Here is a 72089-nt window from a genome sequence, read left to right as displayed (position 1 = left end):
GTCTAATCAATACTAAATCAATACTAAAGGATAAACCAGAGTGTGGTTCATATAAAAACAGACAACAACCAGGCCAAATGCAGGAACTTCATTTAGTGATCAAGGATATCTGGATTTTCATGCCCTCTAGCTACATGCTTGTGCTTCTTCAGGTCTTTTCTATGGGCACAGAAAGGATGTTCAGATCAAACATTTCATACCAAGACTGCTTCTTGCCAGGACATAGATTTTGAGGCTTCTATGTGAAATATGACCATCCCAGAGTAACCAAACATCAGTTTTGAAAGTAACTTCACACGTCTTACCTGATTATCAGACTCGAAGCATAAACAGCAGTTCAGCAAAGTTTTTCTTTAGGTTAGACATAAATATAATTATTTCTCATTTCATTTTTTTATTCTCTAGCTTCTAAAATGTATTTTCAGCTTTCCATTTACCTTTCCAGACTGGCAGAATGTGAAAAAATGTAATATGTTAATACCGGCTTTGCAATGGTGATTCTTTAAATTACATTTTTACAAATAAAACTTTATGTTTCAGACTGAAAGAAACTTCAATACTTTGTTTCTCATGACACAGTTTTTGCATTTCACATTTCTTGCAAGCTTTGAACTCAGAAGGGTCCAACTGCTCCAGCACTGCTTTTTCTACACATTTTGGGGATCTCTTTCATTTTTGCACCTTTCTGAAAAGAGTTCATTTAGTGACCTGCATGGAGTCCTTGAATAAAACAAGCAGCCATCTTGCTAAATTACGTAGTAGAAACCAGATCGAAGGCTATTGGACAAGGACCAGTATGTAGAGAACACTGGACAAAATATGCTAGTTCTTTCATTAGCTGATTCTATCTACAGATGCTCATAGCTCTAGATTTAAGAGGCAGGTGGCCATAAAGGCAAGTTTATCCATTGCATGTCTGTTTCAGCAGACTGGGATACTCAGTGCTGCATTCTGAGTTTGCCTGCATGGAAATCCTTTTCCTAAAGGTTCACTGTTAAGCCAGTGGAAAGGCAGCTGCATGTACATGGAGGGGGGAGGAGAAGGAGAAGGTTGTTTATGCAGGGTAACTTTTGTGTGAATCAAAACAGTGTCATCAAGGAAGGGAATAGGTGAGAACAGACTGGGAGCACCTGCAGGGCTTGTTTACTGGGACAGCAAAGCCCGGCGGTAGCATGGAAGTAACTCCCTGAAGCCACAGTGATGGGCAAGGCCAGGGATGAGTGGCAGGAAATGACCAGACTGGGCATGGCTGCTGAAGAGATGCAGGCAAGACTGCCTCATTCCCTGAAGAGGGAATGGTCAAGGGCTCAGCAGCAGCTGATTCAGAGGCTCCTGTCACTCAGTACAGGTGCAGAGCTTTGAAGCACCTCTTATATGAAGCCAAAACCACTGTCCTGCCTCTATTTCACCAAGGAAGTCCTTGCAGCCTGGGACTCCTCATTTCCACCTCCTTGAAAAAGATTTTGCAAATCACACCATTCCTGTTCTGCAGGGGTACATGTGTATACTGCTTTGCTGGCTCTGGGTCAGCTTTGACAGTGCTCTGCAAGGATAGGGATTGTAAAAGCTGCCATAAAACTCCCCTTGTCCAGGAAACTTTTCAGGCATTGACAAAGAATCCTGTGATTCAGTATTATGTCAGAACTGTTAAGAAACCAATTGAGTTGATGTTATGTATCATGGAGCATAGAATACAATGTTGGAAGGGATATCAAGAATCATCTGGTCCAAACTTTCTTGGCAAAACCACAGCAAAAAGGTGGCCCAACATCCTGGCTTGCTGAGTCTTAAAGGTGTTCCGTGTTATGGAATCCACGAGTTCCCTGGGGATATTATTCAAATGTCTGGCTGATTCCAATGTCAGAGTTAAAAATTTTCTTCTGATGTCTAATGGGGATGACCCCAGGAGCGACTTCCATCTATTACTCTTTGTCTTTTTGTCTTTTCCATGTGACTGCATGTAAAAAAAGGAGTGTCTATTTTCCTTTCAGGTTCCCTTCAAGTACTGGAACATGGTGATGAGGTCTCCCCTAAAACTTCTTTTTCCAGGCTGATTAAAGCCAGTTGTCTCAGCCTTTTTTGTGCTGCAGGCTGCCAGTCCTTTCATCATTTCTATGGCCCTTCTCTGGACTGTCTCCAGCCTGTTTGTATCTATTTTTTTTTTTTTTCCCTAATAGCAGGGACCATAACTGAACACAGTATTCCAGCTGTGGCTTGACAAAAGCTGTGCGGGATAATAACTTCTTTGTCTTTGCTGGTAATGCCCCTGTTGATGCAACCCAGCATTCTGCTGGCTTTCTTTGTTGCTGAAGCACCCTGTTCACTCAAAGTGAGCTGGTTGTCTGTGAGTATCCCCAGGTCCCCTTCCTCAGAGCAGCTTCCCAGCTGGATACATCCCAGCCTGTGCTGTACCTGGGTTATTTTCTTCCAGGTGACAGACATTGCACTTGAACTTCATAAGGTTCTTGTTACGCCTTTCTTCCAGCCTGCCCAGGCCTTCCTGGAGGAAGTCTGTCACTTCTGAAATGCCTAATTTCTCATTCAATTTGGTATCATCTGCAAATTGCATCAGGGTACACTTGATCCCAAGATCCAGAACACTTATGTGGATATCAAAGAGCTTTGGTACAATGTTGATCCTTGGGGAACCTCATCTATGATCAGGTGCCAGTGTGGCCTGTCAGCCCATGCTTCAGCCACAGCACAGACCACTTCTTTAGACCAGAGAGAACTTGTTGGTGTTTTGTGGTTTTGTTTGGTTGGTTTTGGGGGTTTCTTTTTGTTTGTTTAGTTGGTTGGTTGGTTTGGGGTTTTTGTTCATTGTTTTTTTTTATCAAGTGAAGGTGGTAACTCCTCATAGCTTCTGCTCTGAAAGTCCTGGAGGTAAAATTTCCCTTTTACTGTCTGTTTCGTTTTTGTGATTGTTTTTTTTTTTTCCTTGTAGATAGATTTGTCTTGTTCTGGTTTTATTTGTGTTCCATCAGTGGTACATCCTAGATGAAACTTCGTGGTAGAACAGAAATAGCTCAAGCTGCACAGAGAAGAGAGAATTAGACTTGCTAGCAGATGCAATGTTTTTGTGTGTGTGAATATACGTGCTAGGTTTTGCTAAGTGCCTATGTTTGGTGCAGAGACGCTGCTGAGAATAAAACAGTTGTAAAGATTTTGTTTCTGGCCGTGGTGTATCTACAGTCACTCATTTTTTGACTGTAGAAGTTCCACAGCTTCTTTTGAAAACTCACCTCTACTCATAGCCAACCTACTGAACTTCAGGCTTGAGAAAACATGACAAATCACTGATGAAAAGTATGATAACATTTCTCCAAGTAGAACTTGATTGTAAGCAAGAAACTGAGGTTTACAAGAATCTGATTTGACTAACAGTCCATCCCGAAGCACGTTTTTCTCTGTCTGGCATAGTACCCTCCCACTGATACAACTGTGGCTGCCAAGACCACAGTAGCACCACTGTATTGCTATGCTGCACATGTCTTTAAGTATATTAAGAAAATAAATGAAAGTGAATTAATTATTTCTAAAGAGTTTCTACCTTTTCTTATAGGTAAGTAATTTCACCAGTTACAGTGTATTACAGTGGTTTAAACATCTCTTTGCTGCTGTGTAGAGTATCAGGATGGTATTTCATCAGAATTCAACTGCATGGGAAAGAGTCCTATTGACTGTTGAAGACTTGACTGTGATCCCTTTAAACTTAGCTCTGAGGAGCTGCTGTGTTTCAGTGGTGGTTTAACCCATGGCCAGTCCCAGTGTTCTCATGCAGTACCACTGATTCCTGACAAAAGGCACTCCTTCAAGAAGACATGCCTTCTTGGGAAATATACTGGGGGAAAGGAACAGTTTGCAGCCTCCCACCCAGCCACTCAGGAAGTAACTGAGGCAGCCATAACATCTTCCTAAAATACGTGATCTGGTTTTTCATTTTGTTTTTGTTTTGGTTGTTTGTTTGTTTTAGTTAAATCAATCAATCAATCAATCATTTCTTTGCTTTAATACTATTTAAAAAATCCATCTAACTTTGGTCCTATCATAATGTTTTGAATGTAATCTGAGTATCTTGGAACCCAAAAGACCACACAGGGATTAGTATTTAATGCTACTCCATAGCAGCAAAGATAGATGACTTAATATTGTGATTTGAGCCTGGCCAGTGACAAAGGCCCAGGTGGCCACTCGCTCACCCTCCCCTATTATGGGTCACCAAAGCTGCTGTTGTATGATGTTGCTCCGGTCTCTGCTCACTTTTCTTTAAAACATAAGGGAGATTCCAGACTGTCTGACAGGCTGATGTCACGTGGGCTTCCTGGATAACCTCATCATTCATGTCAATCACAAACAAAGAGGACAACTGTAATTTTCTCTGTTCTCCAGAACAGAGAAGTTCTGGAATCTGTCACCATCATGAGTTTAGGAAATCTGCTAGCACAGTAGAGATTTGCACACCTACCAGCATTGGGGATTTTTGATTCAGCTGTTCTTTCTGTGCCAAAGCGAGTAATTTCTGTTACATAGGGGAATGGAGCTCAATCAATCATAAATCCTAGACAAATAAAACTGTTGGAACAGCAAGCTACATATGACTAATGCCAGGATGCTGCAGTGCAGTTAGACTTACATGGACAAAGTGCCTACGTCCTCTTTTCTATCAGGAGATATCCAGCCAGCAAATATGGAGGAGAATTCTTCTCCTACATTAGATGCTTCCACTTGGTCAGACAAATCTCATCCCAAGCTCTGTGACTATTTGGAGTAGATCTCCATGGACTAGGAAAGCAACCTGCTCAGCTGACTTGTGATATCAGGGCTAACAGAGACTAGTTATAGATGCATAATATCTGGGTTACAGGCATCAGGAGGACAAGACAAGCATTAGCCAGGAATTACTGATCAGAGCAGGAACAGAAGTCACTGCATGTGTGGTATTTAGGAAGTAGTCTCTGTTTTTTAATTGTAGGTTTCATGGAGTGTCCTCCTGAGAATGGGTCTGCACACATACTTGGTATTTACAGCAAGCTGGTTCAAAAAAGCCTCTGGAAGGTTTACAATATAGAGATGAAAAAAAGTTGAAGGTGAAAAAAATTCCTGAAAAGGAGAAATGAGAGTACTGCCAAGGTGCTTTCCAAAGGTGCAAGCAGCAGCTCTGAAGCAGAAACAGCAACAGAACTATTATCTAAATCTCTGTAATTTCTGTTAATCTTAACCTGTCTCTTAATCCCTTGCCCAGCAGTAAAAGGGAAACTCTTTTCTCTAAGGGGAAAGAGTTGTATAATGAAATTGTTCAAAAGGACAGTTCACACAGTGAATGGTTTGTCATTTTAGTGTGATGCAGCTGCAATCATATTGATGCCATGTATCCGAAGGCAATATTTTTCAACTAGGATTTCATGCACTTTGCAGCATAAGTAAATTCTGTTACCTAGAATGTATCATGGAGTAATAAATATCTCTTCAAAAGAGCTGGCAGGTTTGCGCTGTTTGGCTGGTAGCTCAGTCTGGTACACTAGGATCTGGTGATCCATCATGTCTGCATAATCTTAATTTCTGTTCCTGTGCAAGTTGCCTGTACCTACCAGGGGCACAGTGGTTGAATATCCTCTTGGTGCTGGGTGCTGAAATCTGATGATTATTTTTCTTTCCAACTACTTGCCTTTTTCTCCTGGTGCCCTGAATTAGCTGGCAGCAGTTAGGTAAAACAAGGGTCAGAAATCTGCCTGCTCTATGAGCTGGTCTCAGGAACAGAGATGCCTCTTACTGGCACATCCTTGCACAGCTGGAGGACCTTGAAAAGGCTCATGACGTGGTGCCCTTTAGCAGTGGACATAGACATCAGTGTGGCTGAGTGAGGAAGGGAGAATTCATCTTCAAAATATCTGTTTGTGAAAATGTTTGTGTGAAGTGTGTGGGGGTGGAAGCCTTTTATTTTTAGAAGATCCTGTGCTAGTAGGGTGATGAACAAAGTTAATCTGATGGTGTGTCCCCAACCCAAGGCATCTTTTTGGGCAAGGCTGACCAGGACACACGGCCTTGCTCACACTGAGGTTTGCATCAAATGTCCCATGTAAGACAAATGATGTGCTCAGAAGAAAAGAAAACTAATCTGCAGAATATGAGATGTGTGAATGTGTGGAACAAAATTTCAAAACCAAAATGCAGCAGACTGCATCATGACACCTTTAGTAGCCTTAGGTTTCTTTCTGCTGCAAAACCTTTCCTCCATCTTAGAGGCAGATGGTAAACTTTCCACAGGTTCTATCATGCCACATTTGTGTTGTACATACTTCTTAATCACCTTATCATGTAGCGTTATCTTGTGGTTTCTGACATGAAATGATATCATTTTACGATATTAATAGCTATTTGGCATACAATACACCTATGTAGCAGAAAATAATTGTCCATGCTGCCATGTAGACTTCATAAGAGAGCATAAAGGAAGGTCCATAAGGAAAGACAAATAATTTCAACTACGAATTGCGCTTATTTTTGTGCAGCAGAGAAGGTTTTCAAGCTAATGAATCAACTGAAGTGAGCATTTCACTGCTCAGAGATATTAAGTATAGTAAAATGAATGTGCAAGGCACAAAAAGAGATGAGAAGAACACTTACTCTGATGCATACAAATGAGATACCACTGACAAGTTGATACCAATGACATCAACTGTGTTTGACATCTTTGAAAAATTGATTATAAAATGCAGTAGCTGCTTTAACCTGGAAAAAATCCTATCAGGTCATTCTGAATAGCAGATATGTAGTAGGTGAGCAACTGTTTCTAGTTTGGCATGAAATGGAAATTGTGAAAACAATATTAGAAAAACAACAAATAAAACCAATAGCAAACTACAAGTATTGTGTTTAGCACTTGGGTCACAACAACTCCATGCAACTACAGGCTTGGGAAGAGTGGATGGAAAGCTGTCCAGAAGAAAAGGACCTGGGGGTGATGTTCGACAGCTGGCTGTGTATGATCTAGCAGTGTGCCTAGTTGGCCAATAAGAAATAATAAGAAATAATTTGGCCATTATTTGCGAAGTGATTGTCCTCCTGTACTTGGCACTGGTGAGGCTGCCCCCTGAATACTCTGTTCAGTTTTGCGCCCCTTACTACAAGAAAGTCATTGAGGTGCTGGAGTGAGTCTAGAGAAGGGCAATGAAGTGGGTGAAGGGTCTGGAGAAAAAGTCTAATAAGGAACACCTGAGGGAACTGGGGTTGTTTAGTCTGGAGAAAAGGAGACTAAGGGGTGATGTTATATCTCTCTACAACTGCCTGAAAGGCAGCAAGATGGGGGGTAGCAAGACTGTAGCAAGGTGGGGGTCTGTCTCTTCTCCCATGTAACAGGTATGTAGGACAAAAGGAATTGGTCTCATGCTGCACTAAGGGAGGTTTAGACTGAATATTAAGAAAAATATCTTCACAGAAAGGGTTGTCAGGCACTGGAGCAAGCTGCCCAGGGAACTGATTGAATCACCATCCCTGGAGATATTTAAAAGACCAGTTGACATGATGCTTAGGAACATTGTTTAATGGTGTAGATGGTGGACTTGGCAGTGATAGGTTAATAATTAGACTTGATGATCTTAAATATCTTTTCCAACATAAATGATTCTATTATTCTATTGAACATAGTAAAGAGAGCCCCAAATCTGTGGGTTTGAGATCAGATTAGGTGAACACTGCCTGAAAATTATTTGTCCACATATGTTTCACAGGCAACTTTAATGTTCTAGTTAAAGCAGCCTAAAAAGGATTAAGCATCATTTCAAAATAATAAATCATATGTGAACTGAAGAATTCACTTAAACACATAAACCAATTGTTGTAAGATAAAAAAAGAAATGGGACTAAAAGCACAAGTATTGTTGAAATTAAATTTCGGGTTGCGTGCAAATACTGTACTGCCCTACTGAGCTAGAGAGAAACTGTCACTGTGCAAAGGTGGAGACTCCACAGAGGAAAAAAAAACCCTTTTCATTTTGAAAATGGGTATGAAAAGCCTGAAATCAAAGCCATGCTAACAGAATATAATGATTTTCCTACTTTACAAGCTGCTGGATAGTTTCCTTTACCACGCAAAAGAAAATACTGTATTTGGAGCAAGATCCTGCCAGGCCCATCAGCATAATTTTTTTGGCTAAAATCTCATTTACTTGGAAGATAATCGAACCACTCTGTGTGTGTGTAAAAGTAACAAAATAAAGAAAAATCCGTATTTTCAAGTGAAACTTTTTTTCAATAGTGTTCATTTATAAACAAACCAAAATGAAACTTTGAGTTCTTTTTCTTCCTTATATCCTTCTTTCTTTCCTTATGCTCATTTGTAGTCTGCCACTACATAACATACACAGTAACAATGATTGACCTCTTCATACATTAAGAACGAAAAATTGTTTTTCTGTGATCTCAGTAAAACTTAACGTGGAAATGGATATGCATCTCACTGACCTGGTGTTATGGTTAAACCCCAGTCAGCAGCCATGACCAATACAGCCACTTGCTTGTTCCCCATTGGTGGGATGCGGGAATTGGAAGAGTCTAAGTGGGAAAACTCATGGGTCAAGACAAAGACATTTTAAAAGGTAAAGTAAAAGTCATGAACAGAAGCAAATCAAAACAAGGGCTTCATTCACTATCTTCCATTGGTAGGCCACCTCCAGGACTGAAGATAGGAGGTGCAGCAGGGTATGTCTGAGAAGCTCACAATATACAGACTGCAAGTCTTGAATGAGAACCCAGAAGGGTGTGTAGGAGATATTATTGGGCAGAGACTCTGAATAGCTCAGTTCACTGATTTTTTCCCATTCCTATTTCCAAAGAAAAGTGGGACAAGAATCTATGGTGAAAGTACAAGTCATTAAAACTATATTGTAACGCCAAGAACTCTCAGAGTAAAAGACAAAGATGAAGTTGTGTAGCCAGTCCATCACTACTGCTCCTTAGTCCTTCATGCTTGACCCATATGGTTGCTGAAAGTCCCAAGGCCATTCTTTTGTTTTCACTCATATCTAAGAGGGGAAATTTACATTCCTGCTGGGCTTATACCAAGTTGCAGGAGCTATTTTTGTATAAGATAATGTGCTATGAATAGTAAAATTGGGGCTGCTTCAGTTCTGGGACTCAGAAAAAATGGATGGATGATCCAGTTGGTTTTGCAAGGTGTTGTGGAAAGGAAGCGTGTTGCAGTAGTGCTGAAAAATTATGATCAGCTTCTAGAGATCAGTGGATTAGGTCTGTCTGTAGAACACATAGTGCTTACTTTCTGTTTTATTTGAAACTGAGCTAACTTCTGCATAAAATGCTGCTCAGTGGTCATTCCTCTGTCATTTTGCCTTTGCTGCAGGGGAGGTTGGTGATGTCTGGGGACAGCTCCTTCTTCTTTAAGGGTGAAAGGAGGGTGAAAGGAGCATTAAAATCAGATTGCTGTCCAATCGTAACAGGTTTCTGAGCTTGCTGTTTCTTGTCTATGTTTTATGCTAGGGAGAAATTACACTCATCCCTCACCCCACAATTCTCCTCCTGTACACTGCAGTTTGGAGGTTTTACTCTGTTTCTTACTAACATGTGTATATAAATCTGGATCTCAGTATGCTGCTTAGATGACTCCTTACTAGATCAGAATAGGTGGAGATGCTTTCTGTTATTTAAGACAGAGAGGCCCAGATATTGAGATATTGACCTAACAAATAGGTATCTAAACTCACAAAGGTGGGAGTGTGCTTTACTTGAAGCCTGATGCATCTTTGGATGCCATTTGCTGGGCTATGATTCAGGCTCTGTAGGAAACCTCATTTTAAAGTGTTAGAGAGAGGCAACAGAAGATCACAGTGGGCTACCATTTACTGTAATGGGGAGCCAGATAACCAGCACACATGAACATGCCTTAGAAGAGAAACCTGAATCTAACAATCCCTATTGGGAACTGGATTTTACTATGGTGGTGAGAACTGCTGTCTAAGCCAGTCTAGTTCATTCAGGTGCAATCAGCAGATAGAATGACTTTGCTGAAAGAACAGAAATGGTCTGGAAATATAGTGGCATATTTTGAGGAAATGGGGAACAGAGGTTTGGTTTGTTTTTTGTGTAGAAGATTCTCATCTACTGCTGTGCATTTTGGCTGTAACAGAAATTTTTGTCACAGCAACCGGGAGAATAATTTGAAAGCATGTATGTAACATCTGAGGTGTTTGAGCACACACACACACAAAATAGGACAAGACTTAATTGCAATAGAAATTATTCATATTGGGGAAAAATAAATATGAAATTCTGTTGTTTAGTGAAGTCTTAAAAGAAACGCCAGCCTAATCCTTCCTGACAAATAGCATTTAAGTATCTTGATTTCTGGGCAGAGTAAGATGTCCCATATTGATTCCTATAAGACTTTCTTCTTAATGGAAAATCTTCCTTTTTCATGAGCCTAAAAATGAAGAAAGGACTTTTTGTATACCAGGCAGAAGCTTTGTATTATGGCCTTAATGAAAAGGTGTCTCTCCAGTGACATCAATAAATCATTCTTAGTTCTGGTTCTGAAGTGATGATAAAAAATGAGTGACCTATTTGCCCAACAGTACAATAGTCTGTGATTATCTCCGTATGTTTGCATGTTGTGAAGTAGAAATCATTCTGGGATTTAAAAACTCTAAGACATCAAAGACATCTCTAAGAAACCATTTGATCTAAATATGGTTCAACCACACATATTGCTGCCAAAAACACCTGCAGAATTTCCTCAGGGTGTGCCTATTTCAGATAAGCATCTCACTGCTTCCTCTGGCACCTTATTGAGGGGTGGAACTTCTACAGCATCCTCTGAGATCTAAGAACACACATACGCAGCCCTCTTGAAAGACAGGTGTGCTGTGCTATTAGTCTGCAATATGAAATGAGAACTGTGTGAAAATAATCCTGATTTCATTTAATTACATCACCTGAAGCAATGATGTGTGCAAGTTTTCATCATCCTTTGCTTAATTAAAAACATGCCATGTGTTCCTATGAGTCATTTTCTCAGTAATTCATCCTTAAGAATCCCAATCTGATTCCATATAGCTTTTACAGCAAGGAGCTTTGCATGTGAATATTCAGGATATTTATTTTTTAATAAGTAATAAATTGACCACTGCTCCTGAAAGTTGATTCCATGAGTTTATGATTTCTGTGTGAAAGATGGATTGATGTCAGTGAGCTATTGAAGGGTTAGGTTATGGGACATGATGCTCTTGTGACAGATGTAAAGCAGTGTAAGAGTTTACTTTCAGTTCAGAGCAAGACCTGTTTGAGTATGTGCTCTTCCCCTTTTCCTTGCAAAATTCAGATCAGTCACTTTTAGTTGCTATTTAAATACCTTGTGAGGTTTCACAGAGTCACAGAGGTTGGCAGGAATCCACCTGGGCTGTTTAGCCCAATTCCATTCTCAAACAAAATAACCTAAACCAGGTTGATCAGGTTTATGGCCTATGAGTTGTTGAGTATCTCTATTAATACTCATCCTCTTTCTGTAACACCTATTTCTTTTCCTTATGTTTAAATGGGACTCCCTGTATTTCAGTTTGTACTTATTATCTCTTTACCTGTCACTGGGCACCAGAGAGAGTAGTGTTGCTCACTCTTCTTTATTTCCTTTTATGAGTATTTGTGCACCTACTGAGGCTCCCCTGAACTTTGTTATCTCCTCTTTGTGTGATAAATCTTTGAGTCTTCTAATTTTCTTTATGGCCCTTTTCTGGCTCACTCCAGTAGCTCCATATCTCTCTCGTATCTGGGAGCCCAGCACTGGGCACACTACTCCAAATTTGGGCTTACCAGATCTGAGCAGAAGGGAAAGATCCTCTCCCTCAGCCTGCTGGCAATACTTCTCCTAATGCAGTTCAAGAGGCTGTTGACCTTCTTTGTTGCAAGGATACATTTCTGTCTCATGGTCAGCTCGTTGTTCACCAGGACCCCAAGGCACCTACTACAAAACTACTTTCCAGAGAGCTGACCTGAGGAATGTCCCACCAATTGAATTATTATTTTTTTTTTCAGATGGCTGATAGCAACTTAAACCAGTGGGATCTCTCACATGAGAGAGTATCTGACTGAGTTCATGTTTCACTTAATACTTGGTTGCCTAATTCTTTAGCCCGTATGGAGCAAGAGAATAACCACTAGTATGGAATGTCTGCAACATTACCCATCTTCTAAACAGATCACTTCTGAGATGGTTAACCTCGTGGAACTTTTTAATCCTTCATAGGCGAAGCTGTTGAATGTAGCCAGAAAAGTGACAGTTTGCACACTCCTGGAGCTTTAGCCATTTCTGTGTTCTTTCTGTGTCCTTGTCAAAAGATGTTGGAAATAAAGTTGATTGAACCTCATTACTGATTAGCAATTACTTCAGCATTATCTCTTCTCTTCTGTGAGGACAGATGTTTTAGTTGGGATTTGAAAGAAAAAAAAACAACCCATGTTTAGCATATGAACAGGTTCAATAAGTGTACCCTTTCCCTCTGTTTCTTTTGAGGCTTCAGAAACAGGCTTGAGGATAGAAATTTTACTCTTTCCTTCTGCTTTTGCCTAGTACTGCAGCATTTCAGTTGCATGCAAATGAATTGTCTGAAGTCTACACTGCTGACCTGCTAAAACCAGAAGATGTTATCCAGAGAATCTTAACAGCAATGACTCAAGTTTATGGTGGAGAATAAATGAGATAAGAAAAAACGTTTTCTGTATCAAAAGTGACACAAGAGATTTGAGTGTATATATATTTTTTTTCTCATTATACATTTCCTTCCAATTAGTCAACAGTGATGGCACAGTGATGTGCATTCTGCACATTTAGGAGGCAACTTTGAAATCAGAGGTGAATTACAAGAGTCTGTCAGAATACTGAAACTACATTCTTCTTCTTGTCAGTGTCCTGTGTGCTGAAGAGCTGCAAAATCAAAAGGCTAAATTATTAAAAATCTGAAAGATGAAAGAAAAAAGAAATCTAAGCAATTTCATTCATTACATGAGGGTCTGAGACTAGATTATAACTTAATGATAGCCTAGAAATAGCGCTTAGAGGGGAAAAAAAACCTTTCTGCTTCTGATTTCTGATTCATAAGTAACTAGCATATTACACTGTCTGGGTAGCTCTAAGAGAGAAGTTAAAAGAGATAAATTTGATAGGTTATTGAATCCAAATCAGTTTGGTCATCAGTGGAAATATTTGCTGAGGGGAATCCAGAAAATAAAGTTGTTACTGGTTACTGCTGCAATCAATATCTCAAAATCCTTTCCTAGCCCCAGTGCAATTTGTTTCTGGATTTCATTTCTGGTGCAACAATGCACCTGCCTGTTGCATTAAAGACCCTACAAAATAAATTTTCAGTTACTTGACTGAGTTAATGGAGTTAAAAGATCATGTGAATGGCAGCTCGGTCCCTTCAGGACTGCAAACCAATTGTGTTGCCACCATGCAATTCTATGGACATAGTCCATTCCTTTTACTGCCATGCTTCTCCTACCAGTGCCAAGTAACCCACCTGGTCAGGCTAGGTGCTTTGTCCAGCTTCTGCCTCTGTGGGGATGTGCCTTCTCAGTGGAAGGTGAAACCCTTCTGGGAGCAGAGGGAATGGAAAGTCCCAGGAGAGGGAAAGGAGGAAGCTGGCATCATCATGGCTTTCCCACTTTCTTACAGGAATGACTTTCTTTTGTGCTTTCTCTAGGGGCTACCAAAGACATGGGGAAGATGCTGGGTGGGGATGAAGAGAAAGACCCAGATGCTGCCAAGAAAGAAGAGGAACGACAGGAAGCCCTCAGACAAGAAGAGGAAGAGAGGAAAGCCAAATATGCCAAGATGGAAGCTGAAAGAGAAGTTATGAGACAAGGGATTCGAGACAAGGTAGGGATCTGACTTTTGGCACACACTTGTCAGCTTATAATGCCTAGTATAGAACTACTGTTTTCAGCTGATCTGTGACCAGTTCCCTGAGCAATTGGATAGAACTGGGTAATTACTTTGCCACACTGAACCTTCTGATCTTGTGCACCATCCTTTGAGCTCTGATCCTATTTAAAAACACCTCCCACACTGAAAAACCTTGCAAACTTGGAATAGAGATGGAAGAAGAAAGAAGAAAGATACCTATTTTTCTCATCAACTGTTAATTGCTCATATTATTGTAAATGTAAGAGTTTAAGTGGATGCTTTCCAAGCATCATTTGTCGTTCATGAGAAAGGTCACAGTTTATTGTGTTTCTGAGAGATAGAGTCCAGGTATCTTCTGTATTGCTTCCAAGATTTTTGTGTGTATGTTGACACATGAAATAAAACATATCTACTCTACTTTTTATACTTAATTTTCCAGTGCTTACAGGAAATTAATCTGAAAGAAATCTGAGTTTCATTTATCTGAGAGACTTAACCATTGGGAAACACTCTCCTTACTTGTTTCTTCTAATACGTCCTGGTTTAGGCCAGGATAAAGTTAATTTTCTGTCTTGTAATTTTGCTTTCAGCTAAACCTCTTCTAACTAGCTGCACTTGCTGAAATTACCAACAAGTTTCTCAGTCAGTGTCTGTTTCTAGGAATGATAACGCTCCACATTTATAGTTACAGCTAAAGAATGTTATAGAGAACAAAGGCCACTGCTTGGTTCTGAGGAACCAGCTCTGGAAAGAGAATAAAAGAGGTCACACCTGCAACCCTCCTTTAGGGAGGAGTGGACAAGATAAATGACCAGAATTGACCCGACAGAATATTCCATCCCATACTCGTCATACTCAGTATAAAACTGAGGGATTACAAGGGTCAAACTCCTTTCTCTTTCCCTCTTCTGTCCTTTGTTTGGACCTTTGGCTTTGTCCTTCTTTACCTTCACCTGTACCTGTTTGCTTTGGCATCCTGGGAGATTTCATCCGTTCCTTTGCCTGTGATCCTGATCCATGCCAGCCCATATCTGTGTGTTCCTACCTCCAGATTCCAACTGCTGCTACTCCAGAAGTCCAGCCTGGACTTTCCCAGGGCTGCCCTGCACCTCTGTGGTGATGTGAGCTTTACGGGGAAAGGGAAGAGCAATGTGGTATCATTTTTCTGTATAATTGTATATATTTAATAGTTTTTCCTTTTTATCATTATTGTCTGAAAATAAGTGAGCAAACCAAACCTTTACTACAAAAATTAAATTAATTTAATGTAGCTGAAACCATTGTTACCATATTTTAACTTTCAGGGCTTGTTGTGTGGTGGGAGAAGGCAGTTTTGCTGCGTCATCCTCAAGACCAGGTGTCACAGTTTAACAGAGGGATGGAAACTGACTGAATAACAGATGCCCTCTCTGATAAAGAAAAGAGAGAATAAGGGAAAGGGACTTAAGGGCTGGAAACTAAACTACACATTTTTAATGAAGTAGTAATGATAAAAAAAGAAAAATTATTAGATATCTACAAATATAAGAAAAAATATACCATGTTCCTCCCTGCTTTACCCCCAGTAATGTCTACGTCACCACCAAGGCTGCAGGACAGCCCTGGGAAAGTCCAGGCTGGACTCCTGGAGTCAGCAGCAATAGGGAGCTGGAGGCAGGAACACACAGGTTCAGGGTGTCAGGGATTGGACCACAGGCAGAGGAATGGCCAGAATCCCACCAGGATGCTGAAGAAGGCAGGAAGAGGTGAAGAAGGGCCGAAAAAACCTGACCCTCACAGTATCTCAAATTAATACTGAATTTAATGTGTATGGGATGGAATACTTAATTTGGCCAATTTTGGTCAATTTTGGTCACCTGTGTTGTCCACTCCTCCCTAAAGGAGAGTTGCAGGTGTGACCTCTTTACTCCCTTTCTCTTTCTAGAGTATAAGATGTTTCTCAGGACTGAGCAGTGGCTTTGGTTCTGGATACCATTCTCTAGCAGTAACTATAAACTTGGAGCATTATCAGTCCTAGAAGCAGACACTGACTGAGAAACTTGCTGGTAATTTCAGCAAGTGCAGCTACCTAGAAGAGACTTAGCTGAAAGTAAAATTACAAGACAGAAAATGAATTATATTCTGTCCCAAACCAGGAGACCAGGTCAGAATTGTCTCTTTAGAGCATCTTAAAGGAAGAGGTCCTGGAGCTCAGGACAACTTGGAAAGATATCTGAGTAATCATTGGAGAATGGGTTTCTGATGATGAAGACCTGTGTATTGACCTACATCACATGCTAAAGAACAACAGCAAATACTTGTAGACAAAATAAACAAGTCAATATAATATAAGAAATATTCCCTGTGCAGTGCCTATTTCAGCACAGGTTACAGAGGACTAAGAACATGTCTGGGAAAAAGCTTCAAAGTCTCATCACAGAGCTGAGTGGCTGTCCATAAAACAAAACTATGTCTGCACTGGGTTGAATTTATAACCCTTCTAATCCTTATGATTCAGGAAGGATGCATGGATAGCAATGAATTGTTCTGGTGTCATACTACATCTTGTGAAGAGGTATCAAGAGTTATTCTGCAAATTAAGAAATTTGGGATTATGCTGCTAGGAAAGGAAAGTACTTACAGGAAATTGTGTATCTATGACATTGCTAAAGATATACTTGAATTTAAAACAGGGTATTTGTTACCAAACAGACAGATTCAGAATGCATACTTATTCATAATTTCTTGTTGTTATAATGTATTTAATTAATATAAGGATAGTGTAATACATTAATATAAACATATCAGTGTGCGCAGTGTATGATTAATGTATGTTTGTAGGTGACGTGACATAGGTCTCCATTAGACATGAAGGAAAAAAATGCAATGAATTTCTAGAGTGCAGGCAGGTGGGCTAATGCCCTGTTTCCATTGATCATGGTCTCTCCTACTGGAACACTGAAGTGCTCAGATAAGTAGGTGGGAGTTGCATGATCTTGCTGTTGGACAAACTGCTGTAAAGCATTTAAGAAATATGAAATGCCCTAGACTAGAACTCACACTTCCCTGAGTAAGTTGCATACACCCTGAACTTGCTGAAAAAAGCCAGAAGGGCTTTCCCTGGGATACTGCGAGCTATCTAGACATTGCTGAGTAAGGCTGTAGTGGTGAAGGGTCTCGGAAATGCATTGACTACTCATCAATATGGCAAAGGCTTATCTCCGCAGGAAGAGTAATCATTTTTTTGTCTCATTCAAATCTTTGGACTTTTCCGTGGAAGAGAGAGATTACTTTGTGCTGACAAAGAGATGGACTTGATGTTATACAAGACTCTGTCTCCATGTACCGTGAATTGGTGGCTGGAAATATGAAATAGATGCAGAAAGGATAGGAAAGAAAAGGATGGATCATTTCCTCAATTACTTGTTTATTTAGAAATTACTTTCATTTCTTCACTCAGCTCCAGTAAAAGCAGAAAAGAGTAGAAAACTGAAATAGATCCTGTCTGGTATTTAGACATAAGCAAGTTGTCAGTAAGTATGAATTAAATCCAAGAAGTTTTAAGTATTAAAGATTTCCCAATTAATATTTTCTCACTTCTCACATAAAAGAGGAGAAATGAGCACATGAGTTGAGTGAGTGAGTAGGAACAGGTTATTTATGCAGAATACAAATTTGAAAGTGTGTATTCTGGTTTGTTTACCACAGTTACAAAATTACTCCCTTAGTGCAGCTGAAGAATGTTGGGAAAAGAAGCCAAGGAACCACAGCTTCATCAGTTAGCTAATAGGGCTCTAGGTGAAGCCTACAGAAAGGACAAGCTCATCAATCTTGCTGTTCTGGACTTTTTGCCTCAACATTTCAACAAGTGTGATGAGTACACTCTCTTGTTTACGGCTTCAGGAAATGTGGGAGCTATGGCAGACCTTGGAAGGAATGATGACAGATACGTTCCAGCATGTGTTGACTTCAGATTCCAAATCCAATCTGTTAAACTAGTATCCATATGCCATCAGCCCAGCACACCAGCTGAGCAACGATAGGACTTAAGGAAAGAGTAGAATGAATTACGCAGCAATCAAGTATTTTTTTCATTAAAATACCCAGCATTTTCATTAGGAAATGAATTTTTAAGGATGACATTTGGGCATGACCTTTGAAGTAATTGGACCACCAGCTGTCTGCCCACTCCTACCCAGTATTAAAGTTCAGCAACTGATACTGAAAATGGGTTGAAAGAATGTAAAGAACATGTTTGGGATACACTTCAGCTTCCTTCTCCCATAAGATGCATGTGTGCAGCTTGCCTTCTAATCTGATTTGGGTTTGATCTCATCACTAATGCCTCACAGATTTTCTGAACCCTACCACAAGCTGTCTCTACAGAGAAGGTACACCTGACCAGAATAGGCAACACTGCCAAGAGCCTTCATCACCTCTGTGCCTGAGGGGTCAGGGTCTGTTGCCCATGCTCTGGCTGTGTGGCTTTGGATAGCCAATATCCCTGTTACTTTGCTAACATCAAGCACTATTAACTTTCCATACTAAAGCAGCCGTCTTAGTTGCAGTTCTTTTGGGTGGAATACTGCCTGCTATAGAAAGATTTTTTTGTGTTTTGTACCTGCAAATCTCAGTGACAGCTAGTTGCTTTTCTCATGAAATTTTCTATAATTAATTATTTACATAATTAATTATTTCCACCACTATGGAAGAAGCCAGTCCTAAGAGAGTTCTAGTACATGCTCTGTAATTAACACTATGTGTCTTGGCTGCTAGTGAGTCAATGCCTGTATTTTGCCTTCCTGCTAATATTATTTGTACTTTAGAGCATAGAAATTGTTGAGCCTATGCTGAAAACTAGCAAGAGCTCAAGGCTCTCCTAATGGATGAATTTCAACCAAAACCAGGTATAGGTATGGTCCTTGGTCCAAATGGCTTGACTTCAAGAAAGAATTTATCTTTGAATTTAGGCCATGTTTGAGATGGAACATGAACTCCTTTGGTAGATATTGGGTACTCTGTTATCACATTGGCCCAGCTCCTCTTTGAACAGCGTTATGTGCTATGGGGAGTAAATCAGAAATTTAGTTATACTAAGGATTATTTCACTCCAAATTGAGGATGAAATCTGCATAAGAAGTAAGGAAAGGTGGCAAATAGAAAATAAAAATGCTGGAAAAATTAAGGTTGTTTCTGCAATTTTAACTGATCCTGTTGTCTGCTGTGTAAAGATTGCAGCACAGTGCTTAATTGCATAGTCATACATTTATGCTTCTAGGAACCTTATCTCTCCCATTGAACAAGACGAGGTCAATTGTTTTTTTAATAAGCAGTATTTAATCTCTGCCATGCCTTACATTGTATGTTCTCAAGCTCATTTACTATGTAGCAACCAAATTCTGATGTCAATGGAATGAAGTTCCTCATCTGAGGGTTTAATTTGTTATTATTATGCTTTCACTAACATAGTCGATGAATTAATCCCAAGCATGGTTTCTTATGAAATTTACCCGGGAGAGAAGAGAGAGAAGGCATTTTTCTGAGTGTCTTCTGTTTGCAAAGTATAAAAGTAGAAGGGTCATTATGTTATTAAATCTTTGGTGTCAGAAGAATGTTAATTTCAACTGTGAGCCTCTATGGCACAGTAAGAAATACTTAAGACTTCCTTGTCCTTTTGCTTGCAATAGGAAAATGGTGGAGTCTGGATCTGGATGTTTATTCCTGGAGACAGCATATCACACAGGGGGAGAATGTGTAGTCCTTGTTCTGCTGAAGAATCCTTCTGTCTCTGGATGTGTGCCATTAATTCTTCCAATTTTTCTTATTTGTCAATTAAATTCTCTTGGTGTTCAGACAGTAAAATGCTCTGCAGTATTTGAAATTGTAAATGTCCCAGGAAAACAAAGAAAACTGTACAGTCTTTTATAGATATTTAAGGCATAATTTCCAGTTCTTCTATGGTTTAAGGCAGGTAGAATTGGATTTTGCTTCTAGAAAAGTGAGAATATTTGGGTTACTGGCAACAGGAGAAGTCCTGAGAGCCTTTGTTCTCAGCTGTGGAAAACACTTCTCATAGTGCATACCCTTTTCCTCTTTTATTTATTTATTTATTTATTTAAGAATTTGTTATTATTTTTTAAACATGATTGTAGAATTCACTTTTGGCACTAATTCACTACTCAGACAAAAAGATAATCACAATTTATAACTACAGTCCTAGATTCTTATGTCAGATAATAAATATGCAACATCATATAATCGTTTACTACTAATATTTCATTTGCATATTTCCATATGCAACTTGTGCATGGCTGTGAAAATCCTGTCTTAGAGCAGGAAAAATCCTAGAATGTGAATTGAATCTGTTCTCCAGCAAAATCAAACATTTGTAACCAAGCTCCAAGCTCAGAAATGCAAATTTACCTTTGGTAAACTTTGTTGCTATAAGACAACTTCACAATGTTAGCTGAACTCTTTGGTGTTAAAACATCTATGAGGTGTTTCATTCTTGACTAACTTCAGCTGCAGGCATTGGTAAGGGCTTTAAAAATTCCTATGTGAAGGAATGAAAATGTAATTTTGAAGGTGTAGTCTTCCTTGCAAGGAAGAAATATATAGTGCATTTTTCACCAGAGCCTCTGGTGACTGGAGGCTGGAAACAACTTTAAAAAGTGCAGAAGATGTGTTCTTTGCCTTGTCAAAAGGGGAAGATTCTCGAACAAAGAAAAGATTTTCTTCAGTAATCAAATCATATTCTGTGATTCAAATGATATAGTTATTTTCTTAATGAACACAAACTTTCTGTCTCATCTCTTCCCTTTCAAATAATTGATTTTAAACCAATGATGTGAATTTCTATCCAACACTTGTGATCTACTGAACCTGTGGCTGTTCAGTGTGGGGGCCTTAGAAGAGATTTACAGAGTTGTGTATGTATTGTGCAGATGGAGAGGTATCATTACTTCACTCTTTTGGTTTCACAGTGGCTTTTGATAATTCAGGATAAAAAACAAACATAGAAAAAATTTCTATGCTTAGTTTAGTTCAGTGCAGCTACTCTTTGTGCTGTAGACAAAAAAGTGTTGTCAGCTGGGTCACAGGCCATCTGGCTAGGAGAAAGCAATAGGCCTGGCTATGGTACTTCCAATGAAATGCTTTGCAAGATAGGGATTATATCATGCCTCCTGAGAAGAGGTCTCTGGGGTGGGTGGGAACAGTAATAATGCCAGTACTGATGACACCCAAGAAGAATTGTGCTCTGTGCAGCAACTAAATCACAGACTGTTCTGGGTGAAGAACTCTGCAAAGGCAGTGTCCTGGAGTGTTCTCTGTGTTCTGGACACATTTGATTAACTGGTTATTGAGGACAGTGGAAGCTGACATAAGTCCAAGAAAAGTCAGAAGAAGGAAAGGACATTAATTCAGTGATTGAAGTGCATCATTATAATATTGATATTTGGAGGTATCCAAGGGTACAAAGTGATTTTACCTGGATTAGACTGCTGCCTTCTTACCTGAACCTGTCCCCCAAGCAGTTGCATGCAGATATTGTGACTGCCTTGTGTTGCCTCTGAGCCAGATTCTTGAGTTTCAGTATCGGTTTTCTCCACAGCTTGTACTACAGATCGTTGGATTCACACTTGTTTGCAGACTATAGCCCTTTCCAATTTTCCTAAATCACCCTCATCTTTAACACTTTCACCCTTTGGAAATTCCAGACAGGCTTAACTTTCTTCTTTGGATCTTCACAAAAAAAAAAACCAACCAAAATACCTTGTCTCCAAGACAGTGACTGACTGGTGAAAAGGTGAACTGGTCTCCTGTAGTAAGCAGAACAACTAGAAAGCTAAAGCTTAAGAAAGTTATCTGGGTATTCCTAAGGACAAAAATCTTTTTTGAAAGATGAGAAAGTATTGCTTAATGAATTGGTGAACCTGCTGAGGATCAGCAAGGCCATTATTAAACATAATTATCTTCAGTATGATTTTAAGAAATGTTTTCCTACTTAAACCCTATAGTTTCATCTTTATATTCCCTTGGAAGTCCTAGGACATGCAACACGTCTCTGTGAATCCAGCACCCAACGTATGTAGAATTCTCTGTGTGACCTGAATGAAAGTTCATGTGCCAGGTCTTGTCTTTTTGCATTAAACTAACAGAATTTTCCTAATGGGAGAAGATGAATGGATTCCTTCCTGCACTTCAGCTTTAGGCCATTTTTAAAATTCAGAAAAGGGAGGCACCATTAGTGAACCATTGGAGCTCGGAAGCAAAATGACATATTTTTTTATTTGCTTCCATAATAGTTAGAGGTTCAATTACTTAGCAGAGCTCAGCAGGTTAGGTTTCCAGCTGCTAATCCCTACACTAATACCTTTTGGGACTCATTAGCTAGGTTCTTTGTGCAGCTCTGCCTTGCTTTGAGTTGGTTTCTACATTTCACGCTAATCCTAATCTACACCAGTAGATGTCACTTTGGATACTTGCTAATGAGATCCCACTGGGTGATGGTTCTGGAATTACTGAAATGTCTCTTGAAATGCAGCTGGGGGGTTTTTTGTGGGTGTTTTGGTTTTTTTGGTTTTTTTGTTTTTTTTTTTCTTTTACTGTTCTGCTCTGACTAGATTGCCTTGTAGTCATTCATCTGAAATCCTCACTTAAAGAACTTTTGTCTCATTGAACTGTCTGGCAAAACCTTTGCACATTGCTGGCATGAGTTGAGCAGATTCATCCAGTCATTACAGGGTACAAAATTAAACCATGCAGAAGAAATAAAATGATTGGTGCTGGAACTTATCTAGGAAGGACATCTGAATGGTGGACATCTCAATCCATCCTGTTTGTGACTTAATGAAACTTCAAGCATTTGTTATGAAAAGACAAGAAATATGGACTCCTTCTTTTCCATTATCATTTCCCGTACCATCGCAGCACCAATGTCTGAACAGCCAGATATAACTATGCTGCTGGAAGTGCTGTTCTGCCACATCACAGTTCAGTCTACACTTCTGGCTCTCATAACAGGGTGCCTCATTAACAAAGAACTGCTTGGTGGCTAATATCAAACTATTTCAGTTGACAATTTTTTCTATACTCATCCACTACAGATCTCCCTTGCCCCATCAGTTATTTATTTGTTATCACCTACAGGACAAGAAAGGTAGAAGAAAGTAGCTATTTATAATTTATTGTTTGATTACACAGTACAACTTCCTACCCTTTTCCTTGTGCCTTCTTTTTTTTCTGGTTAAACTGCTCTTTTGGGAGCTTTGTGTTTTTTTCAGTCAGGTTATACTGAATATGTCACTGAGCAAGAATGTGTGATTTATGAAGCACTGCTTTATATTTGCAGCATCATTACAGGGAAACAGTACACACAGCCATTGTGTATTACCAAGTTTGTGTAAATGTACACAAAGAGAAATATACCTAGAAAGACTTTGAATAGGTTTTCTTTAGTTAAAAAGGGTGGGTTTTTTTTTCCTTTGCATACAGGAGAAAACTAATACAAATTGATATCTGCATCACAGACAAATCCTTACTTTGTTCCAGTTTCACTGGCATTCTGAAGACACTCTTCATCATGTCTAGTCCATAGCTTGAGGACCTACCTTTCTTCAGGGCACTAACAATGGTTAACACCTCAATAAGGAGGCTACTGAATTACAGTTTCTTGAGTGGAAGTATTCACAGTCATCCCTACATAAATAGGTCAAACCCATGACATGAAGAAGGAAGGAAAGCTAGCTATATGCACGCTGCAACCAGAATTCTCTTTTTGTACAGGCTGCAGACTGTTCTTAGCCTACTTGCTCAGCAGAGCAGGCACAGCCCAATGTCTTCATAAATTTTGGAGGAGTCATTCGTTCTGGCTCTCCAGAACAGGGACTGCGGAAGTCTGTAGGCGTGTAACTAATAACCTCTAGGAAGAAAATGATGGCAGGTATTTTCAATGGTTTTGTACTGGAGTACCTTTGAGAAACATAAAGGCAACTGTATGCATTCACCTCTAATTTAAAAATAATATTTTGGAGGTCTCTTGGGAAAAATCCCTAGCTCTGGTCTTGAAGTTATTATTTAATTCAATTACATATTTAATATATTAATTATGTAATGTATGTAAGTCATAGTATATTATACAGTACATTCTGTGTTAATTATGTAATTTAATTAATAACTCGGTTGTTATTGTACTTTGTATTACTACTTGTGATTTACAAGTGAAAAAATTGAGTGAGTTAATCCAAATCATGTAATGTCTGAGTAAGGGAATCTATTTCCTGAGCTTGAGGCTTAGGAGCAGTCTAACCACTGTGTAAATAGGGTCTATTCTTTCCAAAAAACCCTGAGCACCTCCATGGCAGCGTGCCCATGACAGAAGTTTAGGACTTAGAAGGGAAAAACATCCCAGAGCCTGTATGATCCATATTCTCACTGCTTGTTCTATCTAGAAGTAGCTGCCATGGACACACCCTTCTGCTTCAAAGTTCTTGCCAAGTAGCCAGTAGAGCTAAGACCACATGAAATTTTTTCTTGGCTAAATCCCAACAAGTAACCCTCTGCATTGAGAGGCAGAACAGCTTATTTGCTGCTCTGCTGCTTTGCAGAATAAAATATTCTTTCCTCAATGGTAAAAAACCTTACTTAAAATGGTATAAAATTTGTCTAAGTGGATGGAGAAGCTCTGAGTTTTTTCCAACACACCCGTCCCACATACTTTGATTCACCTCATCTTCAAAAGGTAGACAATTCTGTCCTGGATCATGTTGCTTGTGTCAGCCTCAAAATGCAGGCAATGGCATGAGAGTAATTTGATCAGTAATTTTCCCTTTGGGAAGTACAGCTACACCTTTTTTTTTTTTTTTTAAACTCTCTCTAGCTGTATTTGGATGTAAGTGGGAGGGCTTGTAACGTTGTTGGTGCTTTTTCTATAGCAAGTCAATTCAAGGACTGTGAAGGTCACCAAACAAGATTTAAAGGTCTGTTCCCTTTTTGCTGCAGCCAAAGAGCTCCCATTACTGCTTAATATCAGACATTAGGCCATATTATGTCTTTTATGTCTTTTTTATTGGCAGTTTGTTTTCTGAATCTTGAAAAACTCACCAGGACTTAATGAGACCAGTGGAGCTGTACCTACTTGAGAATGCAGTCTGATACTTTCATGGCTCAGCTAAGAGATGCATCATTCTTTTCTGTTAGAAGTCATCAGAGCCAGACTCAGCCTTTGAAAGGCTGCTGCTTTCTTAGAGCAAGATGTGACTTTGTGCTGGACTCATCATGAAGCTCTGCATCTGTTCTGACATTGCTTTCTGTTTAATCAGCCCAGGATTTAAGTCTGTCAGGGAGAATTGGTCACATTGCATGTCTGAAAGAAGAAAGGCTGATATACGGGCAAATCTAAATTTATGCATGGGACAGGGTGATGAAGTTTGGGACATTGTGTAGCTGTTGGGGCAGTTGTGTAGCCTTTTCCTGATGTACGTCTCTGTTCCCCATGGATGCCTGTTGTTATGGTTAAGCTGGGGAAAAAAGGGAGGCTCAACATGGCGAATTCCTAGTGAATGTCAGTTCGTATGGCCATCCTGAGTGTCTATGACAGACCTCAGGAGTTCTCTGCCATTTCTCACGAGCCAGCTTTGAGGCAATCATGAACAGAGATGACTTAATCTTACCAAACTTCAGTCCAAGGTGCCCTGTCTGGGGCTCCAGAAGGCCTCTTGCTGATGCAAATGAAGGGCTATGGCCTTCCTTTGACCATGTCAGAGTTTGGGCAATACAGAGAGGCTGCTGCTGAGGAAGAAGAAGGGCACCTGGGGGAAACATTTGGCCTTTCACCATTTTCATTGGATATTTTCCAGGGTTCCTTTTAGCATTTCCCTTTTCCTTTTATCACAGCCTTGACTCCTCTCTCTGCTGTAGGCCTCCTCCTTTGCCAAAACAGCATATAAGCATGCATACTCCAGCTGTGAAGCACAGATGCAGGTAATTCATTATCTGCTGAGAGGGAGAGTTAATGGAAGAACTGCTTTTCCTCAGTGAGGACGAATGCAGCCTCTCATCACCAGGACACCATGTTCAAATTCCCCAGCATTTCATGGAACTGTTGGCATGGTCTTCACAAGACCATTGACATAAACTGAGTACTGTGGAGCAGGTACAGTGCTTTCATGCTCTTGGTCCTAGCCAGACCTCCAAGCAGCCCATCAGAACTTCAGGGCTGTCATAAGGCTGAGCTAACTTTTAAAACTGGCATTGGATAAGTCTCTAAGAGCTCACTAGTTATTTTACAGATGCTAGATAATTTCTATCATGCTTCGTAATAGTGATGTAAATTCTGTCTCCTTGTTAAGCAGACTCACCTTAAGTCAGAGGAAGGATTCTCAGACAGAGATCAAAACAAGAAGATAGTCCAAGCAAAGGCCTGAAGTGGGAAAGGTCTAATTGCCCCTTGAATAGAACAGTTTATCTACGGAAATGCAGATAACAGCGGGGCTTATAGGTATTTTTTATTTTGCAGGTGACTTTTATGCTTCATTTCCTTCTTAGAAGTTTAGGCCAGCTGCTGCCATGGAGTTTTGGGGGTGGAGAACTCCAGTGTACCTCTCTTGAAAATCCCTATAATGTTTTGTTACATTCTGATGTGTCTTATTAATCCCCGTTTGTTGACTAGCGAGTGGTGCTGAAAGCATTTTTCTTCTCCCTAATGAGTGGATTGTACCATTGAAGATGCTATACACAGAACCAGTTAATTTAAACTGTAAACCTGGCCAGCAAATGTTGTATTGCAGAGAAGCAGAAGGTCAGCTTCATCATGTCTGTGTGCTTGTTCCAGCTGCATGTCTGGATAGAAAATTTCTGCTTGCAGTCTTCATGTTTCCTATACTTCGACGTTGGAACCACAGATGTCCATGGACTGCAATTTGTAGCAGATATTAGGTTTGTTTAGAAGGAAAGAAGTTAGTACACTGATTTCAGTGAGATGAAGGGCAGCACCTTCATTTTCTGCAGTCAATCTCTAGTTGAATGACAAGGAAAATGCTTTTGCCCATGCCCATTTTGAGTTTTTTGAGTTCATTGCATATGATATGGAATTTTAGTTTGTAGTGGAAATGAAAAATTGCAACTTGAATTTAGCTGACTTTTTACCTGTAATTGAGGCTGGGAGTTCCTGGGATATTCTGCATCTATACCCAATTTCTACTACATAGATTTTCTCTACAGTGTTTTTTCTACTGGGCAGCTCCAAGAGGAGAGATTAATGAGAAGATGTAAAGCAGAAACAGAGAAAGATGTTTCTGAGGCATGCTCAGGTTTCCACAAAGCCTTGGACACAATGCAGAGCCTTCTGGAAAGCTGAGAGAAGGGTTCCCTGATTTCACATAGGGCCCAGTCAGTGTGATGATGTTTAACAGAAGCTGGCTTACTTTAGTTAACTCCTAAAAGTTTCACAGTGCTTGATAAGTCAGGAAGTATGACACTAATGCTTTCTATCCCTTTGCCATGTGGTCTTCCAGCCTTTGCAAATCTGTACTTTCTAATTTAGAGAGCCAGTTCTCACTCCTAACTATACTGTCTCCTTTAATAAAAGAGGCAATAACCCATATGTGCTCTTGAAACAGTCTCTCAGTCTTGATGTGTGCTTTCACTCCTTATTTGCCTTTCTCCCATGTCCTGAGAAAGAAGGCAGATTCCAGAGGAGGAGCTGAGGACAACAGATCAAGCTGAGAGCTGGAAAGGAGGCATTTTGTTGAATTCTTGCTGGGGAAGTCTGACTTGGTGAGTGAGAGGGTGTGGACTCATCTCTCTACAGGCATTTGAAAAGTAGTCACCTCTTCCCAAACCCAATGGTTTTCAGTGTAAGTCTAGGTTGAGGATATATGTTCTACTTGTTACTGCAAAGAAAAATGTGCCTTTTTAAAATTTCAATTCATGGTGAAAGAATTCTGTCCTCCTCCAACAGATTTGCCAGAGTAGGATGATCTACAAACAGAAAAAATTGGAAAAGAACTGGTTTACTTTTGGGGGAATGATCGCTCTTCTATCAGACTTGATCTGAATGATCAAGTCTTTGGCAAGTGGTTTAAGATGATTCTGTGTTGCCAACTGCTTTAGGTGTGGATTTGATGGTGAAGAGAGAGAAGTGATACTTCAGAGACAGGTAGTGGGAGAATTTCAAATGAGAAACTGCCAAGATGCACCCAGAGATAGGGATATTCCTTGCTTCTGCAGGGCACCTGACACTCTGAGGGAAGAAGCAGGAATCTAGATGTCTCAGATCTGCTCTGCAGGCTCTTTCCCTTGACAGATGTGTGCAGTCCCTTGTTTAAGCTTCCATTTTCTCATAGAGATTTAGCACTCAGATCCCTTTGACAGGCTCAGTGAATGTCAAGGAGAAAGGCCTGTCATGTACCCTAATTTTAATCCGCCTCTTACTCTGGTATGTATTCTGCCCATGTAAAAGGCACACTGCACTCTAGATGCTTCCAAGAGGCTGTAGTCAAGGTCTCTTCACCAGTATTTTTTGCAAGGATCTCTGAGTAAATTTGGTTAACAAAAGCAATCCCAGTGATGGGCCAAAAGCAGTCACAGATAATGGGAGAACTCTGCACACTAACATTTTTATTGATTTTTCTCTTTCACCTTCTGGCTGTTCACTTGTGCTGTTATTATAAAAAGGTGAATTCACATTCCCAGCCCTGCTTTTTATCCCTGCTTGCATCAGAAATTCAAAATCAGATTTTAAACCTACAAGACTGTGCTGTTCTCCCTCCACTGACTGGTTTTGAGTTTCCAAAAGACAGCTTCTCCCTGCAAAATAAAGCTACGTCTCAATTTTGGAATACTGAGAGCATTTAGAGAAGCATTAGGCAAAGGACAGAAGGCAGGGTGCTTTAGCTTAAATTCAGAACTCCCACACTGTCAGAACTGACAACTGACCTTCCTAAAAGCTTTCTGTCTCTTTGCAGTTTAATGATCCACATTCACACATGACTGTTAGAGGTGCCACATGACAGGTGACAAGAGCAATTATCTGGCAGTAGCTAAGAGCCTGAACCCATTCAAATAATTGAAATCGGCTTAATGCAATTATGAAACTATAGCCTTGAGAAAACTTCCACAGTGAAAGGTTTCAGTATCAGGAACATTATATTTTTTAAGAAGTCCCACCATTTGGATAGTATTTAGACATGATTGTTTCCAGTTGTGGGGATCTGGGCACCACTTGTGTTTTCCCTGTATTCACCATATATATTATTTAGGCAGGCAGAGACAATATTTGAAATCCTAGCAGGATATGGCACTTCAAAGCTCCTTCCTGCTTCTTTCTACAGTATATATCTTGGCAAGTGTCTTAACCACAGAGCAGTGTGAGTGTGAGCACAAGCACAACCACAGTAGCTCTATGAAAGAATGTCTCTGATTTGTCAACTGCTTTCAGTAATGATGCCCAGAACTTAAAAAACTATACTTCAAGTTAAGTGAAATTATTTGTTTGACTGACACGGGTTTTCCTCTTATGGAGGGAAGTAATTTAGAAAGAAATTTGAATTTTTGTTAAAAAACTAGATGTAAACATTCATCAAATTACCCTAAGTCTTATGTGAAATGGAGCTGCAAAACCACCTATTGCATTACTGAAGGTAGTTCAGGTGCAGAGACCACTAAAGGTGCTTTTTCTGCCCTGATAACACCAAACAGCATAAAAGTCCTTCCTGTATCCTGCTTTTATAGGTGAATATAACTCTACTTTTCAGGAAAAATTCTTGACATCTATTCACTGATGACTCAGAAACAATATGGTAAGCCCTGCACTGTTGTGCACATATAAGTTTGCACACGATTCTGACAAAGAAATCTAAAATAAAAGGTTCAAAGCTTCAGCACTAGGTAAGCATGGTTTTGAAGGAGTTTGATAAGAATCCTGCAGAATGAAACTGCAGCTCTTCCTAGTGCAGCTACCTTGCAACAGCATTGCACAATTCCTCTTTCCCTAATCTCCTCCAATCAGGGCTTCCTGATTGTGAAGTAAAACAGTTTCTTAAATGATAGTAAAAATCCCACAGTTCCTCTAATGAAACTCAGACCTGAAAGCTCTGAAGTATTGGCTAAGTGGACTAATAGTTACTAAAGCACCTGGGTCTTGCTATGAGGTGCCAGGTCTCCCTGACTCTAATGTAATCAAGGGCACACTTAATAGCTTCACAATACGAATGAAGAATCAAACTGTAAGCTGCACAATGGGGTATCTGTGGAAACAGACTAATGTGTATGTTAGTGCAGAGCTAACAAAAGGACTTATTTATCATGAGTTTGATTAAAAAAACATGACACTGTCTTCATATTTCTGATTAGATTAAGTAAACTATGCAGTTTCTAGTGAACATGCTCTTAAATGCAGCCTGCCAACCCCCCCCCCAGTTCTGCATGCAATCTAGTCCTGATCACAGTGGCTAAAACATCGATGTTTCCTGATTTACATAAGTAGAACTCAAAGGCCAGAACATTGTCTGTAGTTATGGGTAATGCTTGGGAAAAATCAGGAGCTGCAGTAGCTTTATAATCCTCAAAAAGAGGTAAATATCATTTTAGTAAGAAGCCTCATTCTCTCTAAAACAACCGTTTAGGCAGTGCTTTTTTGACAGGGTTAAAGGTGAAGCAATACACAAGAACAGGGATAAAATAACCTCCAGTGCAGCCTGGAGAAGAGGGTCTCTGTCCCAAGAAGCAGCCTGGCTTCTGTTTCCAGAAATTGTCTGAGCTAGGAGTATAAGACAGTTCACTTGGTGTACAGAGTCCCACACGGGAAGGGCAGCATACACTTGGTGTAAGAATTATTATCCCTGTTCTGTGAATACAGCTGGACAGATGTGCCAAAGTGAAAGGAAAAGCAGATGCAAAGAGGGGGTGGGCCAAGTGTATGACAGGTCAGTGCTTTCCTTTATCCTATTTGAAAAATTGGTTTATGATGTTGCAGGTCCTTCGCTGGCTCCCTTACTGTGCCAGTTGCCTTTATCTGGGAGGCAGAACATTTTAGGGAGATGATACCGTGGCTAAGAGAAAAATACCCTGTGGTAGAGAAATGTTGCTAATGATTAAGATATAGATTGCTATCCTAATGGTGACAGTAGACTCAGATTTGTCATGCTTCCCATAGCTTGGGCTATACTGTTCTTTTGAGGACCATGAAGCCCATCACAGAGCACAGTCACAACAAGTACAAGCTTCTTTTGAGTCTACGTCCTTTATTGAATTTGGATTCCACACTACACTCTGCCTCCCAATTCCAGAGAAACCAAAAAAAAAAGCAATTAATTCAAAGTCACAGCAGGATGCTGATTATAAGCTTAAGCAAGATAATAGATGCATGGATATTTTTTTCCTCTTTAAAAAGCACCAAATATATTAACTACAAATTAAAGTAACTGACAATTTTATTTGGAGCTCTTAAGCTGCAGAGAAATGCCCTATAGCATTTAACTTGTGTAAATGCAAATTTACAGACTAATACAAGAGCAGTGATACTGTTATGCTGATCACAACATTTTTCATCTTTTCCACCGAAACGTGATTTTCCTTTTCTTTTGCCTGTATAAGATGTATGCTCTTATTCTTTGTTCTGAACCAACGAAAGTATTCTTGGGGAAAATGCAGTGTTGTTTTGTCATGGATATTGCACATACTGACAAGGAGGAATGCTTTCCGTGTGGATAGTTAAACTTGCTTTGTTTGTGTATGTGCAAAAAAGATGGTTGTTTATGGTTTTTCTTACCCAATAATACGAGCCTCTCTGCTCCATGACTGTTTTCACAGTATCTGTAGGTGGTTTTTCTTCCTTGAAACAGTATCACTGAAGGCCAACTGGCAAGACAACGTCAGAACTTGATATCCTATGTAGAATCTTCTTACATGTTTAGGAACATTTACTATATATGACAGTATTTTCTCTGCCCTTGACTTTTGAAGCTGTAACTTAAATATCGCGTACCTTATGCCATTAACTTATGACAGTTAAGGGATCAAAATGCAAAAGTCAAGGCAACATTTAAAGGCAAATGCCTTTTTTCTTCCACAAAGGAGGAACTTAATTGTGTGTGTAAATTGTGTGGTGGTAGATCTCTGCTACATGTTCCCAAGGCCAGTTGTGCAGCTGATGGTCGCTCCTGGTCCTCAGCACCTTTCTGGGCAGCAGTCTCATGTCCTACATCATCTGCTGAGTCTGCCAGCTGCAGGAGGGGAATGCTATTGGCAGAGCTTAAACACAACAGGGGCTTTGGTGATACCTCTCAGCCTTACAGACCTGGGAATTAAGGGGTTGTATAGCTTCTGTGCTTCAGACCATGAAATACCAAATTGTGTTTTGGGTGATGTTAGGGTAGGAGCATAGGAGCATAGCCCTGCTTGCTAGCCATTCCATTTCATGTAGCTACCCCTAAACTATTGGTGTTGCCAGATATGAATCACCAAGTTATCTGAAATGTGAACGGATTGCAGGTTGCTTTCTTTCCCTTTTCCTGGCAGGAGTAAGTACAGAGAGAGTTCTAAAAGCTTGCAACCTCCCTGGACCAAATTCTTCCCCTCTCCCAGATAAATATACAGTGACAGGATGAAATTTAGACAAATTTATGGTAGCTACCTAAAGTATATTTCTGATCTGTTCACTGGAGCATTGTAGACATGAAGCAAAATCACCATTAAGGGATAAGAATCTGTGTTGTGAGTAGCTCAGAAAGAACCATAAACCAGTTGTCAGGGAAAAAAATGTTGCTGAAAACACTTGAAGACTGTTAAACAAAATACATTAAATTGAACGAGCTTTCATCTAAACAAAAGAATCAAATGTTTATGGCCTGATGCAACAGCGCTATCTCAGGAAATATTTTTTGTTAATATTAAATCAATCTTCAAACAAGGACTTACTGTTGAGAATGAGTTAAACGAGCAGTGTAAGTGGAATGAGTTTATTTTGGTAAAACAGAACTATTCAGTCTGTGTTTGGCACTCATTTTCAAGTAGTACAGCTTCATTTTATGATTACAAGTTAGGTACAGAGTGGGTACAGAGTAGCCCTCAAGAGAAGGATCTGGGGGGTGTTGATTGATGAGAAGCTCAACATGAGCCAGCAGTGCACTCATGCAGCTCAGGCAACCAACGGTTATCCTAGGATGCATTAAGAGGAGCATGGCCAGGAGATCAAGAGAGGTGATTCTGCCCCTCTACTCTGCACTTGTGGGACTCCACTTTGACTACTACATCCACCTCTGGTGTCCCCACCATCAGGACATAGATTTGTTGGAGTGAGTTCAGAGGAAATCCACAAAGATGATCCAGGGGGTGGAGCACCTCTGCTCCAGGAGGCTGAGGGAGCTGAGATTGTTCATCCTGAAGAAGAGAAGACTCCAGAGGGAGCTTGGAACTGCCTTCCCATACCTGAACGGAATCTACAGGAAGGCTGGAGGGGGACTTTTCATAACAGTGTCCAGCAACAGGACAAGAGGGAATGGTTTTAAACTGAAGAGATTTAGGAGGAGGATGTTCTTCAGTATCAAAATGGTGAGACTCAGCAAAAAATCAGCAAAAGTATCTTGCCCTCAGGATATGATTTCCATTTTTTTCTGGTATGTATTTCATGAAATTTCAATATTTAAAAATTATTATTATTATTATTATTATTATTATTATTCTCTAAATATTATATTCTAAATCAATGAGGAGCTGAAATGTTTCTGACCTTTTGTTTGCCAATTGTAAATTACAGGTAGTCATGACATGCACTCACTGGAAAAAGATTCAAAGCACTTTTCAGTTTTTGTAGAGACACAGAAGCCAAACAAGACACGAGGTAGTGGTGTTCAGGATCATGCATGGAAGAAGCAGGGCAGTAAGTAGTATTGAAGCCCTGGAGAGCTAATTTTGGCCTCTTCAAAGACCTACTTGGAGTAATCCCATGGGTTAGGGCTCCCATGCATAGGGGGGTCCGAGGTAGCTGGCCAGTATTCAAGCACCACTTCCTCCAAGCTCAAAACTGAAGCATACCCATGAGTAAGAGATCAAGCAAATGTGGCATGAAACCTGCATGGATGAGTAGGAAGCTGCTGGAAAAATTCAAATGGAAGAATGAAGTTTAAAGAAGGTGGAAAAAAGAACTGGCCTCTTGGAATAAATATAGAAATGCTGTCAGAATATGCAGGGATGCAATGAGGAAGGATAAGGCCCATATGGAATTAAATCTGGCAAGGAATGTCAAGGACAAAAAGAATGCTTCATCAAATGCATCAGTAGCAAAAAGAAGACTGAGAAAAATGCAGTCCTACTGCTGAATGAAGTGGGTGCGCTGGTGATGGGGGATACAGAGAAAATAGAATTACTGAATGCCTTCTTTGCTTCAGTCTTTACTCCTAAGGCCAGCCTTCAGAAATACCAGATCCTGGAGGCAGAATAGAAAGTATGGAAAAAGGAAGACTTTCCCTTGGTTGAGGATGATTGGATTAGAGATCACTTAGGCAAACTGAACACCCACAGATCCATTGGCCCTGATGGTATGCACTCAAGAGTGCTGAAGGAGCTGACAAATGTTATTGCTAAGTGATTGTCATCTTTGAAATGTCATGAAGAACAACAGAGGTGCCTGAGGACTGTACAAAAGCCAGTTTCACTTTAGTCTTCAAAAAGGGCAAGATGGAGGACCCAGAAACCTACAGGCAAGTGAGCATCACCTCCATCCCTGGAAAGGTGATGGAACATCTAATTCTTGATGACTAAGCATGTGATGGAAAAGATTATCAGAAGTAGTCAGCCTCGACTCACCAAGGGGAAATCATACTTGATCAGTCTGATAGCCTTATATGACTGGCTGGGTAGATGAGGGGAGAGCAGTGGATGTTGCCTACCTTTACTTCAGAAAAGCTTTTGGCACTGTTTCTTGTAGCATCCTCACAGGGAAGCTTAGGAAGTGTGGGTTAGGTGTGTGGACATTGAGGTGGGTTGAGAACTGGCTGAATGTCAGAGCTCAGAGGTCTGTGATCAGTTGTGCAGAATCTAGTTGGAGGCCTTTTGCCAGTGATGTTCCACAGGGGTCAGTACTGAACCCAGTTCTGATCAACATATTCATCAATGACTCGGATAAAAGAACAGACTGTACTCTCAGCAAGTTTGATGATGATATACAACTGGGAGGAGTGGCTTATATATCAGAAGGCTGTGCTGCCATTCAGCATGACCTGGACAGTCTGTACAGCTGGCTGGAGAGGAACTCAGTGAAGTTCAGCAAAAGTGATGTAGGGTTCTGCACCTAGGGAGGAAGAATCTTGTGCACCATTACAGGTTAGGGGTTGATCTGCTGCAAAACAGCTCTGCATAGAAGGACTTTTCTGGTGAACAACAAGCTCACCATGAGTAAAGAAAGCCAAAGTAGTTTTAATTTTTTTCTTTCCTGTATAAGTCCAGACTGTGACTCATCTCTGCTATATAAAAAGCAGAGAGCAAGTCTGGACTGTCTCTTTCTCCTATCCTCTGTTCTTCTCTCTTCTCCATTTGGCTCATACTAAACATAGCACTTTCTTAGTCTAGGATAAGGTCTAGCATTTTTCATCATCCTCATTGGAAGTTCTGCCCAAACTCTCTTAAGAGTTTGTTTAGGGATTTTCTATTTCAAAATTCATCCTGATTCATCCTGACCTTAAGTGATATGTCTGGGCATTGTATCATCATAATGAAAGGCTGAAAGAAAAGATTCTGATGAGGGCCTGTTGTTCACACCACAGCACAACTATTTTGATCAAAGCCTAGTAGAAGATTATGTTATGATTTTAATCTTCTGCAATGTCACAAGGACGAAGTCACTATAATGTTCTAGATACTAAGTCTCAGAAAGGTACTATGGGGATGAGATATTTATACAGCATTGTGCTCTATCCCTCTGCAGCTGACAGGCTATGGACCTCCACACATTCTGCCCAAGGATCTTTCTAGTCTTGTTACTCTACCAGCTGCATCTCCATACCTGAAGTGAGGAAACAGGCAGTGTCCAATCTCACAGATTGTGCCAACACACTGCCACTGACACAATTTTTTTCAGGCTTTCATAAAGTGATATCTGAAAAAACCTCATTCTTGTAGCAAAATTTTAATTCTCTTCAAAACCTGAAAATGTTCTCCAGAACTCTGACCTGTTGATGTGATATATGTACCATGCAGTTGTTCAAAGATTATGACCCACTTAGCTCCCTTCAAAGGAGTCACTCTGGGAAAGCCTCATATTGCAGGAGAGTAGTGGTGTCAAACTACTCAAAGAAAAGAGCTGCTGGGAGATGTCCCTACTGAACTGTGGCTCAGGATGTGCACAGAAAAACAGCCAAAGCTTTTCCCCTGAATTTCTCCCTGCAGGAACTCTCCAGCATAACAGAATCACTGAAAAAGGTCCACAGGTCACTGAGGGGGACAGGGTTACACTTTACTTACTGTGAAGTGGGGTATCAGGCTTCACATCTCAAGAGCTCATCTCTACTTGCTGCACATTCCCCATCTGAAATGATCATTTTGCACATGATCTCTCAATTGAGGGGCAGGTAGGAAGTATTATCATCCTGACTGGAAAGGCATTATCTCCATAGAAGGTCTTTGATAATAGTCTGGGGGCACATATCTTCCTTTTCCCAAAGAGGACCTAGTGAAGCTGATTGTTGAGTCTTCAAAAGAATAGGACTCACATTTAGAAAGAGCTAAGATCTGGCATGCAATAAAAAGTCTTGTGTAAGGAAAAGAGAATTGCTGGAAGGCAATTCTGAAACTAATCTAAACTGAATCCATGTGTGAGTAAGCCAAGAAGTATATTCTATCAACACTAAATGACGGTACTTTTTCCTTCGTTTTAGAGGACTCTTTTTCTTTGTGCTAGCTCTTATCTGTGAAATGATAATTTGTAACATAATATACATTGGAACTGGTTGCGACATGCTATGGTGAATCTCACAGCTATTGCCAGCTTTCATTAGCAGAACCCAAATGCATTCCTTATCTGTTTCCATTTCTGCAGAAGGAATTGATTATACCTAAGGGGAGGAAGTTTGAGAGAGTGGGATGGAAAGGAAGAGGAACCTTCCTGCTTTCTAATTCTAGTGGATCTGTCAGAATGAGAATCGGTAATTAAATATCTATTTTTTAAAAAATGAAAAAAAATTAAAAAAGAACTTCACAATAGGCACCTGCAGAGTTCAGAGTTATGGAAATTAATTCAGATGAGGAGGGAGCCTTGGGAATATTTTGCTATCATTATAGGGATAACGAGGTTCATAAAGTGGGTTTGCCTTATCAAGCTTTAGCTATCAAACTGTTAATTATCTCTGCCTGAGCTGGTGGTTAATTCTTCCTCAGGACTCAACACAGCAAAATACAAACTTTAATGGATGATGTCTTAGATGCCTGCCCAGGGACAGGATGTGTTGCTCTGTCCAATGACAGTAAAAACTCAAAACAGCTGCTTACCTTCTAGCTATCAAAATGAGCTAGGTGCTTCTGGGGAACCTCTTCTTCTATTACCACTCATTGCAAAGCCTTTGTGGGAAGGAGTGCCCTAAATGGGAGAACACCTTGCTAAATAATGGGCTTAGTTCCTTTAAACCAGCACAGGGCACCCATGGCCTCTTCTCACAGAGGCCAGCTCTGTCAGGTCCTGCTCCCAGCACCTGGACATGTAAACCGTGTAGAGTGTGACTTCTCAGGCCTTGTACTTTGTGCTGGAGAAATGCCCTGTGTTTCTAAAGCATGGTGCAGAGAGCAAATGCCCTAGCGTCTGGAGTTTTGCTTTTTGTTTTGTATGTACATTCCAGATGACATCCCATCAGGAAAAGATACAGGAGGAAGTGGGAAAAAGGTTGTTGATGTCTTCTAATTAAATTCATTGACATAAAGCAGCTCCCTGCTTCCTTTGTGCTTCATTGTTCGCAGCACTGCTTTCCCTGCTTTAGCAAATCTGGTACCTTCTTCTCCTGGGAGGCCCACATCTGCTCTGCTAAAGGCTGGTGAAGTTAACACTCATTTTCCAAACAGAAGCCTGAACAGCGAGACAAGTAACATAACTTGGTGCTTTTGAAAAACAACAGTGTCCTTAGGCTTGCTGTACTGTGCTGAGAAGCAGCACAGATGAGTGATGAAATATTGATGGGTAATCTAGAGAGCAAGCAAGTAGTTTTAGGGCCAACTATAATTGTACTGTCAGTGAGTTGTCCTTTCTTCAGAGAATCAGACTGTGTCTCTATGGCTCATACTTTTTTCTCCTGACACACCTGTGGGAGAGACAGGCTTCTTTCTTGGGGGGAGAAACAAGTCAGACAAGAGCCAGACTAGGGACTGAGGAAACTGCCACACTTAGAAAGAGACAGGCCTCTTAGCCAGAAATCCCACAAATGGCAGATTTCTACTCTCAAAGCACATCAGTTAAAAAGCAACAAGTGCCAGAATTTGAATACATACCTCAGCATCTCTTAAGTAAGATCTGAAAGAGTAACATACCGATTTGATCTGCTGACATGGTGACAGGAGTAACCCACCAGTGGGCATGGCAGCATATCCTTTCAGCCAGCTCAGATGCAGAGGATCATTTCTACTTGTCCTTAGTGCTTGTCCTGCCCTGGCTGCAGGCTGAATTGAGTTGTTTGCTGGCTTCTCTGTTCTGCACATAGTGAGCCCTTTCCTTCTAGTGATCCTTGAGGCAATAATAGCCCTTTTGTTAGTCCAGTATCAGAGTTTTCCTCACTGCATTTGTGCTAGCCTCTTCTGTATTTGCATGCTATTAATTTTTTAAGTACTTTACTGGTAGTAAAAGAGACACTTCCACTAATACAAGATTTGTTTAGTGTTAGCAGACACTGAGATACGAAAGCCCAGGTTTTCTCCGGGCTTCTAATCTAAACCTGTTACATGAAAAGATTCCACATTTTAGCAGTAATTTGTATAACTAGAGCCATTACCTAAATATGCTGAGGTTTTGCCCCCCTCACCTCCAGAAAAAAAAAACCAAAAACAAACAAACAAAAACAAAACAAAACAAAACAAAACAAAAAATCCCAGCTTATCCAAAAAGCCTATATCTGTTTCAGTGAGATGTATTAGTTGTTCTTTTTAATTACTCTTATTACTTTTGAAGAATGGCTCTTCATTAATAAATAAATAAATTAATTAAAGAGATGGAAATTTCTAAAGTGATAGCATTGCATCTGTTAGGCATGCACAGATGGAAAATAAAGGGAAGATAGTGAAAATTGGTCAGGGGCAGGGAACGGCATGATCAGTGTGCTTGTGATGTGCATGGTCACATGCATTTGCAGGCTCAATTACTGATGTGTTTACTTCCAGCATTCACTAGCACTTCACATCATCCACAGCTCTAGTTCAGTGTGACTGTAAATTCTCTCTTAACCCTTACCCCTCCAAAGAATACTGGAAAACTCATTAAAGATGGAGAAATTCTCAGACAATATAAAAAAAAGACAGCCTTCATTTGCCTAGCTTGAGTAGGATAATGTGAACATGGCTGGACATCACTTATCCAGTGATGGATACTACTTATCCAGTAGAAGTAGAGCTATTGCTTTTTGAAATGGACACAACAAAAAGCCACCATGCCATTGAAAAAGGCCCCATTCATTGCTGTGTCAGAAAAAAAGTACTCAATCATATCAAGAGAGAGAAACAAAATGGGCTTGTGACTCTTATCCTGACTCACTATCTGGAGGGTGTATATCTCTACCCAGCAACAGGTTAACATTTCAGCTGTTCTCTCCTCTCTGAATTGCTATGGGGTCCTGCATATATGGAGAGGGCAACAAAAACTGCAAGTCAAAACCAAGATCTCAAGAACCTTTGAAAATTATTATAGTAAGTTTTATTTCTTGAAAAGGCTCTTCTTCTTACTTTACAAAATAGAAGCTGGCAGGAGCGAGGTGAAGCTCCTTTGCCATAAAGCAAAGACTTGCCTATCAGAGAGGTACTGTAGAGTCAGCAAGCTCTTCTATACAAGGTTAGCTATACAGATCTTAACCTGATGTGGATTGTGAGCTTCATGGGATCTGCCCTGGCTTACTTATCACTGCAGTGCTTAACATCTTGTCTCTGACCAATTAACAGAGAAGATGAGAATACTGAACAATACTGAAGCTTCAGAGCCTGAGTGGGTCCCTCTTGCACTGTAACACCATTAGTACTATTCAGCTGGACTATTAAGATGCACCAGATATTCCCCCTTATCAACTTTCATTCACTACAGACAAGACTTCCACAGCCTCCTGGAGAGCAAGAAAACCATATTGAATTACAAAAGGGAGAGGCTAGTGTGTCAGATCAAAAAGGGCTAGAGAAAGATAATTCATTTTTCATGACTCTGTGAAAGGCTAGAGCATGTGAATAAACACTCATCCTTTCTTACTTGCCCTTTATGTGTGCCTAAAGTGTTCTTCCCATTTTTAGAACCTATTGATGCCAGAGTTCTCCCTGTCATTAGCTAATGGGATTCAGAAGTACTTCTTGTACTTCAGAGGCAAGTGTATGTCAAAGAATTCAAACTAATTGATTAACTACCTTTGATTTTACTTAGTCTTGGGTCTGAGCTTGTGGCTTTGGTCTCCACAGATGTACTGTCAGGGTGGATGTGCTAATTAAATCCTAGCCAAAATGGGGTATGGCAGGATTTATTCCACACAGAGGAATCCCCGAGGAGTTGATGACAAAAATTAAATAGTTTCCCAGCAAGGACTGAAAATAATCACCTAACTAATCTTCCCTGATCTCTTACTATTACAGAGTTACATTGCCGTGTGCTGTTGGCAAAGTCAGCATTGAAAACATTAGTGTAGGTTACTGAAGAAAAAAAAATTCTTAGTGGAAACTTCGCAAGAGCTGAATGTCCTGTCAACCTCATCCTATCAATCTAGGGAAGTTACCGAGGACAGAATAATCTTATGAGAATGGCATGGAAGCAACTTGTAATATTTCAGCATGTCATCATTATAAGCAAAGACTGTGTTTCAGAGCCGACTCTCTCACTGCAACCCTCTTTGCAAGAATAAATCTTACTTAAGCTCTCTGTCTACCAAGAAGAAATTAATCTCTCCCAATACAGATCATAAAGAAAGCTGGGTAAATGCAGATGCATACCTATATGTCAGGCTAGAGGTTTCTTTTCCTTCCAGGTTAGATCCCAGGATTCTCAGCAGTAGGGATATAAGTGGTCCTTTTATATCTGAGGCTGTTGGCTCTCTTCTTATATTTTCTGATGTTGGTGGTATTTTTCTAGGCTTTGTCTTGGTTTGGGGTTTTTTGTTTTTTGTTTTTTGTTTTTTTTTTTGCTTGTGTAACAGTTAACCTATGTTTGTGAACTGTTGTCTTGTTTAAATAGAATTTAATTTTAAAAATTTCTCTCAGATTGTCTCTAACTAAAAGAAGAGAACTGTTGGATACAAATGTCCTTCATAGAGCTGAACTACAGTAAGAAACATAAATGTAGCTGAAGCATACTTTCAGTCATGTACTATATTACTTGTGGAATATTTTCTAAATAAAGTCTTGGTCTTCTATGATGAGCTTTCTTACCTCCCATTTTTCTTTGCTGGTAATACATTCCTACATATTAAAGAGCTTTGAGTGTACTACAAATGCCAAGGGCAACATAAAACTCATAATAGCAAGCATTGACACGTACGCGGAGAAATTAATGCAACATGCTAGAAACAAAACTGGGTCTCAGAAACTGTTTCATTTAAAAAAATCTAGGGGCCTCCCGGTGATTTGCAAAGCAATCAGATTCAGAGAGCTCACGTAGTTTATCTGTTGAGAGCTAAACTTGAAATGAATCAGCCATTTAGGTTTCAAGCTTTGCATTTCAGCTTCAACCTGTAGTCTGCCAAAGTGCTCATGACCAATATGACAATGAAACAATGAACCCTAGCAAGCACAGACCTAGCAATGCAGGGTGATAATAATTTCTATGCCTCATTAGCAGTCTGAGACTTCTTTCATCCCCTGAAGAAGACAAAAAAATATTTCTTTTGGCAGTTATCTGCATCTTCACCATGCTTTTCACTGTAAGGGAAAGCTGACTCATTCTGCAGTGAGCCACTTCTCATCCACTGGAGCATTTCACAGAACCATAGAATCACAGAATGGTGGAGGTTGGAAGGGACCATCAAGTTCAGCTCACCTAGAGCAGGTGACACGGAGCTGTGTCCAGATGGGTCTTGAAAGTCTCTAGAGAAAGAGACTCCATAACCTCTTTGGACAGCCTGTTCCAATACTCTGTTACCCTTACAATAAAAAAGTTTTTTCTCATGTTGAGATGGAATTTCCTGTGTCCCAGTTTATGTCCAGTGCCTCCTGTTCCAACACAGGGCACCACTCAAAAGAGACTAGCTCCTTCTTCTTGACACCCCACCCTTCAGATATTTCTAAACATTAAGATGCCCTCAGTCTTCTTCATAATGAACAACCTCAGGTCTCTCATAAGGTTTCCTTATAAGAGAGATGTTCCACTTCCCTGATCATCCTTGTAGCCCTCTGTTGGACTCTTCGTAGTATGTACCTGTCCCTCTTGAACTAGGGCGCCCTGAACTGGTCACAATATTCCAGATGTGATCTCAATAGGGCAGAGTGCCCTCAATAGGGCAGGGGAAGGGTAGAGGCATTTCTACATATAGTAAAGAGTGACTATAGAAAATATTTAGAAAATAAGTAATCTAAAGTACTGCAGCATCCTGGGGAATTAATTTTACTAGCCTTTTACTAAAATGTAGGCTTTCATTTGTCAAAGCAAAAAAATTTCAGGAGGCAGGAAGGAGGAATAGCAGCTTGTACTCCATGTTCTGATCTTATAAAGTGCACATATAAATTCAGATATGTCCTGTGGTTTTATTATGTCAGATGTCTAACTGTACCATAAATTTTTCTTAACTTGTTCAAGAGACTATATTTGTGCAGTCACTGACAGAAATCAGCTTCTAGGAAGTTTTTCTTGTAGTAAACTACATTCTTGACACTGGAAACAGAAGAAACCATATCCCACTCTGATAGGAACCTTCTGCAGCTTGATGCCATCCTGGTTATGATAGAGCAAAATTAAATTTTTGCTGTGACTTATAAGCAATTAAACTGTAATTGTTAGTGTGGAATATGTAACTTCTCTTTCTTCTTATCTTGTATCAGCTGCTTTGAAGAAAAATAATTTACCCAGATTTTCATAATGGAAGCCACAAGTCAGGTTCTGGAGGAGAGATTTTACAAAGGACCTAACAGGTTTAGAAGTACAATATATACACTTCTTATCTTGGGTCTGTGGTCATGAGCCAGTGTGGTGACTTCAGTCAAACCTCCAGGTTTGACTATAACCAATATTTTGGAAGCTCTTATCCTACACTGTTCTTCATGAGTCATATACACTCTGTCTACTGTGGAGATTTCTTCTCTGATTACAGGATGGAAGGTTTTGCTATTCAGAAGTAACTTAATTACCTCCAATCCTGAAACTTTAGCTCAACCCCTCACCAAAGCTAACCATTATGCAGTAATGCATTGTTTTAATATGGATGCTGCATACTCAAGAGGAAGCAAGCTAACATATTTGCAAACACAGAGAAAAAGAAAACATTTTCTGCTGAGAATTCTGAAAAAATCATGATATGTGATACCTATCCCTGTTCCTTCTCATAGACTCTTGCTTTCCAAAGAGAGGAAATATAGACTCCTCCTTTCAAATGTCTCAAAAGGCTTCCCCAGGAGTTGTCTGGAAAACTAATCCTGTCCTCTTCTCCATAGCAACTCCTTGGACATCAAGCCAGGGACAAACAAACTGATGAGAAAGACAGGTGGACCAACAAAACCAACCAACCAACCAAACAAAAAAAGAGCAGAAGTTCACATGTAAATGAAATAAAGATACCCCTAAATTGTGGTGGAAGAAGAGCCAGTGTACATTGCTGAGCGAGATCTACATCAAAGCAGGCTCTGTGTACTTAGAGCAGAGCACTCAGGGCTCTGGGTTTCATCTCCTGTATGAAAACCCTTCTCTCATTCTCTAACAACTCAAGGGCTTGAGGGAAATAGATGTAGGGAAAGAAAAATATGCTGTTTCTGTTTCCATATAAACATACAACAGCTCTCATCATAGCAAGTTCTGTAAACACTACTGAAGCATCAAGGCAAAACTAGACCACAGTCCATCACAGTGGCAGATAACTTCCCTAAGCCTCTGACTGAAAACTGCCTCATCATGACCTGAAGCTTAAATCCAGGCTTAACAGCCTGTTCACTCACAGACCAAAGAAATCATGTAGAAAGACTAGGCTTACATATATTAAATACACACAAACTATTTTTCTGTAGGTAGGACTTCAGCAGCTGTAGAATTAAATGTCAATGGTAAACACTACTACCTTTTGCTCTAAATTTGTTTCAGTCCTAAATATAGTCCTGGAAGTTTCCATGAGCTAGTTAAAGATGGGAAGATCTTAATGGGGATGGTGTTGTCTTTGTAATGGAAGAATAGAAATAACTTAGAATGCATAATAAATGAAGGAAAAAAGGAAAGATTAAACATAAACATTTTTACAATAACTGTGTATTTTCAATTTTCCAGATTTTTTACCTTTTAAAATGCATTCTAGAAAGAATCAGATCACATAAGAGGAGAAATATTTTATAAGTAAAGAGTTTCTAAGTTTCAGAACAGATAAGAGACCTTCACCAGCTGAGGTGTCTATGCAAAACACTGGTTCAGATCAAGTTAACCCTTGAGGAGGAAGGGTGGGCAAGCTGCCCTCACAGTGTCTTCTCTAAACATAGGGTTTCAAGTCTGGCTAATAATTTTGTTCTTTTAATAATTTTGCTCATATGAAAACTTTGCTTTTTATAATTTGATTACCACTGAAACAATTTCACACCTGAAAAATGCCACACTGTTCATCTATGGATCATCACAGCATTGCATTTGATTAATGTAGAGCATTACAAAATGGCACCAGGTTTAAATTATAACACTAAATATTCAGAATACATTCTTTCTTACAAAAATCACTCTTGATGCAATGTCGTGTTTCTCCAAGAGAAGAATATTTTTGTTCAAAATAAATTTGTATGTAGGTGTTACATAAGTACTAGGATGAAATGGCTTGTTTCTTTATGTTGCATCATCAGTACAGGTAGGAACAAGGAAAAGAAATTTCTGCACTTGGCATTTGTGCCAGTAACCTGGAATGATCCAATCTCATTTTTATGTCCCTTTTATAGTGAAAAATCTCTTTCCAGGCCATTTATTGCCCCATTCTGCAGCTGCTTAGGGCTTGACATATCCTGTAAGAGCTGAGGTATTTCTAGCCCTGTGCAGTTCTCTGTGGTCAATCAGTAGAGACTTCCTAAGGAAATGTGTCAGCACAGGCTGACAACTACAGTGTTAATTCCTCCATATAATCTTTGATCTTCCCTCTGTCCTAGCACACAGCATCCCTTGAGTTGTTGTATTTGCTCCACAGTTTCCCATGGTCTGGGTGTTTGTTCAACAAGTTTGTGAGCTGAGGGATCAATCAACCATGAGCTGAGAGGTGTTTTGAGATGGAGGATTTGAAAGCATGCAGGGAACCTGTGTGCAAATATGATTTATGTTGTCTCCACTACTGCTCTTCTCTAGCAGGCAAAGGAAGGTAAAACCTGTACATAAATTATGCTGGGAATCACCTAGAGACATCTAACTGTGTCTTAGGAGGAAGAATGAGTATTAGACAACCTTACAGGCTGCCCACAGCCTAGCATTCCCCTGCACTGGTTTTTGGTCCTATATTGGGTATTCTTTGTGGTCAGCTTTGTAACTACAAGTTGATCAAATTCTTCTTTTGCCTCAGATGTTAATGGAAACATCATCTGTCTTGAATATCCCTCCCATGAAATCTGGTGTCACTAGCATTTACTAGGTACAAAAATAAGAAGATAAATGTCCTTAATAAACATTTTGGCTTGGAAAAATTGATTTAGAGAACTAGGGGTTTTGGAAATTACTGATTTCAACCTTGCAAGCTGTCACCCTAAATCCTAATAATGATGGAAAGAGGAAGCAAAAATATTGCCTTTGCTGAGAAATATCTAGGAGTTTCTTGTCAAACCTGAGAGCCCTTTGAAATCAGAAAATCATGACATCATCACAAATGTATTTTTTGCTTTACTGGTAAACAATTTAGACTATTCATAATGGAAAAAATTAAAAGATTAAATCATTAAAAGAGCATCTACTTCATGTTTATTCAACAGTACCATACTACTTATAATAGAAAATATTGAGTACTTTGTACCAACATGATTCTTTGATGGTTTTGAATGATATCTGATTTTCTTTTCAAAGTTCTTTTAAAGCTTATTAATGCGAAGTATTTTGCTGGCTTTTGCATGTGTTCAGGTAAGTTATGGTATAGTTCTGAAGTACACAGAGCAATCTTAATTCAATTTAGTACTTTAATTAAAATCTAAACATATATAAAGGAGTGGCTTTCAGAGAACAATAATTTTGAAGCTAATATCTGTTACCCAAATGCCTTTTCTCTTCCGTCAAGTGGCTCCCTAATGTAACTGAAGTGAACACATGAAAATAGCTGCAAAACTTAAGAATTACTGAAATGCATGAAAGCTGAGGAGTGATGAGGATTGGTCATGCAGAAGTAATTTTTCTTGGACATGTCTTCAATAAATCTGGGATTTTGAATATAGAAACTTAAAATGAGATTCTGGTTACTCATGTAAAGTCTTAGTTCTGTGCATTTCATTCTCAATGGGAGTAGCAAATTTCAGGTATCCATTCTATTTGTAGGCTTAAGGATGTTTCTCTTTAGACCATATGAGTCAGCTTTACCCCCAGATGTGAAGAATTCACTGTGCAAATACAGGGTTTCTCATGAGGATTTATTTTCACTAAGAGGTTTTTCTGTCCCACGTATTCCAAGAGAACTAGAACTACCTAGAACTATCTCATTTCCACTGCAGTCCATCTGCCATATTCCTGTGTATTCTGATTGTGGGTTTTGTTTGTTTGTTTGTTTTTAATAATATTTCTCCTAAAGTTTTACCACATCTGAAAACTTTTACTATAAAATGCTGCAGATAGAATTTTAAAATTATTGTGGACAACAGACTTGAGTATCAGACTTGCTAACAGAAAAAACGAGGATGAACACCAGCAGAGTATGAGCCTGAAACTTTAACACAGAGCTTGCATTATCTTTACCAGGCGTATGGCTGTATAGTGCCAAATTCTCCCCTGTGCTTGTTTCTGAGTTATCTGAGCATCTGACTATGTTGTTTTGTGATAGCTGTTCATCTACTGGGCAGTACTTACAGGGGAGTTGTTAGGATTGATAATTTGGAGGTCTGTGCAAACAAGCAAAAGGAGAATATTAATAGTTCATATTGCAGAGTCTGAGGCACCATGTGTGATGGCTGGCTTCATCAGTCATCCTGCTCAGTGAGTGACTGACAATGTATTATCTCCCCCCTGCAGTATGGGATAAAGAAGAAGGAAGAAAAGGAAGCAGAGGCCCAGGCTGCACTGGAAGCTAATGCTGAAGGGAGTCTCACGCGCCCAAAGAAAGCAATCCCTCCTGGCTGTGGGGATGAAGAGGAGGAGGAAGAAGAGAGCATTCTAGACACAGTCATCAAATACTTGCCAGGGCCCCTGCAGGACATGTTCAAGAAGTAATAGTTGCAGTCTGGTAGATGGGCATAAACAGTACTGCAAAGGATTTCTCTTTTGCCCAATGGGGATTTACAATCTTGCCATTCACCACGCAGCCCTCCCCACCTCTTCCCTCTACTGCTCACTGGGAGTCCCTTTGCTTCCCATTCCTTTTGACTGCCTCTTTTCCTTCCCTCCACCCAAGACTCATCCATTCCTTTTTTGTACATAGTCACATCCAGTAGATGCCTCTGAATGGATGTAACAATTTAAAAGCTGCAGACTACACAACTTTTATTATAAGCCATAGTACTATGTATGTTAAATAAGGCAATTGTACATTAAGCATAGAAAAGGAACAGCCTCACATGCATTTCCATCCAATGCAGGAAAGAGTGTTCACTGAATGTGAACAGTGGCCTTTTAAATTTTCTTTAATTATATCTTTTATTATTATTGATAATAATTATTAGTCATTATTATTAATATTCTTGTTGATTGGCACACACTAAAAATTTGTTGTTGAGCATATCTGCCCTTGGAAGGGATGTCTCAGTCCTCCCATGGAAGCAGAGTTTTTGTGTTTGAATTTCATCACTGACATAAATAAGAGATCGCTTGGAAGGTAGATCACGCATGCCTCACACAGCTGACATCATTCAGAACTGTGGAAGAAGTGAGTCATCTGCCCTCAGAAACTGGTAGAAGTTAATTGCCTCAGAATCTAAGCAAGAATCATGTTACTTTGGGAATTAGCCATACACTTAATTTGAAAGAGCAGACTTTGGTCAGATAGTTGCCATACAGAGAGCTGAAAGCACAGGAGAGTGCATGGTGCTCTGGTAGAGGACTCCCCCACATCTCCTTTTAGGCCAATGGCCAATTACACAGCCTCTCTGATTAGCTGACCTTCCTCTTTGTGCCCAGTGACCTATTCAGCTGTATGATTTCCAGTGCTGCTCGCTGGAAGGACATTTGGTTTCCAGCATATTGTTGTGACTGTGTCCTCCTCCCTCACCCTTCCTAAAGTGTGTGTGAGAATGTGATGGCCTGAATGCTATCCATGGGCCCAGAGATCCAGAAATCCTGAGTATGTCTGCTGTATCATGGTAAAATACTGAGTTTGGGAGGTCACTTACTTTTCTGCCCCACGCAGCTTCTCCAGCAGTGAAATATTGTTTCAGACTCTACCTTTTATAAAAGCATACAGTGAAGATACTTCTCCAGTGATGTGCAGGAGCTAATTAATATTATAACAGTGTGTGGCATCCCTTGTAGGATGATAATAGGGTGGGAGGAAGTATCTTGCACCGCTATCTTTATTTCCTTTCCCAGGACAAAAAGCTTCTGAATAAAGCACTGTAGGTAGTAACTGCAGAAGATAAGCCAAAGTCTACTGGAGATATTGACTTCCTAGAATGTACTCAGTCTCGCATACACAGACAGACTTTTTTTGAACACAGCCCCTCATTTTGTCATCTGAAGAGCTGATCCTAGAGTTTTTCATTTGACTAGGTCTCTTGCAGTAGCTGTTGTGAGAGCTTCATGCCATTAGAAATCTGTACGACAGTTAGGGCAGCCAGCTTGTGAACTTCATGCCTTTTAGCACATTTTCTCATAACAGAGAGAAAAAAATACTATGAAAGAGAAGAAACATTATGTCCTCCTCACCCAATCTTTTTTCAGGTATGCCACTTCTTGCTTCTTCACAAACAACTTCAACTATAAGTTTCTACCAAATCGAAGTTGGAGACAGAGGAAGTTTGACTCATCTACAAGTCATAACCAGCTGACAGAAATACAAGTGTCAGACTGGATCTACAAACAAGGCATTTTAATTCAAGTGCAAACTGCCAAGAGCTTACAAGATGAAAGAGACCCTTTCAGATAATGTTGGTGTTTTTTGACCTACCTTTCATTCAAAGCTAGATGACTGTCTCTACCCCCTAAGACTTTAATGACTCAGAGCACTCTTTATTTGAGTCAGTGATTAGGTATAGCATTGCAGTGGTGAACAATTTTTACACTTTCTATGGTGAGTGCCCAACTCACCTCATGCAAATTCAGCATCTAGAAATTTGAGCCCTATTTAAGTAAATCTCAAAGAACTGAGAACTGTCTTTCTGTCACAAAGGCAGCAGCTGGTTTTAATGCTCTGCCACAGGGTGAACTAAATCCAACATCCCTGAAAGCTAAAAGGCAGAGGCTGGCTCCTTGCTCGGTCAGTCATTGGCAGTAAAATCTTCTAGCTCAGATCACACTGACACACTGACATCCATACTTTTGAAATGCTCTGACTAATCTTTGTGGCCTGTGTCCTCTAATATATAAGTAGAACCAGCAGAAATGTGCCTCTGCTAAAAGGAGTACATTCATTCATATTTTCCCCTGGCCTTGCGCTGGAGAACTCTGCAAACAAAGAGGATGAACTCGTTCTGCTCTGCTTTGGCCTTTCTCTACCACTTGTTTGTTTACCCTTCCCTGGCCCCCATCATAGACTCACTTCCTCATCCAGCCAGATACTGTTCTTGATAGAGAATCAGAATTTTCTGCTTTATGTCCTCCTTGCAGGATGGCACTACCAAGTGTTTGTTTTGACAGTCTCACTGTCAGCTTGATGTGCATGTGTGTGCACATGTGATGAGGAAAAGGAGAAGAAAGGGAGAAGAGAGAGAAGGGAAGAATATTTAGAATTTTCTTTCTAACACTGCTGCAGCATTTGAGCAACTACGTTTGGATCTTTTGTGGTCTATGCTCCGATTCCATAAAGCAGGTACTACCATACCTGTCCTCAGAGCGTTAAAATTACTCACTTTTTGGAACTGAGCTCCTGAGCTGTGTGAACATCTGGGTCTAAGTCCTAAAGAGGGCCATATGTACTCTGTGATGAATTTGTTAGGCCTCATGCCAGACTCACAGAGCAGAAGTGAAATGGAAGGTGATTTATTAAATAATGTTTGCCCAGTCTTTTTCATTTTGGGAGCTTCCCAAAGCCACACTTCTGTACCTTAGCTCTCCATACCAACAGCAGCCCTTCCTTCCTGGACAGCAAAGAGTTCAACTAGGGGTGAACTAGTAATTCCCATTTACTTTTCCTTTTCTTTCAATAAAGAAACATGGCAGAAGTTCTACTGCAAGTGTTGGAAATGTTTTGCATGGTTTTGCCCCACAGAACTTTTGGCACCTTACATGAGTTCTGGACCACTCCTCAAGTCATTCCACTGTCCTCAAAGTGCCTGAACAGACTTGAGAGCAAGCACGCTCCCCTCCCTTCTCTCCATCCATTTCCTTCCCTACTCTTGACTGGCAGCATGGGACACAGGCACCTTTGGCTCATGTGTGGATGGGAGAAGCATTGTGTCAGACACTTCCTTCTCAGCACTCAAGCAGGTGTTGGAGCACTTAGATGAGAACAAAGAGAAGCATAGTTTGTTGTTTGGATTCTGAATATCCCTTTTTCTTTTCATATCATTGTTTTCTTTTCTTCACTAGTCTGTTCAGTCTCAGGTAAATGAGGTCTTTTGTTTTTCTCACTAGTTTTTATTTAAACACAAAAGGTGATGGCTAGACACTGCAGCCATTTTCCTTTACAGATCCAAGACCTTACTGGTTAGTAAAAAAAACCAAAAAAACCAAAAGTTACCAGGCCTCCACATTTGGAGGCCATGTGATCTAGTTTGCCATTGACCTTGTGAAATTACATTTATCTTTAGAGAAAGCCATAAAGCTTTAGAGAAAGCCAGATTGCAATATTAATTATGAATGATACTCCTGTGTTTAAAGTAAATAACACAAGAATATAAGATCAGGAGCATAATCACTTTGGAGTTCCTCTGTCTATGTTTCTAGTATCATACGTTGGCTTAGGTCCCTCCCAGCCCCTCTCCTTTGTAAAGAAAGACCATACCAATGCTGCTGAAGACATTCCTTTTGGCAAGCTTACCTTGTTAGAAAAAGCATTGTTAGAAATTAGCTGTTGTGACCTCAGCGTAATGTCTTATGTATCTGAAAGTTATCTGTATCTGTTCTGGATATATGTTAACAAGATTAATGTTTCTTCATGCACTTAGTAAACTGTTTCAGCACTGTCATTAAAAATTGCTTGTTATCTCTTTCTCTCTCTTACACACACAGCAAATTCAACTTAGCCATGCATTTTGTAATAGAAATGCTCCCCAGCTTTCTTTCAGATGCATGCAGAACTCTCCAAGCAGATAAAAGATGATTTAGAGACTTTGTGAATGTGAGTTTTATTTGTTACGTGCCTGCTACTTTTTCCTGCATGATGTGGGTAAATGGTATGATGTTCTTTTAAAATGGAATCACAGCCAATAAAAACAAGTGATTTCATACACTTTTTGCAGTGCTTTCCTGTCAAATTTCTGCCAGACTACACTTGGTAAACAAACATATGGATGCTGATGTACAAATAGAAGGGTAACAGAATGACAGAATGACAGAATCAGCCAGATTGTAAAGGACCTCTGAGATCATCAAGTCCAACACTTAATCCACTGCCACTCTGATTACCAGACCATGACACAGAGTGTTGCAGGAAGGAGAGTCTTGGCGATAATGCTAAGTCCGGTGTTATGGCGATGTTGCCACTGACGGTTAGGGATAGCTTAGCTAAGCCAGCCGAGTACCTACTCTCAGAGGCCCTTGCTCAGGAATGAGCGGCCTGGTCTTGCTCAGCCTCACCCTTTATTGGCCCAATGATCTCGGGCATGCCCACTTGGGTCAGCCCTAATTGGGCACAGGTGGGCTGAGCATCAGCTGAGTGCAGGAGTGCAGGTACCTGTTGCCTACATTTCCCCCCCTTTTTTTTTTTTTTTTTTTTTTTTTTTTTAGACGCATGGTGCCTCGTTGTCCGGGGCCGGTGGCACTGGTCTGGTCGGGGCAGGGCGTGTCCATTTGCTGGGCACCCAGAGAGGTCCAGAGTCTGTGGAGACACAACTGTACCCTCTCCCGGTGAACAGCAACGGCCTGGGCCCCATCCACTGTCCTGTTGTTGGTTCTTTGTAATAAATCTGGACTTCAGGCATGCTGATGATTTTCTGCGATGAATAATGCAGAAGTACGGGTGGCTCCTGAGAATCACGGCTCAGGCTCAGAAAATTTAGAGTAAAGAGTACCTTGCTGAGCCGCGTCTGGGGGTCCATGCTTTTGCTGTCTTTCTGTTTCTGCAAATATGTTTTCAGGGTGCGATTCGCTCTTTCTATGATCGCTTGCCCTGTAGATGAGTGGGGAATTCCAGTAACATGTTTTACTCCCCAGGTAGCAAAGAACTGTTGCAATTTTGCGCCCGTGTAGGCCGGCGCATTGTCTGTTTTTATTACCTGGGGGATCCCCATGACAGCAAAACAGTTGGTCAGGTGACGGACCACGTGTAGAGCCTTCTCTCCCGTTTGGGCTGTTGCCCAGAGCATGCCTGAAAAGGTGTCGATTGTGATATGTACATATTTTAGTCTTCCGAACTCCGGGACGTGGGTGACGTCCATCTGCCAGATTTCCCCGGCTTGCAGTCCGCGCGGGTTTACTCCCATTCCTAGAGTGGGGCCGAATTGGGCACATTGTGGGCAGGCTTTGACGATGGCCTTTGCTTCTTCCCACGTAATGTTAAATGTGCGTTTCAATGCCCTGGCACTCTGGTGAAATAGGGAGTGGCTGTTTTGGGCCTTTGCGAACTGGGTGACTGGATGCTGTAGACCCACGCTCACTAAGGAGTCGGCCTTGGCATTCCCTTGTCCTAGGCCCAGTGCTGTTTTATGGCTGCGAATGTGTAGTATGCAGCATGGCTGTTTCCTGATCTTAATTGCACGCTGCAATGATAGAAAAAGTTCCTGCAGCCTTTTATTTGGCACTGGCTTTAAGAGTGCATCCTCAATTCGATTGGCAACTCCGACTGCATATTGCAAGTCAGAGACGATGTTAATCGGGACTTGCTGCCAGTGCGTCAAGGCCCAAACTATAGCACGTAGTTCCAGTGTCTGTAGGTTATCTTCAGTGGTGCCTGGGATTAGATGCTGCTTCCACTGGCCTTTTTCTTGCCATACGCAGGCGGCCATGTGGGATCTTTTGCCAGCGTCTGTAAATACTGTTAGCCCAGGCACTGGACGCTCGGAGACAATTGGTCTCTCGAGCCACTGGAACCGGCTGATGAACTGTAATCGCTTATCTTTTGGGCTATCATGACGTACCTCGCCAGGATATCCTAGTAGGGCGAGCTGTAGGGGCTCGGAGTTCTGTAGTATCCAATCAAAGTCGGTGGCTTTGATGGGGATGTTGATCCACTCCGGTTCTTTGCCGTCTACATCCAGGCAGCGTCTACGTCCCTTCCGAATGAGAGATGCTATTATCTCTGTTTTTTGCCATATGCCCTTCTGGGCCGTATGGGGTGGGAATAGCCATTCTAAGATATAAGTAGAAGTAGACTCTGATCTTTTAGGGTCTTGGTTATAGGATACAACATAGCTTTGTTCCTCTGATTTTCTTTTTCCCGTGAGGTCCTGCATTAATAATGCGAAGGGGAACGAGGGATGATTACATACCCACACTCCGATGGGGTGGGCGGCGTCTCGCCGGTCTGCAAAGCCGTTTGTCAGCTTGTGGACGACTTGTTTCAGAGCGTTGGTATGCTCTTCAGTCCAGTCCACAAGTGCCCCTGGATTAGTACCCCGTAGCAAAGATAGGAAGGGATGGATATCCGTGTTGGTAAGACCTATAATGGGTCTGACCCATTGCAGTTCGCCCACTAGTTTTTGGGCATCATTCAGAGTTTTAACTGAATGGACTACTTCTAATTTTTGCGGTCTTACCATTGCATCAGTTATTTTCCATCCCAAGTAGCTCCAAGGTGACTTCAGCTGGATTTTTTCTGGAGCCACAACCAGTCCTTTGGTCTTGAGCTGATCAGTCAAGACCTGGCTGATGTTTTCGGGGAATGGGGTCTGCTGACAAAATAGAATATCGTCCATATAATGATATATTATTGTACTCGGCATTGCCTGTCTTATTGGGGCGAGCGCCCATGCCACATATGACTGGCATATAGTAGGCGAGTTTCTCATTCCCTGAGGCAGGACTATCCACTCGTATCGCTTCGCTGGCTCGCTTTTGTTAACCGATGGGATAGTAAACGCGAAGCGAGCGGTGTCTTCACGGTTTAGGGGAATGTTAAAGAAACAGTCTTTTAAGTCAATGACCAGGAGGTGCCAATTTCTAGGCAGCATGGTCAGTAGGGGCAGCCCAGGTTGGAGGGCGCCCATTGGCCACATCTGGTCATTGATCTTTCTTAGGTCTTGTATAAGTCTCCATTTGCCTGACTTTTTCGGAACCACGAAGATGGGCGTGTTCCATGGGCTTACGGACGGCTGGATATGACCAGCGTTCAGTTGTTCTTTGACGAGACGGTTGGCAATTTGGAGCCGCTCTCGAGATAGGGGCCACTGCTCTACCCAGACCGGTGTATCTGATTTCCAATGTAGTCTGGGGGTATGCGGCATTGTAGCAGTGGCCCTTAGCAAAAATTTTGGTGGGGTTGGGCGGGTCCGGGAATGGATAGGACAGCTCCCAGCTGACTCATCACCTCCCTTCCAACCAACCCTCCTAATTGCCCTGGTAGGGGTAGGACATAGGGTCTCACGGTTACCATCTGTCCCTCCGGGAATTTTAGTTGTACCGGGTTGAGAGCTTGAAGGGGATTGGAACCTCCACCTATCCCCTGGACGGCATCGGAGGTAGACGTGAGCCTCCATTTTCAAGGCCACACATTTTGGTTAATAATGGTGACATCGGCTCCCGTGTCCATCATCATGGACAAGGTTTTTGTTTCCTTGCCGGTAGCCAGTTGCACCTTTATAATAGGCCTTGTCTGCATCTGTTGCGCTAGGGTCACCAAAGTGCATCCAGAGGAGCCAAAGGCCCGATTGCCTCGTGCCACTGGGGTGCTTTTTCCCAGGTCCATCTTTGGTAGCAGGACCAGTTGTGCTAGCCTGGTTCCTGCTTTGATTACCAGGGGAGGGTTTAAGGTAAAGCAGGTTATCATTATCTCCCCTGTGTAATCAGCGTCGATTACTCCTGGGAGCACAATAAGTCCTGCAATTCCCGTTGAGGAACGACCCATTAGCAGCGCCCCTACCTTACTATTTTCGTGAACAACTGGTCCATAGGTCCGTGTTGGTATCCGTGTGACCGACGTATCTGTTAATGTTATGTCTAAGGCAGCGGATAAATCGTGCCCGAGGCTTCCCCGTGTGGCTGGGGCGGGGAGCCGGGATACACCGCTGGCCCGGCCATTTGTATCCTGGCGCGGGGGCCTCTCGCGCTGCTCCTTCCGTTTTTTTGAAACCAACAGGCTGCATCATTGTGGGTCGCCTGCTGGCATTGGTTGCACCACACAATTGCGGTGCAATTTCTTCTTGTATGACCCTTTGAGTGGCACCGAGAACAAAAGGTAGATTGTCTCGGGCGGTTCAGTCGGTTTTGAGGATTCGGGCGGTTTCTTCTATTGTTGCCGTTTAGTTTCTGGGCTACCGCCGCGAGGAGCTTGTGGGTGGGTTCTAACGCAGCGGCGAAAGCACCAGCCATCCCTTGGTGTTGTTGATGTAGGGACGCCCGGGCGGCAACGTCTAGCATGTCTGATACGGATGCTGTTTTCGGCAGGGTCGAAAACAGAGCTTTGGTTTTGGGATTTGCGTTTTCAAACGCTAATAACTTGAACATGGAGTCTCTCTGGTCGACTGTGAGGTCGGACTGACCGGAGACCGCTTGCCACAATCTATCAACAAAGTTTTGGTATGGCTCATTTGAGCCTTGTCGTACTGCGGTAAAGGATGGTTTCGGATGCGCGTCTGGTACCGCATAAAATGCTTGAATTGCCAGCCTCGCCGCGGCATGGTGAAGTTCCCGCGGGAAGCGTAGCTGTACGTCTACATCCGAAAATTGGCCGGCACCGACAAGCATGTCTGTTGTTATCCCGGCCAGTGGGTCGCCGGGGGCTCTAGCAAGGTTCACTTCTGCTGCCGCAAGGCGCTCCCACTCCCTTATCCATATAATCTGTTGGGAGGGGGACAGCAGATATTGTACTATATTTCGGCAGTCGTAAGGGGTGTTAACCTCAGATGTAAATAGCCACTCGAGAACGGATCGGCCGTTCTCCGAGCGCACTCCTTGTTCTTTTATTATCTTGCGAGCCTGCTGTAAGGTTTTCCACGAATGCTGTTCAAATGCCGGCTGCCCACCGTTGTAAATTACTGGGCATGCTATCCTAGAGGGTTCCCACTCACCCTCCAGAATGGCATCTTTAATGATCCCGGACCAACGGCCCGGGCGACCAGTGCTAGTACCCTGGTCAATTGTACACCGCTTAAACGGTGTCGGTAATTCCTCATCCTCTTCATCCGAGAGGGTGGGCGGATTTCTGTAATGTTGGAACGCCGGGCGTTTTTCGGCGTCCCGCTTCTCCAATAAGGTGGCAACCTGATCTTGTAAAGTTGACACCTTTTTCTCCAGGATTGATATGGCCTCCGCCCGAGGGATGGCACTCTTTTGAGTTGCTTTTCGAGGGGCGGGGCCCGGTGATGGGGGCAGTTCGGTGTGGCTAGTGCTGCACTCCGCGGCCTCGTCATTCTTTGAATTTTTGGGTTCCAGCCCGATGTCCTGTAATAACTCCGCCACTGAGTGTGCGGGTTTTCCTGTCATGCCTTTGATTGCTACCTTGTTGCTATTTGTTAACCCCAGGCATACTTGGCGGAGTTGTGTCCCTCTGGACGATGTCGATGATGTTGATGCCTCTGGTTTGTTTCCGGGCGGGGGGGTCAGGGGGGTTATCACTGGAGCTGTCTCGGGTTCCTCCCCTTTAGAGATTGGCGCCGAGGGGGTCACGGTGGGTGCTGGTTCAGGGTTGTAGGCAGGGTTGTAGGGTGGGTTTGAAGAGGCTGCTGTAGGCAACTTCTCCTGTTGCCGTGGAAATGCGGCAACATCGAGTGCTTCTTCCATCTCAGCCTTTATAACTGCTAGGAGGTTGCACACCACTCTCCACATTTTATCATTTCCAGGGGCGTCATCATTGGCCTCCTTTATATGGAAGGTCGTCAGGAGGCTATATACCTCCTGATATAGGATCCATGCAGCCGCAGGACCTGGGTAGAAGACCTCCTGTCTTTCTACCTGTGCTGCGATGTGCTCTGCAGCGATGGCTTCAGTGGATTTGCTAAAGGCAGCACCCATCTTCTTGAACTCAGCAAAACTTATTGATGTACAATACTATAATCAAGAAAAGGGATTTTTCTTACCCTAGGTTCTCGAGTTGTCAGTTGAATCTAGGTGTTTTTTTTTCCGTGAACTCGGACCAGAATGGGAGTCTATGCCTGCATTCTCCACCAGATGTTGCAGGAAGGAGAGTCTTGGCGATAATGCTAAGTCCGGTGTTATGGCGATGTTGCCACTGACGGTTAGGGATAGCTTAGCTAAGCCAGCCGAGTACCTACTCTCAGAGGCCCTTGCTCAGGAATGAGCGGCCTGGTCTTGCTCAGCCTCACCCTTTATTGGCCCAATGATCTCGGGCATGCCCACTTGGGTCAGCCCTAATTGGGCACAGGTGGGCTGAGCATCAGCTGAGTGCAGGTACCTGTTGCCTACAACAGAGTGCCATAGTCAGTCTTTTGTTAAAAACCTCCAGGGATGGAGAAGCCACCACATCCCTGGGCAGCCCATTCCAATGCCTGATCACCCTCTCTGTAAAGAGTTTTTTTCCTAAAATTTAACCTAAACCTCCCCTGGCAGAGCTTAAGTCCATGCCCTCTTGTCCTACTGAGAGCTGCCTGGGAGAAGAGACCAACCTCCCCCCGGCTACACCCGCCTTTCAGGGAGTTGGAGAGAGTGATGAGGTCTCCCCCGAGCCTCCTCTTCTCCAGACTGAACACCCCCAGCTCCCTCAGCCCTTTCTCACAGGACTTGTGCTGGATCCCTTCACAGCCTCCTTGATCTTCTCTGGACCTACTCCAGCACCTCAATCTCCTTCCTGAACTGAGGGACCCAGAACTGGACACAGGACTCAAGCTGTAGCCTCACCAGGGCTGAGTACAGGGGCAGAATCCCTTCCCTGGACCTGTTGGCCACGCTGTTCCTGATAGAACCCCGGATGCCATTGGCTTTCTTGGCTACCTGGGCACACTGCTGTCTCATGTTCAGCTTCCTGTCACTCCAGACTCCCAGGTCTCTTTCTGCCTGGCTGCTCTCAGCCACTCTGTCCCCAGCCTGGAGCTCCCCATGGGGCTGTTGTGGCCAAAGTGCAGGACCCAGCACTTGGCCATGTTGAACCTCATCCCATTGGAATCAGCCCAACTCTCCAGTCTGTCCAGGTCCCTCTGCAGAGCCCTCCTGCCTTCCAGCTGATCCACACTCCCCCCCAACTTGGTGTCATCTGTGAATTTGCTGATGGTGGACTCATCTAAATCATCAATAAAGATATTAAACAGAACCAGGCCCAGCACTGATCCCTGGGGGACACCACTGATGAGCGGCTGCCAATTGGATCAGCACTGTTCAGCACCACTCTCTGGGAGCCTCCAGAAGTTCCTAACCCAGCACAGAGTTCTCCTGTCTGAACCCTGGGCTGACAGCTTTTCCAGGAGAATGCTATGGGAGATGGTGTCAAAGGCTTTGCTGATGTCCAGGCAGACTCAATCACAGCCTTCCCCTCATCCAGCAGGTGGCTCTCCCAATCATAAAAGGAGATCAGGTTGGTCAGACAGGACCTGCCCTTCCTAACCCCATGCTGGCTGGATCTGATCCCCTGCCCATTCTGTAGGTACTGTGTGATTGCCCTCAGGATGATCTGCTCCATAACCCTGCCAGGCACTGAGGTCAGGCTGACAGGTATGGAGTTTCCTGGGTCCTCCTTTCATCCCTTTTTGTGGATTGGTGAGATGTTTGCCAACTTCCAATCATCTGGGATGTCCCCAGTGAGCCAGAACTGCTGGTAAATGATGGAGAACAGCTTGGTGAGCTCTCCCACCAGCTCCCTCATCACCCTGGGGCGGATCCCATCTGGTCCCATAGAGTTGTGCGGAGCTTAATTGCCAGCCCAGCGTTAAACTGTGACACTGCTCTCTTTATGACAAACAAGGTTACAGCATTGGAGTATTCTTTGTTGAATATAGCTTTGTGTACAGCCTGTATCTGGTGATTTTAGAGATCGTTTTAAGACAGGTGCATAAAGCACAACTGAGGAAGACAACTATTTGGCTGACAGATGTGATGCCAAACATCCACGCTTTCCTCAGTCCTCATTCTTCAGAGGAAAGAACTTGGCTGGGATCATGGGATAGAAAGAATCTTTTCATCTGAGATTTACTTTCCTTCAAAACCCTACCTTCCTGCTAGAGGATCCAATAGCAGTGAATTTGGCAAGTTCAAGCTACAGCAGCTGAGGATGTTTTGAGTCATAAAAGGACTTTAAATTTTATGTGGTGAACATTACAGCTGGTCTATGAGAGGTTTAGACTATGGCAAGCAACAACTGCCTGACTGAAAACATAGTTCAATTCTATTTAATTTTTAATTTAAAAAATACTTTATTTTTTTTGCAAAATACAGTATCATCTTTCCAATTTGTCACCCGATGGTCAAAAAAGTCAAACCCAAGAAAATGCCAGTCTGCATAAGAAGGGATAATATATCCTGAAACTGAATTAAGGTATTCTGATTTTATACCTTGTTTCAATTTTCACTATATTAGTGCTGAAAACAGCCAAACTATTTGTACACTAAATTCAGACTTGGTTATGTAAGTCGTCATCTTGGAGCCTACTCATGGTTGAGATAGGGCTCTTCAGTATTATGGTTTCACAGCCTGATAAGCTCTGAACTTTCTGCATATACTAATTCAACATCTAGCACCTCCCTTTTGAACTATTGAAAGTGAACCAACACAGTGGGCAGGTCATAAGATTAGTAGCTTTTTGATTCTATTGTTCCTTATGACACTCATCTCAGATATACTGAGACAATTTTCCTAGGCAGAGATGAGTACTGGTGAAGTTTTTGGGAGTAGAACTGATGGCTCTGCTTGGCTTTCATTGGCAGGTTTGTAAGATGATGTTTCAGTTTTTTTCTGAGACATCACACCAAAAACAGCACACTGCAACCAGCAGGTTCCCCAAAATGTCACTGAAACACAAACGGTCAGTAACAACAGGACCTTCACAATTTGTTTTCTGGTTCCATACCTCCTTTCCTATTACCCTTCCACATCTCCTTCAATGGTCTGCCAAGCTGCATCCTGACTCTTTGTTTATCAGTAATTTTGGTGAGAAACTGCGACCTTCTCCAGCTCCTGGGGATCAGTGGGTCAAAAATGGAGATTTGAAAACCTTGCTCACAGATACGACACCTGAGCTCTCCCTGAGATTCCATGCTATTGGGCAAAAATGCCATGGTATTCCTATTGCCTTGGGGCTTAGCACTTGCTTCACCTAAGTGTGGGCTTAAGAAACATCTTTCCCAACCTGGTTGTCTCCAGTTTGGTCCCAAGAGTGAGTGTCTCACCCAGGCTCATGCAGCACTTTTACGTGCAGTCACCACAGAGTGTTCAATAAGGAAAGTAACATTTGTCAGCTTGTATTTGGAGATAATGCCCAAATACTCTTCCCCAGTGTGTTGCTGCTTGGCAGGGAACATCTGGCTCTGGTCCACTCTAAGTCTCCACAGGCATTTAACACAACTCTAGTTCATTAATTTGTGGAGACTTAAGCTTACATCTTTCACAGAGCTCCTTGCTATTGCAAATAGACTTTGGCAGATGACAGTGAAGAAACTCTATTCAGACTTCTCCAAACCAGACCTCCCTGAGCTAAGGAGGGGAAAAAAAGCAACAAAAGGATTCAAAAGGATTAATTATACCACAGTTTCCCATGCTATTGGGGTGGTGTTAAAAAACGTGATGAAAAATGACATACCAACAAGAAATTTACCCATACTAATGAGGCCGAAGTTGATTTGGTTGTTGGGAAATTAATTTTAATTGATTCATCAAAGAATGGTCTCTTCCTACCATATCCCAGTGGGTTCAAAGAGATACTGATCTGACAAAACCCTCCAGCGCCTAGAATTCTGATTTGTTCAAAGAAAAAATTCAATACATCCCAAGCTAGGTCTTTAAGTTCAAAGCAGATTTGAGCAGCACTGCAGTCATGTCAGCAGGCATCGTCCTAACATGACTGTGTTACTCTCTTACCTTCTCAGATGAGCCTTCCTTTAGCAGGATTTAATTAAAATGTGTCACAAGTTCCCTTAAGGCTTTCCCTACCATGGTCTCAGTGGAAACCAGATTTGTGTCCTTATTGCTGATAATGGAAGAAAACTCTTCCTCTCATCATGCCTTGCAATGTCAGCTCTCAGTGTTCAGCCCAATTTTTGCAGGAGCACCTGTTGTTACTGTTGGAGTCACTGGGATGCCAATTTAGACTTAGCAGTACTTAGCTTGGTGTGAGGACAGTTTTGGAAAATCTCCCTTTATCATGTCTGGGACTGACAGTCCCTTTGCATGTACTTAACATAGCTCCAAACTTCATGTACAACAGTTCCACTGCAAGTGGCAGCCATCACACCAGATGTCTATATGAGCAGAACAGAAATACTTGTGTTAGGACAAGCCTGATTCTTAAAGGTTTCCACCTTCACTGAGTCCTTGTGTTCAGGAAGAAACGCTCTCCTGCAGAACCACAGGTTCTATGTGACTGTAGCATATCCTGATGCTGAAAGGAAGCTGTAATAAAACCCAGGCCTGTGGCTGAACACCTGTGAACCTGTGGCATCAGGGTTGTGGGGCAGAACATGATACAAATGGCAGCATGACTATACAAGAAAATGGTGACAGCACTAGGACACTGCTAGTTTTTGCAAGATAACTGCTAAAGGCACATTGTCTTCCAAGGTCATGGTGTCAGGGAACACACTCCAGCTGTGGTGTGTCACTTGTGTGACAGGTTAAGGTAAAAGGTAAATGACTGCAGTACACCATTGGGACTTAAGTCCACACAGCAGGGATTCCCTCTGTAGCTTTGTGCTCTTACTCTCCTCTTGTGGTTAGGTTTGCTGTGGAAATGTCTTTTCAGGAAGACCATACACTATTATATGTCTTTGTGAGTCACCACACACAGCCTAGGTCTCCTTTGGTACAAAGAGCCTGAGGAAGCAGAGAAACTGAAATCTCCTAATTTGCAGTATCAAGGATTGATACTAATTTGCAGTCTTCCAAAGGAATTTGAGATGGGACAGAAGATGAGGACATTCAAGAGAACAAGATACCTTCTATTTCTATCCTCCGAGCCTGGCACATTTTCTATTAACACATTCTCTAAAGCAAAGAAGTGGCAAACTCAAGCTCCAGTTAGCAATGCTTCCTCTGCCATCTTCCAAGATGAGATCTATCAATTTACTTGACAATTACTGATGAACCTAAAGGCATGGGGTGCTTTCTAGCAACATAAACATCTAAACCTGTAAAAACTAATAGCCATTTTTTTTTAAACCTTTGCCTTTGATCTCTCCTATGTATAAGCCCCACAGTAAAAAGCCAATGTTCACTCACAGAGAGGTAATACCAATACAGTACAGTACCAAACCATTTCCAATCCAAAATCACTCACAAATGGAATAGCCACTACCAAGAACTGGTATATTAATAGAATATCAGCACAGAAAAGAGTTCAGTATTGTCACAGTCAAGGCAGGCATTACTTTGAAGGACAGCATTACAGCTCATCAGGACTATAAAAAAAAATCCCAAGCAGTTACTCCTGAGGCTGGGCAAAAGTTATGCTGCTGAAGAAAAAGAAAAAGAGAAAAGGAAAAAAGTCAGCATAGCCCAACAAACCAGGTATGCTGTTAATCACAGCTTTGTTGACAAAAACCTGTAGGTAAGCATGGCTTTGTCACTGTAAAACGACTACATTGAAACTAACAATTACAGCTGATGAGAGCTGTGGAGGAACTACTACCACAGCAGTAAACACACAGACTACAAAACTCCCTTCCCTTACTGAGGACAAGACTGCCTGATTGCTGGAGGCTTAACAGCAAGCTACAAGTGAAAGTAATTTTCAGAGCTGGCTTTGAGTGAGGTTGACCTATTAAAATTGCTCAACAAGTCCACAAGACATGTGGAGCTCCTGGGAGAAAGAGTGGCTGTAGGATATGCAATCAGTTAAACACACATAGCTATACACACACACACACACGCCAGACACACTATCCCAGCCAACAAAGATTCCAAAATTTCATCACAAACACTGTGTTCTTGTACTGCAAAGTTTTCTTTCACAGTAGCAAACCTGAGATGAGAGCTTATTTTTCCTCGAACATTTTCCTGGCTTTGAGACCTGGCTGGCAAAGGTATTATTAGAACAGGCAAAGATTTAGCATATGCTGTCTCATCCATCTCACAGAATACTATCTGGATAAGCACAAAAAAGAATTACTTTCACAAAAGGGAAAGTGTGATGGTGCTTTCTTCATGCTTTGGGAAAGAAATAACTTTTTCCAGTAGTGGTGAATTAGATCTCAGAGTAAGGATGCTAGTGTCATAGGAACAGAGAGAAGCAAATGGATTGGTAGCTAAGTCTCCAGACTAGAATTTTGGGTAGCTTTTATCTGCTTCTTCTTTCTTTTACCTTATCCCCTGAACCTAAACATTTCACTTGTATGTTTTGTTCAAGTGCTGGGTGCCACTGTGGCATCAGATGTCTGAGATCATGAGATGCTCCCAAAATATAAATCATGATATGGATGTTTATTTACATCAAAGAAGCAAACTGAGCTGAACTTGATTTTAAAATAAAACAAATTAAAGTCCAAAGTAATTGGGTGTTTAAATCCTGTGGCTTGCATTAATTATTAGATTACTCTTGCAAGAATGAAACAGCTATCTGAGACTCCAAGGACTTTTCCTTCTTAAGAAACTATCAGAAAGAAGTTGTTTACAGATTTCAGTCCTAAATATGAAATTTGCATGGATTATGAATGCAAAATAAATGAAGGTTTCAAGCTTTTAGAGCTAGCAAAATCTTCAGGGAAATGTTTGCAATCTAGATAAATGTTCTCTCATCTTTATGTTACATGCTGGAAGACAGGATTTTTACAAAAGAGTAAGAGCACAAGATCCAGCTTATCAATCAATAACACTAAGAATATTTTGAAAAGAGATTGTCAATAAAAAAAGCTTACTGCCAAAACTTAGGCAATATTGAGTTTTAACCGCATGCTTACTGTACATATGTGATGCATGATGAGAAGTGACAGTGGTATTTAAATTTGGTGGCAATATCAGAACAAAGGGTTACAGAGCTGAAGTATAGTAGAGCAAAGACAGGATCATGCATTAACAGACAATATACAGTATGGGCTGGGAAAACAGAAATAGAAAATTCTTGGTTTTCCTCTAGTGCAGATAGTAGCTTCTGAAGTTTTCCTTATGGTAATGTATTTCTATTTAATTTTCCTGTTAAATATTAATTCCAGGGGTGTGAAATAATTTACAAATTTATGCATATGGCAGCAAGGCAAAATTATATAAAACTGAAACCACATTAGAAAGAAATTTTTTGGTGTGAGATTGGTGAGACCCTGGAAGAGGCTGCATAGAGAAATTGTGGATGCCCCCTCCCTGGAAGTGTTCAAGGCCAGGTTGGGTGGGACTTTGGGAAACCTGGTCCAATGGGATAAGTCCCTGCCAATGCAGGGGGTTTTGGAACAAGATGATCTTTCCTTCCAGCACTAGCCATTCTATGATTAAATGACTACAGTTATATGATTATATGATCACCAAAATCTGTAATCCTGGGATAAATACACTTCACAAAATCACAGAATCAGCCAGATTGGAAAGGACCTCTGAGATCATCAAGTCCAACCTTAATCCACTACCACTGTGGTTACCAGACCATGGCACTCAGTGCCACATTCAGTCTCTTCTTAAAAACCTCCAGGGATGGAGAAGCCACCACATCCCTGGGCAGCCCATTCCAATGCCTGATCACCCTCTCTGTAAAGAGTTTTTTCCTAATATCTAACCTAAACTTCCCCTGGCAGAGCTTAAGTCCATGCCCTCTTGTCCTACTGAGAGCTGCCTGGGAGAAGAGACCAACCTCCCCCTGGCTACACCCGCCTTTCAGGGAGTTGGAGAGAGTGATGAGGTCTCCCCCGAGCCTCCTCTTCTCCAGACTGAACACCCCTAGCTCCCTCAGCCCTTCCTCACAGGACTTGTGCTGGATCCCTTCACAGCCTCCTTGATCTTCTCTGAACCTTCTCCAGCACCTCAATCTCCTTCCTGAACTGAGGGGCCCAGAACTGGACACAGGACTCAAGCTGTAGCCTCACCAGGGCTGAGTACAGGGGCAGAATCCCTTCCCTGGACCTGCTGGCCATACTGTTCCTGATAGAAGCCAGGATGCTATTGGCCTTCTTGGCCGCCTGGGCACACTGCTGTCTCATGTTCAGCTTCCTGTCAATCCAGATTCCCAGTTCCTTTTCTGCCTGGCTGCGCTCAGCCACTCTGTGCCCAGGCTGGAGCTCTGTGATACCAATCTTACATGTCTTATTTTAGCTGTACTGCCTTAAGGTACCAATACCAGCATTCCACCAGACAACTGAGCATTCCATCACTCGCCTTAAGAACTCTCATCCTGCTGACTTCAGGTCCACAGTGTGTGCTGTGTTTCCTTAGCTGATGAATAAAAGCCTGATGCTATACTAATAGACCAATTTATTTTATTTGCTGGTCTTCCCCTTCTCCAGGCCTTGTTTGCTATGGTTTTAACATCACTCTGTGATTAAGCTGGGCTAACTTGTGGAGACCAAGACGTTTCTGTCTCAAATACTACCTGTGATCAGTTCCCATGCCACAACAGAAGTAAGAGAAGGAAGCTCTTGTAAATAGAAACAACACAGTATGCTGCCAACCTTGGACCAGCATTGTGCCCAAGATGACCTCACCCATCTGAGAAATCTTTCTGAGGATACAATGAATCACAATACTCCAAGCATATGAATGTAGCTCAGGATGTGGAATTCACCTATTAAAAAAATAATCAGCTTCTGTACTGGCAGTCCAACAAAGAAGCAGAATCAACCCTCTAGAAATCTAAAAACTGTTTTGAATTTGAGTGTTATGGGTTTGTTTCCTCACAGATGAGAACATTCTCTGCAGGCTCAGATCTATTTCGGAGAGACCTTTTTTCTGATTGTACTTCTTCCCAAGAAAATGGTTAGCAAAAGCTGACATCATTTAATTGCATAATGGCTGAAAGTCACTTTATATCATTTAGAAAAGACATTGGTTAAATTGACCTTTTTTTTTTTTAAATTAAATTTGTCACAGTGATGTATTTGCATTATTAAATCATCTTGAATTTGCAAGAAGCTTTTAAAAACAATGTATTTTTAGAACAACTAATTTTCAACCAGCCATCTGAATGGGCCTGCCAGGTGAAAGCAAGCTGCAGAAGGCAGAGCAGCATTATCCCAGGAGAAGGATTTATGCTTATATGGTTTTCTGCAGTGTATGATGCATTAATCCTCCACTTGGGCTGTATTAAGGGAAAAATGAAAGGTCAAAAGTAATTTTAAGGATCTTAACACCATCAAAGGAAGGAATACATCAATTGTCTGATAAAAGTTTTTTAGTTGTTTTGTTGTTGGTTTTGTTGTTGTTGTTTGCTTTGTTTTACGTTTTAATTTTAGAAAAAGCATAGTGAAGCTTTTGACTAGCATTGACAAGGAGCTTATGCCCAGAAGAGGTGAGCACGACCTGCTCATAATCTCCGTGAGCATGACCTTTATAATCTCCACCTAGCTATTGTTAGAAAAATCAGAGTTGAAACCACAGCTCCGTGCTTTGGAAATGAGAAAAACTGGATCGAGTTTAGAAAATCCTTGACTTCTTCACTGCTTGACAAGCCCCCATTCTTGGCTTATCTATCCTGCCTCTCCCACTCCTTTCTTGATAGATTTACAGAAGTCGAAACAATGCTCAAGAAGAGTCTGCCTTCACAACTGTGGTCCAAAATGCACTGAGTATCCATAGTTCTCAGAACAACTTCAAAACAGCTTAAAAAACTACAGTTGTGAAGTGCCATTCTGAATGAGCCTTGTTATCTCCAGGTATTTTTACAGACACGGAGTTACCATTTCACATTAACGTTTTCTTTATCATTTGTAGGTATCTGTGGTCTTTGTAGATAAGATGGAAAAAAAAAAAGTATTGTATTCCTAATACAGTGTCTTTTCCTTGAAGAAATTAAGTATTCAAATGACTAGTGAGTTTTGCAGAAAAGAAGAAAACTTAGCTTGGACAAAATCACCCTCTATCCATCACAGTCCTCATTTGACCTTGAGTTGTACTCTTGCTGAATTAAAGCCTTGTTTGTAGAATTCTTTGTTGCTTTCCCTTCTTGACGCCTTTTCAAGACCTCCAAGCAGCAGACAATCTTGAAATGGATATGAAAGGAGAGCTGAATTTGATGATTTTTCACAGATAGATTTTGCAGTGACAGAAATATTCATGTCACTTATGCCAAATACTCCTCTGCTCATCGAATACTCATCATTTACGCTGTCTATCAGCACTCTATATTACAGGTAAAGTTACCAGAAGGCACAGTAAACGAGCTGAGCCAATGCTGGAATCTAATTGTAGATTTTATTCTAACCTCAGTAGATTTCAGATTCAAAAAGTAACAAGACCAGCATCATGAAAATGTTTCCTATTCTTTGTGGTCTACTGTTAGCAATGATGCTATTATTGTACTTTCATGGCTAAATATATGTTTACATCTATGGATCAGGAAGTGAATTTTTGTTTTCTGTTGTAAGGAGGGAGAAAGAAAAACCAGAAGCAGAAATTTTCACCATATTTTCAGCTCATTAACTGTGAATAAAACAAACTGTCTGCAAAATTTCAAGGAAAAATCAGTTCATTGCTTTCCAAAGGTTGAACAATTAAAATTTGCCACCAAGAAATATTCCTATGCTGAGCTTTTGCTAAGTCTGAGTTACTTAAAAAACATCCATTGCATAAAGTATATCCTGTGAGAAGTTAGACAAGGTGTCAGGGTGAAAATGTCTTAATTCATTAGCAAAAACAAATGAGTAGGAATTTGCTTTACTAGGCTTGTGTCACAGTCTGCCAGCAGAGTCACGCTGAGTTGAGAGTTTGAAGATTAATTATCCCCAAGGTCTCCAGCAGAACGTAGCTGATCCTCTGATACATTTCAGCTGTGTGATCCATGGCAGTGAGTTCAGGAGTGTTCCTCACCCAGCTGGCTTCACACAAAGCAAATTCTGCATTCAGAAAGCCCGGAAATTATTTGAAATGGATCAACTGGCTCAGGGATTATCAGTCATATTTCTGAACCAGAAAGCTTATTCCACTCCAAACTTCTTTCATTTGCCTTTCAATCCAGCCATTTCTCCAAGCGTTCTGCTCCCTTTGGCATTTAGATCTCCTGATATGGGTGTTCGTCTGTGCTCCATCTGTGAGGCAGTGCAAATCAGTGGAGCTGAATCCCGTCACCTTCAAGCTACTGTGATAGACATTTTGCTTGTTTTTTTGCAGCTTGGAGCACAACTATAATAATAGGAACCACGTTTCTGCAACAGAAGGTTCTCTTGGTTCTAGAAGGACAAGTGCGTTCAATAGGAGGTTACAGGCCACTGATAGCTTTAAGGATTCAGGACCACTGTGCTGTTACCCTTTCCTCTGGCCTGTTCACAGGTCTTTGGCTTTTTTCTGATCTTTGCTGCACCTCACAAGGCTTAGACATAAAACTGCTTGTTCCTTGTCGAGTAAAGGTGGGATTTACCCCACGGCATGCTGTCTAATTTCTTGTTCACCTTTCTTCCTTCTTCTTCGTCAGGGAAACCTCCTGTTATCTTTCAGAAAGGTTGTAGGGAACAGATTCAACTGTTTCTGAACTTCAATCCTGGCAAGGCTGAGCAGCAGAATAGTGATGAATAGTGGCAGAAAGTAATGAACTTTTGCCTACTGGACAAGACAGGGCTTAATCATGGTATTCCCATAAGTACATCACAGCAGCTCTCTCACACTTTGCCAAGTGGGATGGGAGAGAGAATTCAGAAAAAGAAGATTGCAAGCAAAGCTACACAATCCTGCATGCAAATGTTAGGGATGTGGAATACAGAGAACATCTTTGTCCTGTCTGCAGCATCTGCAGAATCTCTAGATGCCAGGGAGCCAAAAATTAATGGTTATATTTGAGTCACTACAGTAGCCCTGAACTTTTAGGCTTTGTCTCTTGCACTGGTCAAATCAGAAATCAAACAATAAAGCCTGTCCTGAACCTATGGCCTCAGAAACACAGACACTGATAATCTTTTTTTTTAGCACTGAAATCTGTTTTCAAACAATGAAAAGCTTCTGAGTAGAAAATCCCTCTGAAAGAAATAATTCTGTAGTAGATGTTATTGACCCACAGACAGTGTGATCTTCCCAAGATGGGAAGAAGCTCTGACAAGCTTCTGGTGAGGGACAAACCTTCTGTCATTACTGGATGTGCCAGACCATCCTGTTGCAATGTCCAAAGTGATGACCACAGTGATTTTCTATGTTGGTTATAACATATATCTCTTCCTCCTAATATGGGAGACAGACTGGGAGCTTCTTAGGAGAGAGATGTTTTGACTCATCAGACAGCTTAACAAATGAAACCACAAACACGCAGCACAAGAGAAAGTAGTGATCAAAAGCTTAGAGTATTGCACAGAAACTGAAGGTCAGCTTGTCTTCACAGGTAAGTGCAGCCACAAAGACTACAGGAAAAAAAAAAAAAGACACTTGCATAATCCCTAGGTGAGCACATTATGTGGAAATATTATCTGCTTATGTTAAACTTGTAAAACTCTTGGCCATGTGATATTGAATGTCATGTGCCCTGAAAATCAGGGCATCCCTTCTGATACATATGAGCTTTGTCAAATTCCTCCTGGAACGATTTTGAAAGCACGTTTTTTTCATACTACAGCTGCTAATCAGTGGATGCCTTGGATCTTACCTATGCTCACCCCTTTTTCCCTCTCCCCACTCCCCTCATCTTCATAATTTGAATATTACAAGCAGCTGTGTAAGAGATGGGAATGCCAGGCTGTCCACAAGGAAAGGAAATCAGATGCAATGGTGATTGGTGATGGATCTCATGAAAAAATGGGTGTGAGGGACCAGGTCTGAGTACAGGGAGTGCACAGCTCAATGCAAGAGCTTAATGTTGGTATCTGAGATGAAGCACTGAGGATCTCCTTTGGTACCAGGGCAAAGCTCTTTGGATATTTTGAAATTGCACCTGTCAAGTGCATCAGTTTATTTTGCTATTGTCATGCAAAACAGGAGCTTTTGCAAACAATTTCCCTAATGAACTCCACTGTAGGATGTTGATATTGACAGTTCCAGATGTGTGCAGGCCTTTCCTGAGTCACAATACTATAGTCAGAAGCAAATCCTGAATGAGAACAAGGGATTTATTTTCTTCTAGAAGATAAGGGCATGATTGTCAGAAATCCCCTGGTTAGAGACTTAAAAAATTTGGAGAGGCAGCCTTGGAAACCCTGAGTAGGAAACTGTATAGAAAAATAGAAATTGTATATCCAATATATCAAAACTTGTTTATATAACCCATATTTGGGGAAGTTTGGTAGATTCAGAAAATTTCCATGTCAGATCACTGGAATGTAACTCCTTGTGGTACCATGAGGACAGAGAAAGCTGCTTCATTTTGAGTGAACCTCCAGAATGGAAGGGAGGGAAGAGAAAGGTTGTGAATTATGTACCAGAATATTTGAAGAAAAGAGGAAAAAAAGGAAAGAGTAGTCAAGAGTAGCAGTGGATGAGTGAGCAAGAGCAGGATATTGGTTAAGGTAGAAGAAAATCAAGAGCTATTTTCTTGGGAGACAGAAAGGCAAGGTTAAGTGCTACAGATGTAGTGGAGAACTCCAGTGTGTGCCCAGGGCTTGCAGAGAGGCTGAGGGTGCACAGCACAGTTGAGAAGAAATTGCAGATGAGAGCAAAACATCAGGAATCATAAACAGATAGGGAAAATAACAACACAGATATCATTCTGGAACCCTACAGCTCACAGGCTAATGAGAGGGGAAGCTCAGCTTCTCCACACCTAATCAATTTTGTTCTTCAGAGCAGGGTTATTGGAACCACTTAGTCCTAGTTTAACACTGGTTACTAACCAGTCCAGCCTCTCCAGGCAGCTGTTTTTTTTCCTTTTCATACAGAGTTCTCTAGTCTTTCTGCTCTCATTCTTCATTCTCACTCATTAATTTGGTCTCTTTTTGACTAACACATATGAAGAACACCACAGCCAAAGCTTGGTGCACGACTGCAGTTTTTGTTCATTATTTTAATAGTGGTACAGAGTGAACAGATGAATTATTACACAGTAAATAAAACTGCTATATTAAGTTTAAAATGCTAGCTTTTGTAATGAT

General features: G+C 41.3%; 1 protein-coding gene across 1 annotated transcript; it reads left to right on the top strand.

Moving 5' to 3' along the window:
- Positions 1-12141: 12141 nt before the first annotated feature.
- On the top strand, positions 12142-47603 carry CPLX1 (complexin 1). The gene is made up of 4 exons (XM_030467576.1): positions 12142-12164; positions 12575-12687; positions 13707-13882; positions 47406-47603. Exons 1-4 carry the CDS (start codon positions 12142-12144, stop codon positions 47601-47603), a joined length of 510 nt encoding a protein of 169 aa, XP_030323436.1.
- The last annotated feature ends 24486 nt before the right edge of the window (positions 47604-72089 follow it).

This window comes from Calypte anna, chromosome Z (assembly GCF_003957555.1).
Source record: "Calypte anna isolate BGI_N300 chromosome Z, bCalAnn1_v1.p, whole genome shotgun sequence".
In the NCBI taxonomy this organism is placed as follows: Eukaryota; Metazoa; Chordata; class Aves; order Apodiformes; family Trochilidae; genus Calypte; species Calypte anna.
Note: the sequence above shows the minus strand (reverse complement) of the source record. Positions and strands in the feature narration are given on the sequence as shown.

Coding starts and splice junctions, on each gene's coding strand:
- CPLX1 (XM_030467576.1), top strand. CDS start 12,142: ATGGAGCAAGAGAATAACCACTA. Junction 12,688..13,706: donor AGCAATGACTCAAGTTTATG/GTGGAGAATAAA, acceptor TGCTTTCTCTAG/GGGCTACCAAAGACATGGGG. Junction 13,883..47,405: donor GACAAGGGATTCGAGACAAG/GTAGGGATCTGA, acceptor TCCCCCCTGCAG/TATGGGATAAAGAAGAAGGA.